General features: G+C 37.5%; 1 protein-coding gene across 3 annotated transcripts; it reads right to left on the bottom strand.

Annotated features, from left to right (window-relative positions):
* CWC22 (CWC22 spliceosome associated protein homolog) lies at positions 3,959-31,858 on the bottom strand. Of its 3 annotated transcripts, none has more exons than XM_021399224.1 (20): positions 31,750-31,858; positions 31,355-31,467; positions 29,644-29,711; positions 28,741-28,857; positions 28,389-28,646; positions 27,727-27,855; positions 26,041-26,209; positions 25,582-25,635; positions 24,513-24,648; positions 24,218-24,424; positions 24,047-24,109; positions 23,569-23,664; positions 23,020-23,101; positions 22,610-22,670; positions 11,856-11,933; positions 10,563-10,715; positions 9,556-9,683; positions 8,576-8,677; positions 8,263-8,459; positions 3,959-4,866 (listed from the first exon to the last, which is right to left on the bottom strand). In XM_021399224.1, exons 2-20 carry the CDS (start codon positions 31,379-31,381, stop codon positions 4,211-4,213), a joined length of 2,781 nt encoding a protein of 926 aa, XP_021254899.1. In that variant the 5' UTR covers positions 31,382-31,467; positions 31,750-31,858; the 3' UTR covers positions 3,959-4,210. The 3 variants fall into 3 exon arrangements, with proteins under 3 accessions (XP_021254899.1, XP_021254900.1, XP_021254901.1); XM_021399225.1 differs by having other exon boundaries at positions 31,746-31,769; XM_021399226.1 differs by lacking the exon at positions 31,750-31,858 and adding an exon at positions 31,698-31,736.

Here is a 64,317-nt window from a genome sequence, read left to right as displayed (position 1 = left end):
AAGGACTTGTGTGTTTATGAGTTAACAAAATAGTTCAGAAGGACACTGTACATTTCTAATTTGTCATCTGCCTCCCCTTTTTGTTGTTAAAGAAGAAAAAGCTTGATGACAGTCATAAGGAATAGACAAGAAAAGAAAATCCCTGTCTCCAGTAACAGCCAAATTATAGACTGGCAAGAGGAAAACACACAAGAGAAAACTAAATATAAAAAGCAAAGCACCTCTGAAGTGACCTTATTTTTCCAATATATAAAGCAGTATTTTGCCCATGCCACTTCTAACCTGGCAAATACATGTCATGCATTCTTAACTAAAATACTCCCTTGTTTTGCATTTTGACTTTGTGATTTCTTTGAAATGTATATATTTATTGACTAAGAAAGCTTTTAAAAATATATTGGTTTTTCTAATTGAAAATACATTGAAGGACAAGCGCCTGTGTTCTCTGTGTGTTGTGGGAGTACCTGGAGTCAATTCTCTCCGCTGACATAATAGATTCTTGCTTTTTTAGATTATCCAAGAAAATGAGCCTTCTGGTAGGTCACATTTCCTTATTACTGAAGGATAATTCAAAGTAGTTTAAGAACAGTCAATGAAGTTCAACTAGCATCTTTATAGTCATAAAAAGGTGCAAACTTTATGATAGGGAGGCTCTTAAATTGCTCCCGGAGCTTAAAAAACAGCCCACTCCAGATCACTTATTGTATTAGGTGGTTCACATGTCATTCAAGCTGTCAGTAAATTAAACAGCGTGCTCATGAGTTAAAATAATGTACCGCCTAAATCTAATTAGTATTATGAGTAATTTTCAGAATTCAATCTAATGTTCAATCTGCATGCAATCTGTTTGTGAACTTAACACGAGCAATGCCAAGACAAACATTTCTGCAGTCAAGCTCACATTCCCATGCAGTACTGCAATGAACTATATACAATTTGAAGATGCAATATTTCTTAAATATCAATTAAAACCATTTTAGTAACTACAGTTAAAATATTTTTTAAACAGCTGTTGTTAGCTAAACGAGTGGACAATTTTGTTCCAAAATTTATCTAACCGCCCTCATACTAAGAGATGGTATTTTGGCAATTTACATAATGAGACTGTCCAAACATTTTGACATCACATCTTCCCTCTTCTCTCGTGACCTCCCCTGTGGCTCAGCAGGACTGAAGCAGCTCCGCAACATTACTGAGGCAGCCCAGCAGGTACTGTGCTGGCAGTGGGTGACTGCTGATAGCACAGCCATAACCATACCCACTCACAGAAAGCTACGGCCAGGCTAACTCAATTCTGCTCCTAAGTAACAAGGAATAACAACTGAGCACAAGAGTTAAGAATACAACAGGATCTGCACTTGCTGAAGTCTTTCAGCCAAAACTGCTGCTCAATACACAATGTCCCTGTAGCCAGTGCTGGAGCACTACGAGTTCCTTCATTGCTGTGCATGGCCTACACTTCACTAAAGAAACTCCAGCACCACTGTGAATCATTCACCTTTACAGCAGTTGAGAGGATAGACTGAAATTAAACCAACTCACACCAATACCCCAAAAAACAAAATTGTTATACCACTATGCAACTTCCAGAACACCTTACTTTGAATACTACACGGAATTATATATATATATATATATATATATAATATATAAATATATACAAAATATATACACATATAAATAAGGAAGAAAGATCAGGACTATGGAGCAGTCTCAGGGAGATTAATCAGCTAGTTTTAACTTCTGGAAAAGAAATGACAATATACATATTTAAGTCTATAAAATCACAAACAAGATGGCAAGCAATTGCACAATATTATTCATAGGAGAAATCAGAAGGTATCAAACGAAAGTGATCAAGCAGAAGCTATGAGACCTACTTTCACACGTCATGTACAGGTAAATACTGGAACTCCTGACACAGGGTGCTGCAATTCTCCCTGCAAAAGCATTGAAGAACGAGGCCGCTTTGTGGGTGAGACCTTGTTCAGAGATGCACACAGGGCCTCTGGCTCAGGAAGCAGTGAGCCCACTAGTAACTGGGACCTTGTGCTGCACACTGACCAGGGTCAGGGCTGGGGACACTTTTGGTCTGCCACAGAGCAGCCTTCCTTCTAGGCACCCACCTGTTTGCAGCCGCGTGTCAGAAGTATTGCTGGCTGTTACTGCTTTGCTAACGCTGAATGGCAAGTGGCAGTAATCGTAAAAATGAGGCCTATTATTAATAGCTCATTCTATTAAGCATCTATTAATGTTTCTAGGAATAAAAAAGAAAAACCACCAAGAAACCATATATGCAGCTAGACCCCAGCTCAACTCTTTTTTTTTTTTTTTTTTTTTTTTTAAAGCAAATGATGCTTTGTTTTCACACTTACTTTAAGGCATCTCCATTTATTTCAGATGTAATTAACAAGCCTTTTAATTTGTACAGAATATCTCAAAAGCTACGGGTTCATAAAATCTATGCTATTAAACTTACAGACAGTAAGAGAAGGATTTCTCTCGATAAATTAAGTAAGCTTGTACAATACAACAATTATAAAACACAGGTGATTTTTAATACTATTAGTAGACAACTAAGAAACAAACAACAATTTGCACAAATCTTTCTAAAAATAATTATTTCAAATTAACTTTCCTTGGAATTAAAGTACCCTACCAAAAATGCACAAGTCACTTTGAAAATGAGAAGTGCATGGGGAAAAGAAACAAAACCCCACCACCATTTAAATAAGACAAACCTCATGATGCCACTAAAGCATTTGTAGCTGTGTGTTACAACGCGACAGAAACTTTCATTTTTCTCTGCAGTATGACTTTATTTTCTACGCCAGTGTCTTTGAAAACATTTCAGTACATGAAAACTGGCAGAAATAAGTTCTGTTAAACACAGAAAAGAAATTCAAAGCATCATTTTTCTTAGAAAAATGTTGTGACAAGATTTCCCCCAAACTAATCTACTTCCTTAGGAATTGTTCTGTTTTCTGTTACAAAACAGCTCAAATGTATTTTTATAATTATCTACATGCCATGAAATACAATGTATAAATGAAATCTGCATATTTTCACGTGTCCAGCAATTATGTTCATTTTGCGAAGTGAAAAATACGGCTTTATGGCACTAACAGCTGGGTTACACAGAACTGCCATTCCTGTCTTTTCTACTGACCATGGCCACACTACTACTTCATGCCAAAAGACTTTGTGAATTTGCCTTCGCTAGTGATGACATTTAGTCTTAACCACGATTCTGATTCATAACTCAAACAATGAATGTTGAGCTAGTTCTTCCAATGACTCTAGCTAGAACAATTTCTATATTATAAACTGCTGGTTGGTTTTTTCATTTTTTTGGTAAAACTTTGCTTCCAGTGAAGTTGAGCACTTTGAGCCACGCAGTTCAAAGCAAATAAAAAGATCTGAAATCTTTTGTTTCACTTTTTTGAAAATATACCGGGAAGGACATTCCTTAAACGTTTCCCTCAGAGCTACACCTGAAGTCTACACAGGACTTTAAATCACATTCCAAGTTGAAAACATTTTTTCCTCCCTGTAAGATCACAAGTGTAACTAGCTTAGGATGTTACAGTATTAGAAACACTGTGAAAAGTAACACAGAACAAGTTGACACACTTTCAAATGTGATGTTTAAAACAACAAAACTGCTTTTCCAATTTTTAACTCTTGAAAAAATAAACAAAGGTTCTCCTGAAAAGTTTGGGTCAAACTTACTTCCACGTGTACGAAGATGGAAGAATATATAACTGCAGAACGCACGTAGTGCTCATGCTGATGTAATCCTTTTTAAAAAGCCTCCCCATGCATCCTGTCATCTGAGATTCTTACATTCATCATGCTAGCTTTGGCATCTCTGATCTTCAAATAACCAAAGTTAAAACCCAATGTTTTTATAGTATAAAGTTACAAATACTTGAAATTAAGTGACAAAAAACACCCATTTCACTGAGATCTTAACTGTTTTATTCACAAAATAAACAACTTCATCTTCCCAGAGGATGAATTTAACAGAAAGACTCAAAGCATCAGTTATAAAAAAAGCAGTACTGAAAATTTGAAAAAGTCTGATAAAATTTACAAATGCAAACTACCACTTTGTACAAAATCTTTTTTAAAGGAAGTTTAGTCATATTTTCTTAAAATACATTTTTAACAGCTCAGAAATGCCCATTTATTTCAAACTGTTTAAGTACTATTTTCGTCTGTGCGGGGAATTCTCCCTTTGTCTATCGTCATGTTTTCTTGGTTCTCTGTACTGGTCAGAGTAATGGTTGTGTTTCTCTCTGAGTCTCTCTGAGCCATTTCTGTATCGGTGGTCTTCTTCCTCCTCCCTTGGGCTTGACTTGTTATAGGATCTCTCTCCAGACTTGGATCTTTCTCTTTTTCTACTCCGATGTCCATTATCTCTGCTCCCGTGTCTATAACTTTCATCATCAGAAAAAGAAGCTCTTCTTTCTGCTTTCTTCAGTTTTGAATTGCTGTGCTTATTTTCTAGATCCTTACTTCTCTCGTGGTTCCTATCCCTTCCACTGTGGTAACTGTCTCTTCCATTAGACTCATCCCTGTGATAGTACTTTGATACGTCATCTCTCCTGTGTGCATCATAATTGTCTCTGCCATTAGACCCATCTCTGTGATGGTGTTTTGATACGTCATCCCTCCTATGTGCTTCTCTCAGATTTCGGTGGTTTCTTTCTGACTTGCTCTCACTATCACTTCTGTCCTCTTGCCGTCTCCTTCCCATTTTCTTTTCAAGTGATTTCCTTTTCCTTTCTTGTTTTTTCCGGGAAGCTTTATCAGATTCTCTATTTTTCTTTTGTGTTCTCCTTCTTTTAGCTTTGGAAGCATCTGAAATCATAACAAATTATGGGAATAAGGTTCTATTTTAATCAACTATTTGATTTATTACACTACACAGATTACAAAGAAATACTTTTGCGGAAAAAAACTCCAACTTTTGTTGTTACGTATCTTGCTGCAGGTTACAAAAACATGAGCTTTGCTTGTATCCCTCCGCTCAGCCAAGGATTTCATGCAATGGGACAAAATTCACCCATTCTTTTAACTAAACAGGTTGACTATTTTTAAATGTCTGGCTGTATTACAGGCCTCATATTTTAAAATGAAGAGAAATTCTCCCTTGAAGTGAGAGCTGAATAACAAGCCCAGAGCTTGTTATTAAAGCTTCAGCATTTCTCAGCAGCTCCTCTCTCACTAACCCCTGAACCTCACGTGCTCAACAAGCAAGGTTACATCACATCCAAAACAGTAAGAACAAGAAAGTATGATAGCAGGGAACAGTCTTCCACATTTCATCCTATTTGCCATGATTACACAGATATCAAGAACATGACATATCATTCCACCTCAGCTCTAACAAACACCAAAACCAAACTTCTTCCTCACCTTACAGAACATACCAACAAACCTGCACTTAAAAGCAAAATGTTACTAAGCAGTCACAAAAATGGAGTAAGTCATACCAAAAGAGGAACTTGCTAAACAAGAATCTGACACAACATGCTGATTGCAAAGTTTTTAAGTCATGAAAGACATGCCTTCATATTTTAAGTGCTACGTACTGACAAAACTCCAACAATCAAGCTTCCCCCCTCCTCCACTCATCTCTAGCTGAGACACCTGCAGGGCTTTTATCCTTTACCTATCTGGAAGTGATGCCTGAATTGAGCCTCTATGCATCATCACCTTTTTATTGACTTGATACAGAAGGACCAGGCTCAGGCTGTAAAGCCATACATCAAAATTTCCTTCTGAAAGGTCACCTTTTCCAGACCATCCATTATCTTCAAATTGTTTACTTGACCAATTACTTTCTGGAAAAGCTCAGTCAATGAGTTTAAAAACAGCAGATTGGGAAAAAAAGTCTTAACACTATCCTGAGAAGGAGGATGAAATAGATTCAGAAACTTTGTGGTATTGCAGCAACATAACAATGACTCTGGCTTGTTTTCAGGAAGGATAGTGCCATCTTGTCAACAACTTAAGATCAGCTTCAAAACCCTAAGAAGAAAGGCCACAGACTACTGAGACTAGGAACCACAGGAAATAACATTACATTAATACCTACAGAGCTTTAAAAAGTCCCCAGTTTAAACTGGGTCTACATAACTTACTTCAAGTGAAAAGTGAAATCATTACGAATGCTAAAGAACACTGTAAAGTTAACAAGAAGTTTAAGAAGAGGATGTTTTGATAAAAGCCCTAACAGTCCTTAAAAATAAATATACAGACATTTTAGTTATGCCACAGTTACTGAATGAAAGCAAAGCAAAGGGAGTATAGCTGCTTTAAACCAGTAAAGAAGCAAAAATATTTGCTTTTAATTAGCAGAAGATATTTTCTTGTCTAATAAAACTTGGCTTTTGAAAAGACTGTATAACTACCTCAGAAACAGTCTAGATACGAACTAACTTCTGTATTTCTGAACGCACAGCAGTACTTATCTCAGAGGAACACTTTACTCTTCCTGTTTGCTCGTTATTAACAATCTGCAGATTTCACTCAACAGATGTGACCAAGGATTAGAAGCAAATAGTAAACACTAAGTTGCTGTCATTTACAGTAAGCAACGGTTATAATATGAGCTACAGTATCACATCATTTAACTGTTTCTAATCACCTTCTGAAAAATACTGTAGCCATAAATTGATTCAATAGTACAACAAATATCTGAGTTGTACAGCAGCTGGCTAATCTGGCTGAACTAAGGCTTACTGGCACCCTGATAACATGCGATGATGGATCACTCTGGTTACATTTTAGAACAGTAAGCTTTTTTTCCCAACTCTACCAAGTTAAAGAAGTCTTCTCTCTGCAGCTTTTTAAAATCAAGCTATAACTAGCAAAAGATATTCATTTTGTAGCAAGCCTGACCCATGTTTACAAGAATATAGTTATATCAAATTAGTACCCCACACACAATATTTAAGTACACAAAAATCAGAGAAAAAGTGAAACCGGGCTACTAAGATATAAAACTGCAAGTTTTAATGACTGTGTTCCTTAATAAAGGAAGGACAAACAGTAGAAAGAGAAGGTCCTAAGACTACAAAAATCAAGTGCTCATACTATCAGACTGCAGACTCAGTTGGTTTGTCACTAAGGACTTACCTCTCTGGTTCCTATCAAGCAGCTCAGCAGAGCTGCAGCTGTCTATGCAGGAACCATCTGGCTCTTTGCTGAACTAACGCCTTCTCTGACCCTATTTGACTGTGCCCTGCTCTAGTGCTTTGTTGTCATTAATGTGATAGCTTTACGATGAAATGCAAATCAGATTTTGTAGAGGAACATTGCAAGAGGACAGAAATGCATTTCCAGACATGAGCAGTTAACACTGCTTTTATTTTATTAATCTACATTTTCATTTCTGAGGCACATAATAAATCAAATTAATTTTGAATCAGCAAGCCTCTGAACTACAGAAAGTCATGCTGTGTTATCATCTGCTCATGTTATATAAGAGACTGTACACAGTAATTCATACTAGCAAGTACTTTACAGATCAAGAAGTGTTTATGACACTTCATGTCAAAGAGAAGGCTCTACAACAACAGGATGGTATAGGATGCTAAATACTGATTATAACACAAAACTACAAAATACTAAGTTGTCAGTAAAAGCAGATTCATCCTTGAAGATCTCCCTCAAGACAAGAATCCTTACTATATGAACTCACAATATCTTCCAGAGGAAGAAGCATTAGAAATGGAGAATAAGAAGTAGAATAAAATAAAACTAATTGCTAGAACTGATCAGTGTTGAGTCCTATCCACAAAGGGGGTACGTATTTACAGAAGAGGACACCAGAGGCACCAAGCTCACTCAACCAAGCAGTGGAAAAACAATCAGATGTTAGTCCCCAGAGTTCCTCATTAAGGATCCCATTGAAATATTAATTCTATCCCCCCCGTTCTCCACTAGACTTAAAAGATAGCTCTGTGCAACAGGTAGCAACTGTGTAAGAAAGTATTCTATAAAACGAAGTTCCTCAAATATTTAAATCTCTAAAAATGGAACTCGTTTTTTCTATTTTCTGAAATAAGTTTATATGGGCAAAAAGCAGTATTTTAAAAACAATTAAAAATATATATATATTTATAAACCACAGCAGCACTGTTTAGAGCTAGTTTTTTCCTCAAAACAAGTAGATGTAGCAAGAACAGTAAACAGAAGTATAGAAGTAAATAACAGGTAAATGAATAGTTATAGCTAGTACTTAAATACCTGAGTCACTGCTGTCGCTACTGCTAGATGAGGAGTCACTGCTGCTGGATGACTCTGAGCTACTGCTACTGCTGTCAGAATCAGAATCTGAAGAAGAGTCAGTTTCCGAAGATGAAGAGGAATCTGATGACTCAACATCTTGTTTCTGAGTCATTATCATCTTTGGTGCATTTTTCAGATGCTCCCGTAATTCATCTCTAAACAACAACAAGAACACCACATTAAAGAAGAAACTTCCCCCCCACACCTCCTAAACTGAAAGGCAGGGAAGAAAAGCAAATATTAAATAAAAAAAAACAATAATGTTCCTCACGTTAGTCCTCCAAGGCCAATTGAAGTGAAGAAATTGATGGCAAAGCGAGTGTTTCTTGGGTTATCCCGAGGCAGTAATCCCTCAAAGAAAGGCTGCAATGTTCTGTTGAAAACAAACATCTAAATTAATCAGTATGCCAGTTTAGCACTTATTCTCACTGACATTAACAGACTTAGAAAGCAACTATATTACATAGCACAGCAAAAGTTCTCTTCATGCATTTTTCAGCACTTTCCTTGTTTATATCTGTGATGTATATTAACAAAATACTTCAGTGAGTCTAATAATGCGTTGTCATAACCTGACAGTATGAAAAGCCTGATTTTATGAAGCCCTCAATAGACTTGTGAAAACACAGTAGCTAGAGATAGCAAAGGATGTTACCTGATGACCATGAAGGACAAAGATCTAGATAACTACGATGAAATTCCATCAAACAGGGCCTTAAGATGGTTTAAATTCAAGTTTACCTGAGCTAAAGCACCTACTAAGTTTGTTTAACAGACAGAAGTTACCCCAACTAATGGGAAGTAGCTCTAGTGAGCGAGATGAACGTTGCCAGAACACAATGTGTTAAAAAAAAAACAAAAATTGATTCTGTACTCAAGGACAAGCAACTAACCCTAGAAAAACTACAATCAGGTCCTTTTTTCCTACATTTTGTCAGAACAAGCAGCCACAGCAAGTTTCATTACTGCTGACAAAAAACTGAAACAAATAGACTTGCAGAAGTTGAACTGTATTTGGAAAAAAAATATAGCTTTCAAATATCCATGCACATACTTGAACTCATCAATGGTAGCATTCAATTTAATGGGATTCTTTGAGTCTCTAATGAGTAAAGTTACACGTGAACTCATTCTCGAATCTTGCAGCTATAAAACTGCAGACGTGGTTGAATTTAAAAACAGAGTTTTTATCTGTGCTCTTTCTGATGAATGAATTCAATTTACTATTTTTAAAACAAAACTTCAACTTACTCGTCCTTTAATCTCGCGTTCAGATTTGGAAGTCCCATATATTCACTAAGTTCCTGAAAGAATATTTTGACAAAAATCCTACTGGAGGATGTGGTTGTTTCTTCACTCAGTATTATACACTCCAGAACCTGAAAATGTTTAGGAAAAAAAACAAACACTAAGTTGGAACACACTTTCTTTCATTTCTCTTAAAACTCTTTGGCCTCCTGATAAAACCAGTAAAGACTGTTTATTTATTTTTGTTCACCAACATACACTAATTCCTGGTCAAGATCTTTTCTTCCTTGAAAACTCTGCTCTAACACCTGCAAGAAATTTCTGATCACTTTTAAACTAGCAACTGTTCCAAGATTTATTCTGTCCAAGAGAAGTCCATGGAAGAAAAACAGGTGTGAGAACTCCTGGGAAGTTAAAGATTTGAAATGGATGTTCTGAAGAGGCGAGATATTTGGACTAACTTATGTGTGCCTAAAGAATGCCAATTAGATTACATTACGTATCAAGAATAAAAGTATATGAAAGGACAAGTTGCATTGTAATTATTTCTACGTTTTTAAAGTTTCGTTTTTATCGATCAGAATGCAAGGCTACCTTTATTCTTTCAGCACTTAAATCACAAAATGGCAGCATGTTTAAAATTTCATATATAAAGCTTGTAATTTTTCTATATAAAGTTAATTCTAGAAGATTTCTTTAGACTTACTTTTTGAGAGACAGTTAATTACACTGCTGATTAGCTAAAAAAGAGTACATTTTAATCAACCAATTCCAGCTGAGCTCTGCAAAATAACAGCTCAGAACCACTAATGAAGAACTGTGGGAGACAGAAACAGGTTAGGATGTTCAATGGTGTATCTCAGAATACATTTAAAAGAATTCTGTTTGCTACAAGTGCCAATAGTTCCAAAACGCAGAATGAATACTAAAACCAACTTATTACTTATTTCTGAATTGCTATAGATTAATAATTAAATAAAAAGGCTATGGCAATAGCCAGTTCTACTCACACTCCAGGGAATTGAATCAGTGTACAGTAGATGAGCAAACATCTTGGCAACATTCCTCAATTTGTTTGTTTCCAAACGATGAATGGTATCATATTGTTCCTTGAAAATAGCTTCGAAGGATTCCATATATTCTTTTTTCAACATGCAGAAACGCTGCAAGAGTATTTTACTATTTAAACAACCAGATTAAGCAAAATATTAAACATGCAAATAACATATGCATAAATGACTTATGCAATGTAAATGTAATGCTGCTAATATTTATCACAAGACCTTCTGTTAAACTAATTCTTAGAGAAAATATCTTCAAACAGATACATTTGATCGCTTTCAGCAGTTTGTCAGAGCACAAAACTCATCTGCATTGCAAAGTAGTAATTATCAATTTTGACCTACAGCAAATGATTCAGCAATTTATTTTACTTCCATACATCCAGTATTGTCACTGGATGTAACCCCTCAAATACAACTTTTTTTCATGACATCACTGAATGGGTGTTTCAGACTAGAGAGGCAGCAGGGAACAGAGCTCGAGGCAAGACACTTCGGACATAAACACTGCAATGAACATAGAAATTAGCAGTTATGTTCTACAGCTTTTTAACATGCACGTTCAAATGGTTAGTGCTTCATAACACAATGTCAGCAGAAATATTTCCTCAAATACTGAATAAAAAAATACAAGTCGATGTAGACACTTCCTTTCACCAGAACTGCTTACTCTCTTAAGACAGCTATTTGACTTAACTAGTCAGCTCTGTCAATGTAAGAGATAGGAAAAATTTAAATAAGAACTAACTGTGACTAAATTTGTACTTACTTAGACAAAAAAAAACAACAAAAACACAAGATGCTAGCTGTTTACTGAAAAACAACAAAATAAGGAAAAACAGGACAGCAATTATTGTTTTGCCTTACAAATAAAATCTACCAAGCAGCTAGAAGAAGAGTCTCAAAAAATCAATTGTTAGCACTGAGAAAAGGATTTATCCAGTAACTCACAATACTTTTAACTTCTTTTAGTATCAATGCCTTGGCCCCTGATTTACTTTTCTACTGTAATGGAACAAAGGGAGGCCAAAAAGCAATAAAGAAGGAGAAAATGAGTTCTCATTCCGCATTCACTGTGCTTGTTACAATCCAAATGCTAATTCAAACAATTAACATAATCATTTTCAGTATAATAAAGACTATTAGTTTTACTTACCTATTAAAATTGGTTTGACACAGTAAACAGACTAAACCAAAAGAAATTATCTACCATAAAGTGTAAAATCTGAAATTAGAACTCACCCCTGCCAGTAACCCAAAGAACTTCTCATATGTTCTTTGCTGAGCGCAGCAGTCAAGTATCATGTTGCAGAGTTCTTTCTGATTTAAGATAAAACAACATTTTCTCTAGGTAAATTTGCTGTAGCAGTACAAACATCATTATTAAGTATCAAAATGTTGAAGAAACACTGACATGGATGCCAGCTTCAAAACAAGACTATTTATATAACTTCACTGGTAACAGCAGTAGCTTTCCAAATTTCTTTTGTTTCTGGAGATATCACAGGATCTATATTTGAACTTTTGGCATTTGTATTTTCTCTTACGCTTAAGCTAAGGTTTTGAACCAGCTCACAATCGAATAACAGTCAAAACTACTTTGCTACCTGACTTTACCACAGAGCAGAAAACAGCAATGATCCCTGCATTTATAGAAAACATGGACAAAGGAATCCATATTTAATTATATCACAGGAGACTGCAGGACAAGTAGTACCTTAGCAAATGTTCGTTATCTTTATGACCAAACGCTAGACTTGAAAACTAGACAGATGCATGCATAGCCCTACCCTTATAAGTAGGAACGGATAACTCATGAATGAAACTTGTATACATCTTTATACAAATCCTAAAATAATTATTTCAATTTTAGACTATAACATTTTTCTTTGTAATAGGTATAATTTTACAGGTTTTTTTAGTCACCAAATAACCATCTAGTAGTTCAAGCTCAAGACACGTTTTTAAATCCTGCTGCTAAGAATGAAGCAAACAAAAAAAGCAGTGGTTTTTTTTTTTTTTTGAAGGAGTAAGAGGAGCATAAAATAAATGCAAAAAAGCATCAGCCAAGCTAGAGCTCTTTTACCATTCTGAAATCTTATTTTTAAATAAGCTTTGGGCTATTTCAAGAGCAACAAAAATAATTCAGAAAGACTAACTTTAGCCTTAGCAAACTCATCTACTTAGACTTCCTGTGTAACTAAGGAAGCTGCTTTAGGCTCCTGTTTGGAATCACCCTCTAGAAGAGCATCTTCTCTTCTTGGCTAGGAAGGACCGAAGAAAGTAGAGGCAGATGAGCTTCCCAAAGCTTTTACATGCGCGCACCAAAGACAGTCTGCCTTCCATCTCACTCCTGTCCAAATGCATGTGGACATAGATAAGCATCAGCTATGGCAGTCCCACAGAAGTTACTAGCTGCCAACCACCCAAAACAACCAGTTCCCTCCCACTCCAGAAAAGGCAGCCTTTATGGAAGAAAAGATATCTGTCCTCCTTTCTGCTTATTTCCCAGTACAAGCACCCCAAGATAATTATTGTATCACCCTCTGGCAGCTACATCTATCTGTATACATAAACCTTGTTTTCATCACTATATGAACTGAGCATACTGTGACATGGTTTAGGGTACAGTCATTAATACAACCGAAATATTAATATTCTTATATGAATTAGAAGCCATTAAACACTGGGCCACAGTTTTCCCCCAATAACATTATATTTTTCCATATTACCCACTTTATACCAGAAATCAATTTGACGTTCCCAAATAGGTTTCAGGGTATCAATCATGCATCTTTCATGATTGATTAAAAGTAAACTTTAACACTTGCATAAGAAAGTTGGATAACAGAGGAAAAAATGAAATGAACTTTTGACTGAGCCGTTGTGATTTTGAACATTTTAATCTCTTTACATCTCTGACCAGTTTAGTGTACCAGCTACCGGACTAAATACTCTCCTACTTATGCATTCTTCCACCAAGCTTGTGTTGTGAAAAGAAACATTTTGCCCATCACACACTGTACTCAGAACAAACAGAAAGCCAACCATGTTTAACAAGAAGAAAAAATCCCTTCCAAATAGCAAGGCAGCAATGTATCAAACAGAAACCTAAGTTTACGTTTAAAGGCATTCTTTTCAACACTGCCACATTGGGTTAGCTTGATACATTAAAATGCATATTAACTTTTTATATTATCCTGTTTTACAGTAATGCTTCAGTTAATCAGTTTTTAAACAATAAAAAGGGGTAAAGTGCTGATGCCATTGCTAATAAAGTCAGCAAGATTTGAAAAACAAATTACTTCTTTTCCTCATCTTAAATGCAATTACAACATTGGTATCCCCTGTGGTTTACAGTAATTAAATATTTTAACATTTTAATTAAATATTACGATGATTTCTAGGAGGGTATCTTGAATAACCACACGCATGAAAATAGCTTTGCCCGCAGACATTCTTGCCAGTGTTATCAAAACAATTCAAGGTTAGGTCTAGAGTAACTGTCTTTCAGATTAAAAATTAACAAACTTGAAAATGATTTAATTATTTTTTGAGAGATGTGACAAGTTCACATAGCAATTCTAGCTTCAATTATGGCTTTAAAAGGTTAGTTAACTCATTTCTTTGCTTCCAATGATAACACTTCTGAAGATGATTACGGTAAGGAAAGCCTGGGGGTTTTACTTCAGCATTTGCTTTAAAGAATGTAATGAACGCTTCCCAGTTTTAAAGACAGTTTGTATATTGTGCTGTTCAAAGCCTTTCATACAATGCCAAACAAGCAACCATCCAGCTTCACTCAGAAAGTAAGCATAGCTATCTTGTCATGGAGTAAATAAATACTTCAAAAATATCTGATGGCCAACACAGTTTAAGTGAATGATCTTCTGTTGTGAAGATCTTTAACTCAATGCTGTATTATGGAAAAATGGCATTTCCCAAAACTGCTGAGATGGAAAATACAGAGAAAGATTTCTCTAAATACACCTCACTTCTCCAAGTTCCCCCGTAACGATTCCTGTTCAAACAGGGTAATGGGTTGGATGGACTTCGGTGCAACCTTGCAGGGAAATTACCTTCTTTTTTAAACCAGCATTACTGTTATAAAGAACAAGCATACCTTAGCTACACTACATTAAACCAGCTTCACACATAAGGGCTACATTAGCTTCAGAAAGAAAAGTTTAAATAACTTAGTTTTCTCACTTCTTTTTGATTCTGTTTCTTCTTACACTATGTGTTTTTCCTTTTTCATTCATTTTTCCCTACTTTTTGCTATGATTTCTTTCTTGAAGAGTGGCATTCAGCCACTACTCCAATTTCTGAGCTGACCCACATGCATCCTCCAAGGATCTTGCCTGGATCAAGCCAGGATCAAGCTCTGCCTTCCATACCTGGAATTGAAGGCATTTCCCCTCCCCTCCCCTCCCTTGCCAGCCATGCAGTTCTGTTCCTCCATTGCACATACAGGCTATATACAATCTGAAGCAACCATCAGACATCCCTTATCCATAGGCTATCGGTGCTTCTTAAAACATACAAGTTCCTGTGCTAGTACATGTGTTCCTATGATCACACAATGAACTGAAGGAACTGATATACTGGAAAGAAATCTAGAAAGAGATATAGGTTGGTTTGCACCACTGTGAAATTACAACTACCTGAAATTAGCGCCTTGTATTTTATACGTTGTTGCAGTGCTTTCACAGATGCTGTTCCTTATTCTATTTTATTTCAGCTGAAGTTTGTTTTACTACCTTTAAGCTTTCCCTGCCATTGCATATTTTAGCGCAAGTAACACATGTGCCTTTTTTTTCCAGCATCTCTCTCTTCCTTGCCTCAGTTCTCAGAATTATGGCACAGAGCCAAGGCTGACCAAGGGATAGAAGGTGCAGCAGTAGCAGGTGGCCTGGCAAACTGCATGTAATGCTTTCAGCAGCTACCAGGCTGCCTCCGGGTCTGTCCTCTATTGGGTTAGCTTATGGTCTTCCTTCAACTTCTTTTATCCCTTTGCTTATCTTTCTCTTTTTTAAAAAAAGAAAAAACTTATTTCATGTTTAGAACACTGATTAAACGACGATTAAAGTTGAATGTGCTTATCAGAAGTCAATTAGACCTCCGGGACTTCATGTAGGAAGAACAAACTGGATATAAGGATACATATGTATTTAGTTGTGCTGCTCTAAATCTGTTTCCTGTGGCAAGTCTGCAGCACACATGGAAGGCGCTAGTAAAACAATTCATTGAAGCCACACAGCACCTGCTTCCTTTCAGCCTGAAAGGTACATATGCAAAACTTAAAATTAAGTAATGTCACTGAGGTAATATGAGCAATTCCATCTTCTTAGGTTAAATGTATACATAGAGGTTTGAAAGATCAAAGCCTAGACAGAATTCTAGCTAACGCCAGGTACCAATAACACAAAAATATCTTTATTTTGTAGATGTCAATGTATACCAAAACAAATACAGAAAGGGCAATGAGCTTCTCAGCTAGATAATGAAATCGGCTATTTTTACATCATTAGCATTTTTATTAATGTTAAAGATATGCAGTTAATGAAAACTATTTTATACTTATTGGAAACATTTTAGTAAAAATATCACCTACCACAGTTATGAAGTGCCTGCATCCTATTCGCAAAAAACAGAATTTAAGCCAAGGCACTCGAGAGAGTTGAAAAAAAAAAACAACCATCAATCTTAGCATTTTCTCATTGAAAAGATAAACAAGACAAACAATGGCACCTTCTAATAGATGTCGTATTTTAAAAAGTACATTTTAAAATGTAAGTTTCTGGGACTTCATTCCATATATACATGGAATTTAAAATGTCTCTCTTAATCTGTTACTATTTATTTCCAAGAGATATTTTGAATAATGCAGCTACACAATTAGCTATTTTCTCCTGTAAACATTCAGTTCCTCTGTGATCCTGACACCTAAAGAATAATCCCCATTCAGGTCATGAAAGAAATCTCAGGTCAAACAAAGCACCTAGTTCATTCTCTGTTTTCATTTTTAAATATGTAATCTACGTACCAACTGGAAGGAAAAAAAAAAAAAAGATAAACTGGTTCCACAAAGGGTGCTTTCCAAGTTGTATCTCAAGATCCATATTCTGCAGTTATATGTGCATTTCTGATGTAACTTCAGGGATCACACTGATGTCAATGGCACTGTGTGGTGCACACAGTAAAGCCACAGAATAAGACCTCATCTATTACAATTTTATATTCTAAGTATAATACAGGGTTTAGAAGCAGCTTTTTTTGCACTTAGTCTTCTGAGGATCTTATATGTGTAAAAATTGGATCAAAAATACAATGTGATTCGTAAGAACTTTAATTAGTGTAAAATGGTCAGACAGTAACCTAGTATAAACAAGCATTCAGATTAACACTTTCACTTGAAAAAAAATCACAAAATCAAATTTCTAGTGGAAGCATGGACCCATCTCAAACAAACACAAGCCTGCTGGTAATACCGATAGTTCCTTCCCTCCTTAATACCTTTCCAAGTCACCTAAGGAACAGACCTGAAGCTGAGAAACAATCTATGATCTACACACCACCAAATACTCTAGACATCAATTCACAGGGCACGTAAGCTAACGTATGCATCCCATGGACTGAATGAACACGCTGTAAATCAAAGGACTGTTAGAATCCTAGGAATGCTTCTACGGATTGCAAAGAGACAGCCAAACAGTTTAAAAAAAGAAAAAAAAACTATCACTATGCCTTATATTAGTTATTGTCTCTCAGATGAAACTGCAAGCAAGCCCAGTCCTATTTCAACACAAGTCTAAACTAAATTAAAGGCTCACAAAAAAAAAAAAATAGTCCTGCTACAGAAGACAGGGAATGGAATGGAAAGACTTGAGGATGATCATGTATTACAGACAGTAGCAAGGCTGTGAATTCATCATGGTGCAGGTGCCAAACCAACCAGTTGTGATGCCCCATATCTGACAAAAGTAAACCAACGAATCTCTGAAATCATCGACATGATCAGAACAGAGTTCTCAGGTTTAGATCATCCCTCTCCATGCCAGCTTCCTGGACTATGTTTTCACTGAATGTCAAGTCAAAATAAGTACTCCTGTTATCTTCAAAACTAAATTAAGAAATAGCACCAGAGAGACACTCTCAACCCCCCCCGCCCCAAAGTAGGACTGTTTTGAGGAAGTGTGACTCCATCCTGTAAAAATGAAAACGTGTCAAATGCATGCATAATTCTTTCAAGACTGTGCCTAGAAAAACTTTTCTCATTTCAAACAAAGAAATAAACCCTGTGACCCACTATTTGTGTTTGGTATAGCCATACTGAAGGTCAGATATTTTTAATAGAAGACTAACTTAGTTTAGCAAAGTTCTAAGCATTGTTGTATACATATTCAGTTTACGCTGTAATCAATAGGAAGAACCAATGAAAGTCTGTTTTACCTCAATTTTTGAAGAGCAAGAATAATACGTATTTTTTCCCTTGAGAAAGACTGAATAACATAAAGGCAAGAAACATTTATGCTCTCAGCTTGAACGATGCTTCAGTCCTTTTTAACTAAGTGTTCTGCAAGCAGCAAAATCTTCCCCAAAAAACCCACAAGACAAAAGAAGTAAACCCAAAATGCATTCCACACAAACGTTTTACTAAAGAAGGAGCAATTCTCCAGGTAAGTACTTGTCACTCCCGTCTAGATATGAACTACCATGAAGATTCTCAAATCCTTTTCTTTCAACTAAAAGCATCAGAAACTGAAGCATATTCCCCCTCTAGAGCAGAGGTAACAAAGCCTGTTAAGGGAAAGTAAAGTGAAAAGCCTATTTCTGACATTTTCCATTGGGCTTGGTTGGTTTTTTTTTTCCCCCTAACAGTTTTGAAGCCAGAAGAACTGGTAATACCACATTCCTCTACTACAGTTTTAACTTAAATTTTCTTTGGCAATGCATCCGATTCACGCCGCTTTAACACAGATAATAACAGCACTTTAAGAACAGAAGTAGTTCTCTCTGCCAAGATCAAACATATGCCCAAAGCAGAAACTGAAAAGCTTGTTTAGAACAGCTTGTCACAGACTGTAGTACAGACTACAACAAAGCTCTTCAACTTTTGATCTGCATGCTTGCAGATCTTCCATGAAAAGGTATTTTTTTTTGGTTTTTTTTTTGAACTTCAACGACTTTTATTGCTTTTTTTTTTGTTGCTGAGGATTTGACTCACTTTGGTATGTTTGCTCAGCATTAGGTGGTAATATTTAAGTATTCAGACTATCAAATCTAGAATTTAATGCTCAATTATTATTTTTCTGCTTTTCAGGTAAAAAAGATCAAATACCTGAAATTTATGTTCTTAAGGATAAGGTGTAGATGAGTATTTGGAGAAGAGGGAATATGCAGCTGGAGACTAAAAATTAATTATGCAAATTAGATGGGAAATGGATAATGTTTGTGCTCAATTGCACTCTTTATTTCTGAAAAAACATTTCAGTTCATAGCAGAATGAAAACTCTCCTTTTCAAGCCACAGCACAACAACTTCCTAAAGAATAAACAAATAAAGATTGCCAGCATTCCTATCAACACTGATTAGTACATACATTGTAATGCCTGGAAACATTATTAGGTCGTTCCTCAGATGATCTAGTGGAACCTTAACTTCTTCTCCAAGTTAGATCAGTGTGGCAGACCCATGACAGGTATTAAACATACCTACACTTCTGTTGCAAAGTGGTTGATGTGACACAATCTGTAAGTCAACCACTGACAAAAACTCCTAAATTTACATCTGAAGTCAGCCCTGCTCTATCACTTCCAAATCTCTGCACGTAACAATTTGAGACAACTGCCTGCAAGAAAGTAATTAAGACTTTATTAGTCTCAAAACTGTCACTCATGTCTGTCTTCAGGTTCCAAATACTCTTAGTAGCTTCTAGGTCGCATTTGACAATTCACTACTCAGAACTGTGGAATACAGTCTTACTGACAAAATTAAAGAAAGCTGGTTTTTTTGGGGGGGTAAAGTCTTCTGAAAGGAAGAAATTCACATTTAACATAATTAGAAAACATATTTTGCAATGAAAACTTTCAATTTCCCAATTTTTAAAGAATAGAAACCACACTGAATGACATGGGAGTCAACTCTACTACCTCCACCTCATGATAACTGCCACTCGTAGCAGGGCCAACACAGAGAACAAGCTCTACAGGTTCTTCATTAAATCAGAACTGAGGCCAGGATCAAGGTTTTATGGAAAAGCAACCTGCAAACCATGGCATTGTCACCTCTCCTACATGCAAACCAAGTGGCAGTTTCCTTACAAGAACAAACATGAGTTTATCAAACATTTCAGAAATATATCAAAAGCAGTTAAAGCTTGGAATCATAAAGTGTGAAAAAATGTTGGGTAAGATCCAGCATCTTCCTGAAGAACGGGTTCTTGAAGCTTTCAGTTAAAGGAAAACAAAAAGGAGAAAGGAGGGGGCACAGGGAGCTTTATGGCTAAAAAATTCATCTCGTGACTTGTTTCAATTATGAAAGTAGTGAGAATAATTTCAATAAAGTTTTCATTTAAGAAGATATGGGACATAAGATATTTTTTGTTGTTTAGAAATAGACAGTTGAATCAGACAGAAACGCTCTGCCATGCATTTAGCACATGGACAGATCTGAGGTACATAAATACTTTTATAATTTTAGTATCTAAAGCTGATAGTCCTTTCTGCTCTCACACTGATCAGGAAACTGCATTTTTTCTTTTCCTCTACAAAACACTCCTTAGGAGCTGTAGGCCTATACAACGAGTCGAAGTTCTCATACTTTTCGTTAAGGTAAGATGAAAAGTAGTGATGATTATTAGGGAATGAAATCAGCACAGAGAGGATGCCGCACCTAATGAAAAGATGCGGATTTACAGCAGCTGTAGTCAGCCTCGAACTGTAGGAATTGCTGCAGCTGGTACGAATCATAGGTTGATACTAGTTTCTCTCTTTAGATTGATCTGTGTACATACACACAAAACGCCAAAAACAACTCTTCAGCATTTAATTTAAAGGCATTTAATTAATAGTAATTACAACAGAACTCTAGTTACGTGGAACACATAACATTCTCTTTTTTGAATAGGATGGTATGCTAACCACAGCCAATCCACTACACACCACAAATTTTTATAATCAAATACAGAAATTCTTATTAATCTACATGTAGCTCTTTTTCAGAGAGTGTTATAAGTTAATATTGAAATCTGTGATAATTAGAGAAATTTGAACCTTTAAGAAATAGTAAGAATGACAGGAAAGAATATACTGGAACGAAACACTAGGAAAACAAAGTAGTACTGTCCAGAGACTTAACCAGACAGCTGGCAGGATATCATGTTTTGAATCCCCTCATTTGTTCTTTAAAAATGAATCAAAGTCAGTAGAAACATTCCAGAGATTATAGTCTTCCTGGTAAAAAGCTACTGTACTCAAGTCAACGCTGTATTTTGATTGATTCCTGGTAGTTCTGTATACAGTTAAGAAATGATGGATAAATTAAATTTTCTAACAGTCTTTAAGTCTCAAAATTAGACCTGGAAGTTGCACTGACAGCTTTCCTACAAAATTAAGAACGTATGACAACTTTTGTTTTTGGAAAGCAACAGAAAAAACACATTTACCCATTTCTTTTGCATACAGTAATATTCTTATATTTTTAAACTTGTGATTGATAGGTGAAATATGACATTTCTCAAAGCTCACACTTCTATTTCTATAAAGCACTTCACAGGATTAAGTAATATAAAAAGATTAACATTTGGTAAAAGCACCCCATAAAATATATGGAAAGTAACACATTAAATCCATCCATGTTTCTGTTGGTTTTCATTTACAAGGAAGGCATTCACAAAAAGCAAAAGAAAATATCCTAATGCCCAATACTAAGTTAAATCTCAAAAAATACCTAGTTTTCCTGAAGTGCTGTGGTGGAAAAGTCTACTGCTTTACACACTTCAGATTCTGGCTAATGTAGATTTTTCTTTTAGATATGTATTTTTTTCCTTGCAGTTCTTGACTACAGAATAGATGATAGCTGAGAGACACAGCAATGGGATTAAACACCAGCAGCTGAGGAACAGTCAGCAGACCAACTGCTAAAGCAGTGGTACCCAAGTTACACCAGCGCTGTATAACAGAGCTTGTGCATTCTTGATTGTTCTCTATTCTTTATAGCTGAATTGATTTTCTACAACTCAGCATTTTTTCCACTATGTAGACTTCGCCAGGTAATGGCTCCACTTGAAGCCATACTCCTATGCATGCTTAGTATTGCATTTAGATAGCATTGAATCAATTTCATACAGGGAAGTAAAGAATGAGATAAGACAAAAACATAGCAGTCACCTGAACTCTTAAATTACTTTCACGTGAACTGCTTACTGGCTACAGAACAATTTACTTGAAAACACACCTGTCTGACAAACTCCACAATTGTAACTAAGCATCCATATACAAACTGCTTTGAATCAATACACAGTATTATTGAAAAGAACAAACAAACAAAAAACCCCAAACTGAAAGCAACGACACAACTCATTCTTTTAACACCAACCTATATTTCAAGTCCCACTGACAAATTCTGCGGCTGCCTGAAAATACCTCTAACTCCATTCTCTTTCAGAGTTGGAATTCTGAAAACATTTTGCAAGTTACTGTACTTTAGTTATAGGATAACCGTTCCAATAGTCCAACCAACAAATCTTTTCGGACTTTAAACAAACATTTAAACCGCCTGTCAGCAAGGAGCAATTGCACAAGACAAATGTGTTAAGAAACAAGTCAGCCTACACGCTAAAGGTTTAAAGATGCATTTTGAGGAAAAACAGGTGGAAGGAGATGCTGTCATTTATTTATTTGCTAACAAACTAGGTCCCAGGACAAGTAAGGATTCTAAATACTACAGAACTACATCATAATCATGTTGATAACAACAACAAAAAATAAGCTTACTGTTTGGCTTTCAGGAAAATCCATCTTCAGCAACTTGTGAGCACATTCTTCAAAGTCTAAGCTGCAATAAGAAAAAAAGAGAAAACTTTCTTACCTGTGCAATATACTGCTATGCTAAAGCATCTGAAAACGACTGACTTTCATTCACTTGCAAATTCTGATTACAGCAATCTTCATAGAAAAGTCCCAGTGCACTAACTTCATAAATATTCTAGAACAAACATTTTTTTCTTGGAATGATGATTTAGAAACCCATTGTTAAAATAACTGTCAGCTTCCTACTTTATAAATCAGGCTCCATATTGCATTTTTTTTAAACTGTATGCTAAAATGGGATTTAAAAAGTAAGAGAATTAAAACCTAGTCACATCAAAAGAAATGCAATCGTGTATAAATTATATAATATTTACCTTGACTGAATAGCAAGATAAATTGTACGACGGAAGGAAACCAGGTTAATTTCTGTTTTGTCATGGACAGTAACTTTCTGGCCTGTGAAAGAAAGAGTTTGGAAATAACAAAACATTAAGATATGTTTTATATAATCTATATATCTCTTGGAACATCTCTGTTTTTATTAGGTCTGTAATGCATTTGTGTAAAAATACCTTTTATTTAACACTTCAGCATTATTGTGTTTGTATATTTATTTCTATTCAAATAAAAAATTTAAAATCAGTGTTCATCTTATCTATGACTAACAGGTAAATATTTAGAGATACTGAAAGCCTCCTTTTAAATATCAACACTTAAACCACTTGCTAGTATTAAACACTTAGATCTGGGAATATTTTCAGATTAAAGCCTCCCTTAGCACTGTAATGTTCTTAGTTTAAACTAATAAAATGTGCAACAGAAGTCAAGCTTTCCTTTACTGTTTAACCTACAAAAAAAAAAATCCTAATAACCAAACAAAAACTCTGAAACCATCACCAGTAAGTTGCCAGTCATACACTTACCATCTTCATCCTCCTCTTCATCTTCCTCTTCCTCTTCATCACTACTTCCAGCCTCTTGATCTGGCTCAGATTCACTGTCACCTTCATCGAGAATTTCTGAAAGAGCAGTATGCCAGATTAAAGGAGTATAGACCATCGTAGTTTCATTTACCAAAATAAGAACTGATCTAACATCTAAGAGTTAAAGGATGTCTCAAGTAGAGAAGGTACAACACAACTGACTAAAAACATAGCTGTAGGAACAATACTGAGGAAAGGGACAGGAATATGTTGGAGAGGTCTATGATGAACTGGAAAGGCAGTTATTTGGGACACAAACGCCACCCGCCATTAAACAATAAAACTGGTAACAATAGCTGGGTAACTAAATAACATGTAAAATACCCAAAGTACATAACCACATTTTATATATAGTTTCCACATATAATGGGTAACATAATACAGCTATTATGTATAAAAAATATGTACACACACTCACCTTTCTTGAGCGCTTTGTATTTCTCCTCATTTTCCATAAAGTTGGGATCCATCTTGAAAACATCTTTAAAATAAAAAAGAATCTTTAAAATATAAAATGAAAATAAGACTGTATACTGAATCTTCAGTTTGTGAAATACAATTGTGGAAAATATTCCTATTTCTAACTTACTAAGAACATCCTCTGGGTTGTATTCATCTTCTAAAGGCAACATGTGAGTAAACTGATCTTCCTCTTCCACTAGATCTAACCCCTCCGGAATGATTGGATGATCCTTGAAGCCATCCTTCCGTACAGCAAACATGACTTCTATCATGTACTGAACACGCATGTCAATTTTAGACTCATGGAGAATGTGTCGAAGACGGTCAAAGATTGCTTTGGAAAAAGAAAAATATTTAATACGGAAAACGACTAATATAAATACAGACAAGAAAAGGCGAATGCGTTGGCTCATTACACTTACCATTAATACCTCTAGGAGAAACTTCCGTTAACTTGAGCCCGCTCTCCTTAAGAAATCCAATTGCTACTTCAATACTGTCATCAGTAGGCCTTTCAAGAAGCAAGGTGAGCATTTCCAAACACAAAACCTCATGAGCCTTTAGAAAGAATATCAGTAAAGAACTAGACTTTACAATAATTCCTTGAGGATGTCACATTACTTGTTTAATCACAGAAAGAAGGCAACACAGGGGACAAAGCTAATTAAGAGGTAGTCAACATTTCACATACATTTTAGCTATTTATATTATATCATCTTCATAGACAACATGACTATACCGTTGAAATGGGGCTACACTCTCATGAACAAGCAATTATAAACATTTCACCATTAGCAAAAAAACATAATACATTTACAGGGATCAAACAAAGTAACACTTAGCTTACTAAAACCAGCCGGATTTAACACACTAGTTTTAGTAGTGCATGGTGTCTCTAATCAATTCAGGTCACTTCCAGCATTATGTATACAAGCAAACAGCATATATTGGACCAACTTCTTTAACAAAATAAAGTACGTTCCCAAGGTCTTTCAAAATACGTACAAGAAGTAATGTTTCAAACTGGGGTATCTTATACACCCGGGATAGAAGTCCTGGCACTTCTAACACAGAAGATGTTGGTATAGGGAAAGATAGAAATTTGATTCAAATGCAACTGAGTCCAATTCTGCCTACAAAGATGATTAAGTCTGTATGAGATCAGAGTGCTGCAAGAAAACTCCATTTAGTATCTGTGGAAATTCGCTTGATTTCTATCAGAAGTTATTAGACTATCCCAAACATACATATGACGTTTTGGGAAGCTCTGAGATGTTAAGTGCAGCAGCAAGAGATGATAACTTCACAACCACATTACCAGACAAAAATCGCTATTCTAAAAAGGTCCCAACAACTTACAGCAAGCACTAACAGGAAATCTGGACTCAGTTTTCCCATATATTTTAAAAAAGGGGAAGTACATTCCCTTGAGCTAAAATAAATAGAAAGCCATAGAAAGCATGAGTCAGGTAAAAACATAAAGTAACATACCACATTCTGATTCATCAAATGCGCAACAAACTTTGAAGAGGTTAGACAGAGTTGCTGCAAAATAAACAAACAACTGGAAACTGTAACATCTTACATGGAAGAAAAACTTGTAACTGAGACATTTGATACTAAAGATTTGTGCTTATCAGTCAAATTAAGTCACGAAAATAACTATTTTGATATATTGGTCATTATTCTACCATTAGGACTGCATACTTTCAAGTAAAAAAATAAAAAGAACATCACAGTTCCAACCTGAAATCAGTTGCGAAGCTTTCACAATACTCAAACATTACTTTATTTAATGTACTCATGTCAGGTCAAGCACTACGATATGTTACAATGCACAGGTCTTGGCTGTGTACCTTAGAAATACCTAAATTAAATATACTCAGCACAAGGTTAACACAGCAGAATTGCAAGTTTTAGCACGTTGTTCCTTCACGTTTTTTTACATACCTTATCATTTCTACGATATCCTTTGCGAAAATTTAGTATCAACCTCTTGAGAATCAATTCACCAATATTTGGAAACTTTGAATTGATAATTGCCACAAGAGCCGCATAAACATGGGTAAAAATTGGAGAGGCACCCTGAGCTTGCAAAATGGATCTAGACAGCAATCCCCTGCAAATATACACAAGTTTAAGAAGAAGATTTTTCTTACAATAAAACACTTGATGTTTTCATCCAGTGTGCATCACAAAATAGGACTGCATTGTTAGAATAGTTAGAAAGATGCTGTATGGTCATTTTCAAACAGTTGTTCACTGCACAACAAATGGAGTTGTACAGAATGAGCTGCCTAAATGTGCCCAAGTTCAGAAATTCTTAAACAGATGCCTTCTCTTTCATCAAATATTATCTCTATTAGAACTACATTTTAAAGCAATAAGCATTTAAAGACTCTTCATTTCACATCCCGCCATTATCCCATATTTTAAAAAACGCAGAGTATTCTTAGCTTTGAAATTTGTGACTGTTTTTTTCTCCACAGAGTTGAAACAAAATCTTATTTGTGACAGAATAAACACTTGTGCTGCAGTTACTTATGAAAAACACAGAATTATGATCCAGTACAATGAATAACCTGAACAAGCAAAACAAAACTCTAAGAAATAGAAATTCTATTTTCATAAAAGCTCCCTAAACAATAAAAATCTACCTAGGTATGATAAAAGCAGAATAGGCAAAGCAATGCTTTTTTTCAATGCTTCTTTCAGATGAACCTCCATCCTAACTATGGTTTGGAATGCAACTTTTAAAAATAAGACCACTTCTGGGTGCCTAAATGATTAGAAGTAGAGGGTTCATGAGATAATAACGATTACATTAAGAAGGTTCATAAGATGATGGTCATTACATTATCTAAAGAGCTCTCCTGGGTGTGTATCAATAGTGAAATCTGAAAAGTATCTTCTGAAACTTCTTTCAGATGTGCTTTTCTAATGTTTCAGCACATAAGACTTTGACCATCATTGCATTAGATCACTGCAAAAGCTCGAGTGGAAAAAAAAAGCCCTCAAAATGTGACTCTTTGAAGTACTGCTTACTACAGGGTTAATAAACAGAACAGAACTCATTTGATACGAGTGCAGAGGAACAGAATACTTGATTTTAAAACTATTTGCTATATCCAGATGCAAATGAAACTAGTCTAAGTTACGATCACATTTACTTCACAGTCACCATGATTTATAACCGATATAACAGCACAATAACCTTTTCTCCACATTACAACAGCAAAGATGAAGGTGGTAAACAGTCCAGTCAGACAGCTGCACTACAGTGTTTTGCTAAATACTGGCTGAAAATATTTACTTCAGATCAAGTCCAGGAACACAGAAAGAAAGACAGACATCTAAATTGCAAGTCATTCAAGTAAAATGAGTAGACAGAGCTAAAATAAAAAGGAAAGATACTATCTGCTCTACTATCTTATTCTTCAAGTACGTACTTCTTCCTCTACCCCTAGTCCCTTTCCTCAAGCAGGGGGCCCCTCTGCATAGGAAAATATAGCCTAAGTTACATTTTTAAGTCAGACCTAGTAACCATACGCTAGACATACAGTGATGCAAGAATGAACAATATACATATTAACAGAAAAAAAAAAAAAAACAGAGTTGACTTATTTTAACACTTACCTTCCTCGAACAATATTCTCCTGAAGCAGCTCATGAATGATGTTTTCTATATTAGAAACATTTACTTTGTTGACCAGACCATTGATGGACTTCTTCAAGGCTTCCCAACTCATCCTCTGATATGCCAAGCTATTACAAAGGTATCACAAATTAGTAAAGCATAAATTTGCGGCAGCACTGCTACACATATACAAATGTGCAGATATGATGTACTAAATAAAGTAACTAAGAAAATATTCACTGCACAAATGTGAAGACTAGTTCACAATTACACATTTAATGACTATGAACCCACCAAACCAACATGACATACCAAAACGTAATTCCCCACAGACGTGGTATAACCCAGAATGTTTGGTTTTTCAGGGCATTGGTTAAAAAAAAAAAAAAAAAAAAGCCTGTTTATGCTCTGTATTCTACTTTTCCATTAAGAGCAGAACTGGACATGGTCATAATCTGATTTGTTATTTTGGTTGTCATCTGGCTAGTATTTTGTTTTCCCCAGAGACAGGTAGAGAGGGAAGAAGACTTAAGGAAAATGGCTCTCATCTTTTTTCTGATTAAAAAGATACCTCAAAAAGTATCCCATTTATAACAACATCCCTTAAAACCCTTTAGCATTTTGTTTTTCAGGACGAATTCTAACGTTACCTTCAACTCACCTATTTTTATCAGTAATTTGTTCTTGCATCATCCTGAGCTTGGCGGGTGGAATATATGCACCACCTGTGCGAGTAAGGATTGGATCCACTTCTTCTTTCTTCTTCTTTGAAGTGACCTCTTCGTGAGTATTTGAGCCCTGAACTGTTGACCTCTCTGGACTCCTGTGATCAGGCGAAGAGAGTCTTCTCTTCCTCCTTCGATCATAATCTCTTTCCTCCCACTTTTCATAGTATCTGTCTCTCCCTCTTTCCATCCTTCTGAAAAGACAAAAACAAAAAGAAGCTGTTTTCCTCTTTCGTTGTTTAACATGAGTACCTTCAGACTAATTAAAAAACAGGTCTTAGTATTCACCTTCCTTCTGAAGATCTGTCATCACAATATTCCCTTCTTGAATATTCTTGATCATATCTGCTGTCATCAGAGTATCTTCTCCTTCTGGGAGATGGAGACCTGTCACGTTCTACATCCCTATTCACAACCCAAGATACAAAATTCTCAGTAGAAGGATTAGAAAAGCTATGCTATTAATAACTACTTGCAATGGAATCTGTTACATACATGCCAACAATTCCACTTCTGCACTCCACTCTTAATACACGCATCACTCAAATACAAGACGTTCCCTTTATAAATAACATGTTGCCAGCCACCAAAAAATTAAAAAATAAAATCAGTAGAAGCACCTCCTACCATGTAGGAGTAAACGCTAAATGTCAGTAACATCAAATACCAAAGGCAAATGCCACACTTTGCATTTCTTGAAACACATGCATTCATTTCAACTACTTCTGATGGTGGTGCATAAAACAGAAAAGAAGCCATTAAAAATGACTGCCTTTCGTACAAGATGTTTTATTCCTATTAAAATACAAAATTCAGGTGAACTGCTAATGCTTCATCTCCTGCATCAGTTGACTGCTTCAGATGATAATTGTACATCTCTTGCTGGCCTTCATGATCTTGCTATAAAGCATCAGTTGCGTTCCACGAAAGAAGGTGGTATCTAATTTCCATTTTCAAGATCCTTGAGATTTTAGCTGAGAATTTTTAAGCATTTAGTCTTAACGACAAATTTATTTAACTACTGCTTTGTATGCACGCAAATATTTTATTAAACCTGCACTTATCTCTCACAGCTGTTACGGCAGTATATAAAAAGATACAATATTCAGTTTTCATCTTTGTTGTTTAATTTCTCTCCCCCTAGGCGGTATACATATAGAATTACAGGGTATATAAATCAATCATTTCTACCTGTCCTCTGGAGTCAAACTTCTGTGTCGTGAACTGTAATTTTCTTTCCTTTCATGACTGGACCCATGCTTTAATAAAAGAGAAAGAAATTCAACTTCAAAGTTATAAAGATATTAGAAAGAACATATGTATATATTTTGACATAAAAGCGTACGATGGCTTTAGCCCGCTACATATTTATAAGAAGCAATGGTCACCAAATAAAGCTAATAGCAGTCAGGCTCGTAATAAGGAGAGCTACTTCTAAATAACACATACTTTAGCAGCTGCTACAGGATACTCTAGATGGTAAGTTCTTTCCTGATTTTAAGAGGCTGAACACAGATGAAAAATCATATAGGTTACTAAAGGAAATTGCAAATTGGATGAGACAGAGTATTTTCAGGGTTTACTCTGCTTCTAAATACTTCAGAAGGCCATTTGCTATGGATTACTAGCAGAGACTAGGGTAGATCAACCATCAGCCTGCCTTTGTTCCTTTACTGTTTTCTTTATCCATACATCCTTTTACACTTTGTTGCATCACTTACAATATTGTTAACAGACTTGTATTGTTAACCAGTCCTTGTTTGGCAAGTGGCAAAGTGTCTTTTCCCTCTTCTGAAGATTCTCTCTCTTTTTTTTTTCCCCTCATTTTTTAATCATTATTTGTTTTCTCACTGAATCATTCCTAGCCTCATAAATTTTAAAGATATGAATTTAATATACGTAATAACACACGGGAAAATGTGGGTCTCTTTTGGGAACAATCAGTTCTCAGGAGTTCTACTGCACCTGCCTTTGCCCAAGCAGACCAAATGGGACAAGGATTTATAGGAGTAAAACAATGTTACTGATGTGCCAGTCTCCAAGAGTTCTCAGGTCGCCTTGCAAAAGCAGCTATGTTTCCTCAAAAAGTTGTTCCCTTCTTCTTCTTGTGAGCAGGCTTCCTGCAACAGGCTAGAGAGTCCTTCCCAGCCCATTTCCAAAGCTCCCAAACAATGTGCCCTGGCTATCTGGCTCATTCTGACAGGTGAGGGAGCACTACTATAATCACCTGATCAGGAAAACATGAGAACATACCTATCTATCCCGCAAGCATCCCTATCAAAAACTACTTTGGTCAGAAAGGCTGGAACGTAACTAGAAACAAAGAAGCCCAGGCAGAGTTGAACACAAGAACCCCAAGGAAAGACATAATGAGGATTTCACCCAAGTTCACCAAAATTCTAGTAAAAACCAGATGTGGTATTTCTACACCATTACTTTAAAGAAAAAAAAATTAACCCAATTTTTTCTTGTTGGTTGCCAAGAAATCAGCACACCCATCCACTAAGAAACGTACTCCACAGCCTTTAAAGGTGAAGTTTAACTTCCACATTAAGAAACACAGCTACCAAAGTAACCGCTACTTTATTGCCTTTTCTTCTTAACATTGTCATTAAAGTTTCAACATCCCTTTCCTCCGTTCCCCCACATTTACGTTCTCTGTTGAACCACCATTCAGCTGCTTTTGTTTTACTATGACACACCAATGAAGTCCAGAACTTCCACGGTGAGGACAGCATGCACCAGCTACTATAACCCACTGACCTGAATAATAACACCTCTGTTGTCAGTGGTTGCTGTCACAACTGTTTGCTTTACAACCAGTGTTTTATTTAACACATCATCAACTGAAATCTAACCATCAGCAACAAGCGAATAATAAAGTAAGCTTCAGGAAACTTACATTTATCTGTGTCACCCTGCTCTTCATCTCGACTTCTGCTTTTTATATGAAACTCTCAACGTGCAGCAACGAGATAATCCAAACTGCAGTTCAGTTCATCAAGTACGTTTCATCTATAACACACATGCGACAGCAAGGATTTTATATTGCACAACATAAACGTTACACTGCCGTGCCACAGGCCCAGCCGGACGGCGCCCGCCCCTTCCGCCCGCTCCCCCTCAGAGCCGCGGCCCGGGACACGGGCCGCGACCGCCTGACCCGCGGGGCTCGGACAGGGGCTCCGCCTCCTCGTGGGGGAGAGAAAGGGCAGAAAACAAGGGGACACATCCCACCACCCCACCTGGGCCTCGCGAAGCGGCCGCAACCCCCGCACCGCACCGCACCGCACCTACCGCCCACCGCCGCGCACCGCTGCCAACGCCGTCACTTCCGGCGGAACTCGACGCACAAGGAGTGCGACGCGCTCAAGCACCGCCCAGCGACGGCAGTACGGACAGCGCGGGGGGCAGGCTGCGGGCTGCGCTGCACCACGGGAAACGCAGTGCGGTGGCGGCGCTGTGCTGCCGCCATGTTGTGGGGCGGGAGGTGGTGGGTGTCGGAGGGGTTCATCGGTCTTCGGTCCGTTATTTTGGTTAAAAAATGGCCGTAGGGAGTGTTCAGGAAAAAGGAACAAAGCAAACAAACAAACACCCTCAACAGGAAGTAAGTTGATGGTGTCATCCGAAATTGGGGAATGAAATCATTAACTCCAATGTGGTGTTAGTGAGGAGACATTCTTTATTTACGATGTTGGATGTGCGAGGAGATATCTCCACCCTAATCACGCATAGCTTGAGCAAAAGATCCTAAGCTCTTACACGTTACTTGTGTTATATATGCAAAAGATTTCCTGCTCAGTACATACATATTCAATATTCCACGCAAAACCATTAACTTGGGGTCCCATCTCCTCTTTCTACATGCCCAGTGATTTTGAGTGGGCATCTTAGGACCCTCAGAGTTGAAGCAAGCAGTTTTCAGGACTGCAAATTGCCCCCCTCTTGTTTTTTCCCAGGTTGGTAGTTTCAGAGTGATGTACTGGAGTGGGCCCCCACACTGACTTAGACAACAATGATGCACTGAGCTTCTTGAGTAGGTAAAGGATGTTTTGCTTATCATCAGACCCAGTGTGTTTTGCTTAGCATTAGCTAGTTTTGTGAAAGTATTAAGTATGTTTAACATCAGACCAAATGTATTTTGCTTAGGAAAGAGAAACAGCCAGGGTCAAGAGATCGTGGCTGAGATTCAGAGACCGGTCCAGGAAAAGACGTCTGGTGGTCAGCGTCTGCTACACACCACCTAATCAGTGGCCTGTGGATGAGGTCTTCTTGCTTCAACTACTAGAAGCTTTGCACTTGCAGGCTCTCATCCTGATGGAGGATTTCAACCACTCAGATGTCTTCTGAGAAAGCAAGATGGCAGGCTATAAGCAGTCCAGGAGACAAATGGAGTGCATTGGGAGTAACCTCCTGGTCCAGGTATTAGACAAACACGCTAGAGGAGAAGTGTTACTGGATCCAGTGCTCACCAATGCAGATGAGTTCATTAAGAGGTTAAGGCTGGAAGCAATCTGGCCTGTAGTGACCATGTCCTTGCTGAGTTTGTGATCTTGAGGAGGATGGGTCTGGCAAAAAGCAAAGTCAGGATCCTGAACTTCAAGAGAACGAAATTCTGGCTGTTTAAGGAATTATTGGATGAGATCCCCTGGGAAACTGCCCTTTGAGATGAAGGAGTGGAACAGAGCTGGCAGCTTTTCTGGGGGCACAAGAGCTCTCCATTCCCTAGAATAAGAAATCAGGCAGAGAGGTCAGGAAACTGGCACAGCTGAGCAAGAACCTGCTGGTCAAACTGAGGAAGGGAGGGACATGTACAGGCAGTAGAAGCAGAGACGTGTGGCCTGGGAAGAAGACAGGGATGCCATCTGGACATGCAGGGATGGGATCAGGAAAGCCAAAGTGCAGATGAAACTGAAGTTCGTGAGGAATGTGAAAAATAACAAGAAGTGATTCTATAGGTACATTGGTCAGAAGAGACAGGCCAAGAAGAGTGTAGCCCCTGATAAATGAGAAGGGAGGACTACGACATGGACATAATTGATGAGTTCTTTGCCTCAGTCTTCACTGGCAGTCAGGCTTCCCACATTTTGTGTCCCTGAACTTTTAGGCTAGAGTTGAGGAGGAAAATCCTTCCCACTGTAAAAGAAGAGTAAGTTCAAGGCCATCTCATAAGACTGAACGTGTCCAAAGCCTATGGGGTTGAATGACATACATCCTCAAGTCGTGAAGGAGACTGAGTAGAGACTGGGAGAAGAACTCATAGAGAGCAGCCCTGTGAAGAAGGGCTTGGAGGTCCTGGTGGATGCAAAACTGGACATGAGCCAGCAGGGCACTTGCAGCCCGGAAGGCCAACAGTATCCTGGGCTTCATCAAAAGAGGGGTGACCAGAAGGACAAAGGAGGTGATTGTCCCTCTCTGCTCTGCTCTCATGAGGTCCCTAGCACAAGAAAGATTTGGAGCTGTTGGAGCAGGTCCAGAGGAGGGCCATGAAGATTATCAGAGGCCTGGAGCACCTCTCCCCTGAAGAAAGGCTGAGGGAGTTGGGCTTGTTTAGCCTGGAGGAGGCTCTGGAAAGACCTCATTATGGCCTTCCAGTACTTAAAAAGAGATTAGAATCAGGAGAGAGACCGACTTTACACATGGTCTGATAGTGATAGGACAAGGGGCAATGGTTTTAAACTAAAAGAGGGGAGATTTAGGTTAGATATTAGGGGGGCATTTTTCACTCAGAGGGTGGCAGCATGATGGCACAAGCTTCCCAGAGAAGCTGTGGATGCCCCATCCCTGGAGGTGTTCAAAGCCAGGTTGGATAGGGCCCTGGGCAGCTTGATCCAGTGGTTTGTAACCCTGCCCACAGCAGGGGGCTGGAACTGGGTGATCTTTAAGATTCCTTTCAACCCTAGCCATTCTTTGATTATGTGTAAGGTCTTAGAGTGCTTTGGGTTCATTTTCAGATCATGAGGTAATGAAAATAAACTCTTAAAGGATCAGGGTCAGAGAGGCATTAATTCAATGTAGTGCCAAATGGTTCCTGCAGGGAGATCTGCAGGTATGTGGTGAGACAGGAGACAGTGAGGCAGGAGCTCCAGCTCTGCCAGCCTGCAGCTACCAGCACCGGTGTGCACATCCCTCTGTGTGCACATGGTTCGAAGCCCACGAAGCCCAGGGCTTCATCTCCACTTTGTTGTGTGATACTGGCCAGTCACACACATCAGGACAATGGCAGTGTTGATAAACAGTATGTGTGGGGAAAGAGAGATGCAGTATTTCCTGAAACAATAGGAAAATGTTATTGAAACAATTTGGAAAGTCAACTAATTCAGCATACCACAAAGTACTGAATAAACACTGAAACTCAAATGGTGAACTTAAGAAAAAGAAGATGATTCATAAAAAAAAAAATAAATAAAAATCCCTGAAATTTATGACAGAGAATGCTGTGAGAAAGACAACAATTATAAAAACAGAAGTCCCACTCAGTGCTCATTTATGACAAAAAGAGTTACTGGAAATTTCTTATCAACATTTTAATATCTATGGCTTAGGTAACAAATCTGAAGATCCACTCTTGTTTTACACTTCTATCTTCATGCTAGTCTTGCAAATTTCTAATAATTATGTAATCTCTGGAATCCCAGATTTTTTTCTTTTTCTAGTTCACGTGCTTATATGTGGTTGCTGGAGTAGGTAACACTTTACATATATATGACCTTTAGGACATTCGTTTCCTTCATTATTCAGCAGTCATGTTCTTCTGTTAACACTTGTAATTCACTTCTCATTGTTGTGGGAATAATGCAAGGCTTCAGCTTTTTGAGGATAGGATGTTGATTAAAAAAAGACTGCTACTGAAAAAATGGGGACATTTGTTGCTCTTAATAATGAGGAAGCCTTAATATGCTCTGTAAGATTTGTCATTGCTTAAGTACACCCATACAGAGGACTGGATAAGAATATTAAAAATTAACTGTGCTTACTTGTTTAACACTTCACATTTTATTCACTCTCATTAATATGGAAATACAATATTTATTTTGTGAGAATTCTCTTGGGACAGGGCTATTTGTACTAAAGTAAAATCCTTTCTAAATCCCGGTGATGAAAACAATGTCCTCATTGTGCCCTGAGGATTGCTTTGCAAATCAGGACTGCAACATGCTCTACATCCAACAGGAGTGTTCTCCTGCTGCAAGTACAGCAAGGAGCTGGTGAGTTTGCAGAGCTGGGGCCTAACAGCTGCGACCTTGTGAACATTATGGACTTAGCACAATGACTTTGACTGGGGCCTTACCGCTTAATTGTACATACCTTTTTTTTTTTTTTTTTTAATGCTTGGCTTGTATGTTTTCTAAGAGTAAAGAATATGTTTAGTTCTACTGCTTGTAAATGTGACCATAATTACTTTAAACAGGGCTTGATTCTACTTCCTGGTTCTATCATGTCAGATGATCTCCAGTGGTATTAGGACGTTCTACCACATAAACAATCTGAAATGCTATATAAAATGCTGTAATTTGGAAGAACCATTCCTCCCTGGTATTTATTCTCATATTGAGTATGAGAATATGCATATGTTTATGTTTATATAATATACACATATACATGTACAAACACATACATAACACACATCATGACATGGTGAGTAGGGGAACTCATTATTTAATACTTTGACAGACTGATCAAAGTTTGATTAATCTACTGCAGCAGTTTCAGAGTTAAGCTGTCTGTTCTGCCAAAATCTGTGATCCCACAGAAGAGTCAGAGAAAGGGAATATCAGACCATGCCTGAGATAATTCAACATGTAGCATTTTGACTCAAACTGCTTTAGTTTAAACTGAGATAGCAGTCTTTGCTTTCAAACACTTGAAGTGTTTACAAAGTGAGTACAAGCTTGTTCTCACATCTTTCTAAAGGTCAGGAGTACTTTCATTAAATTGTGCATCGTACCAGTTAAAAATACTCTGCCCTCCAGTGAGAATAGCTGTTTTTCACTTATAAAGTTATAAAAGTGAACTCTCTCATTTTGTGATTCTAAGAAGATATCAACAATCTAAGAAAAACCTAATCAAAACAAACACAGGGATGTGATATATTAAATAACTGGAAAAGCACCTAAGTCTTTTTCTGCTTACATCTAGCTTTTAACCACAGAATTTTATTTCCTCGGCTTTTGAATTGATTTGCAGTGGCAGTGCCTACATAGGAGACTGAAAACAGCATGTTTTCTGGATGGTTATATGAACTCTGACAATGTGAATTGTTAAATGTTCTCACTAGATGTCCCATGAACCCACTGCAAATAGAACATCACCTGCTGGCAGGCACTCGTGCCCATGAACTCTCTATGGTTTTCCATTCTGCTGGGATGGTAATCTCTTTCCTGACTCACGCTGTGTAAACAGGTGCCATCAAATAAAAAGGCATATGGCATCAACATGGCAGCACCATCTCACAAGAAGAGTTTCCTGTGGCTGATGGCACCTTCACCATGACTCAGGCTGTCCCTCTGATCGTGCTGAGAGAGAGCAAATGAGGGAAGCAGAGCATCCTGTCAGAGGGAGTCTGAGGACAAGACCAGGAAATAAGCAGAGTCCTTCACAGTGCAATCACCGGGAAACAACTGATTACCCCTGAGGAATGAGCTTATGTTGTGAAAGCAGCTGAGTGACATGGAGAGACCACATCCTCTCATGAATTACACTATTCAGCTTCTCTGCTTATACATGGAATGCAGAGCAAGGGCCAGGAGAGAAGGATTCATTGAACAAGAAGGGAAAGGACTGTGTAATTCTGAATAGAAGTAGCAAAGTGAGGTTTTCCATTTTCCTTTCCTAGATTAAGGCTATTTCTACTGGATAGCAGAGTGAAGCCCTCTTCTGTTCATGGTTTTTTTGGCCTTCTCACCCTGTAGTCCCTTTTCTGCAATGTGTTCTATAGAGTTTCAGTTTTATAGTGTGTCTAGACTTCTGGTTTGGGGACATACTTTTAGAGACGTAGGTATTAATTCCATGGGACTGAAGAGATGTTCATGTCCAAAGTCACCAATTCCCAAAGGAGATCTTGAAGGAGAAGACAGCAGTGCAAGTTGGACAAAAAGACATGGCAGTCTTTTTGAAGCTCCTGTGCTTGAGATCCTAAATGTATAGAGTCTGAGGCAGAGTCAAGACTGTTTTCGGCTGGAAAGGAGTAGGACTTCATGCATCTGCTCTTGCTTGGTATCTTACACAGCTTCTTGCTCAGCATACGGGTCCCCTCATTGTGTGGAAAGCATTGAGTTCTCTGTGGCAGTGGTGCATGAAGCTATGAAGCTAACTGTAAGAACCCTGATTGCCCACTTTCAGCAAAAAAAAAGCAAAACAAAACAAAATAAAACCAAAACCCAGGAGAAACATGCTAGAATAAACTGCATGTGAGTGCTCTAACTAGAGATCGTTGGAGACTAATCTGTATGCATTTCTGAGATACCTCAGACCATGTCTTCTGCCCAGTACAAGCGCAGTGGAGCTGCACAAGCTGAAGTTAACTCTAAACTAGTTAGTTCTGCTACCTTGTTTCATCGAGTTAGCAGAGCACTTGGGATAGGCTAACAAGATCACCTTGCTTCTGTTATCTGAATTAACTGATGTCAAGTAGCTGTATGTGTATTTGGGGCAGCTACAATGAACATAGAATGCTTTTCTCTCTCTCTCTTTTTAATCTAAGCTCAGACCTTAAAATAACCCCCAATTAATACAAAATTAAATACTGTATGAGTCAAAGTTAAAATATGAATTTCTACATATGGTAAATATAGAAATGCAGAAAACAGTGATAATTCAACTGGGACTAATAGCAATTAAGCCAAACATAATTATATCTTTGAAACTTGCACAAAGGGAGAAAGAATAATGTGCCCAACAAATTCATATTCAGCAGCTTAATGTTGTGCATGAACACTCCATTAGTAAGCCACGGGAAACACAGTCCTGTTGTTTTCCCTTGGCAGTTTTTGCCATTGTGCTCAAAATGATACAAGCTAAAAATTATCTGCATACTGAGCTCCCTGGGCTGGTTCCTCACCTGATACGAGCACTCCATCGGTTTCCATTCTTCTGCACATCAGGAATAAAAGTTTGTATGTAGATGCTCACTGAAAGTACTTGATTCTATTGGAAAAGCAACTGTAGTAGCTCCCATAGCTTACTCCAGTAGCTGATTCTTAGTACAAACACTATTCGCAGTTAATAGTGCTTCATTAATTAATCACAGAATGATTTTCCTACCAGCTTCATTTGGAATACGACATTTATACACAACTAATTCCCATTAAAGATAATAAATGTGACCTTTAGCATACTGTAGAATTACAGTTTTGTGCAAGGCTCAAACTGTAATTTCACATAGCTGCTACTATGCACCAGCTGCAGGCTGTTACTCCACACCTCAGTGACACAAGAAATTGCATCCTCTGCAGTTTCAGTACAAGGTCAGATAAGTTAACTGAGCCAAGCCAACAAAGGGGCTGAGAAACAAAGCTGAATTTGTTCAGAGCAAGATATGGCTGTGCAAGCCCTTCTGCTACCTTTCTTTCTCTCTTTTTTTTTTTTTTTTTTTTGGAGGGGGGTGATGACAGCATTAATGCTTTGTACAGGTTGTTACAAATCCATATGTGAGAAAGAGAAGGAGAAAGAAAGAAACAAGCTCTGACATCACACATACAAAGCTGTTTTGGAGAGATCTAATGTCTTTGCTCACCATTACTTTTTAATACATAGCAGGTAGCATTCCTGCCCATGGCAGGGGGTTTGGAACTGGGTGATCTTAAAGGTCCTTTCCAACCCAAAGCCATTCTAAGGTCATGGATTTACAATATTACCTGAATAATACCTCATTTTGGTAACATGGATGGGTGACACAGAGAAATACTCTTTTGTCCATGAAGGCACCGGCACACTCCCAGCTTGTTTTGAATCCTTGCCAAAACATAGCTATCCCCATAGGCTCAACAGGAAGCGATGAGCAGACTGAGAACTTCCACACAGCTTCCACGGTGTGAAAATGTATCACATATGTTTTCTATTATTTTTAATGATGATCTCTCAGCTGTTTCTGATAGTAGTCAAGAAGATGCACTACATTCCTATGTAGTGGTGTGGACTGGGAGCAGAAGGAGTGCTGAAGGTACAGCTCTCCCAGGTCTGTGTGAAGTGGTGTTTTCATTTCCTTACTTTCACTTGGTAGTTACGTACCTCAGAGGAACACTGGCGCTTTTCTGCAATGAAGAGTGTTCACCAAACCAAGGTGTTACACTACAGCAAACCCCCTCAACATAGAATAAATCTGTTTAAAATGTTGAGGCTACACCATCAATTGAATAGAGTAATCATTTGGCAACTTTGTCTTATTTAGCAACAAAAATCCGTTTTTAGCAACTAAGCCCCTTTCAGTTATGTTTTTATGCCTTTTGCTAAACCCCTCTGAAGTATTTTTCCATCTCCAGGCCTGTAAGGAAAGCAATCTGTGCTATTCCGCAGAGCTGTGGCAGCAGAGCCCTCTCGTGGGGACACCAGGCTCAGTGCCAGGAGGTGGATTTCTGCCCTGGAAACTACGGGGCATGATGGCACTTTCTTTTTGCCCTCCCTGCCTTAACCAGGTGATTGTGTTACTTAACCTGCTGCTTAATGCTTTGGGGCTTGCAGTCCACATTCTTTAATAAGCATATAAAGCTTCTCTTACTTAACCCTTGATATGTAACTTTTTCCAAATTTTACTCTTTACATAGTACATAAATACAAAGATACCAAAACAAAAATATTCCATGTATGTTAGGATTTTTGTTGTGTGTTAAGGAGCAATTAACTATCTGTTGCATGCTTCTAAAACTGTTGCTAGATGGCTACACCTTTCTTCAACTTTTCCAAACTAGAAGTGGAAACAGATGTTTTTCCCACAGTTTATTTTTCATGGCAGTTAAATTAAACCTAGGAAAAAGAAAAAAACCAAGAATATCCTCTCTTCCTTCTATTTCATTCCCGTTTTACTTTATCATCTGATTATTTCAAGAAGCAGCAGCCACTCAAGCAGGTAAAAGACAAGTTAGCACAACTATTTCTCAGCTACTGAACATTTGAATGAGGTGTTCATCTTTCATCTCCTCGGTGATAGAGGAAAGATACTGTCTGACTGCTTGCAAGGAATCTCATGTGATACTGAAGCATAAATACTTCAGTGCAGATGTATCATCATAATGTACTGGGAAGGACCAGGCAATGTATAGTTTACCTTATGTTTGGTGGGCCTGAAACATTAAAAATCCTGTGCATTAAGTAGTTCAGAATTTCTTCATTGCTTTGATAAATCTGTTGGTTCATTCAGTTCTTGGCAAGACACTGCGCACCCCTTGGAGCTCTGGGATTTTGCAGCACATCCAGCCACGGGAGCTCCTTTTAGAAGGCTGTTTGGAAAGATATTCTTTTCTGAATTGAAACAGAGTAACAATGCTGGAAGTCCACCTGCAGTATTCCACAGAGAACTTTGTTATATAAAGAGCAGTAATCTAAGAAAAAGAAAGAAAAGAAAAAAGGAAGCCAGAAAAGTACAGCAACAAGAAAAGTAGCAATGACATTCTAAACTTAGGTGTCTTTGTGTTAATATATTTAATTCCTCTCTTAACAGCCACCTAATGTGGCATTAAGTGTTAGGTTCTGTACAAAATATGATGCCAAAATCTTTTCTTTGAAGTGATACATTTGATTTATAATAAAAAGCAGCTCTTCACTGCATGAGACCAGCATGTGTGCTCAGGGTGGAAGTGATCCAAGGGAGATAAGAATAAAGGAGGATGGCAAAAAAAAAGAAACAACAAAAACCCAAGCCAATAAACAAACAAAAAAAACCCTGAAAGCAAAAAACAACAAACAAACAAAAAAACCCAACAACAAAACAACCAAAAAACCACCAAAACCCAACAGACCAACAGACGCTACAGCAAAATGTAGACCTTGAAAGAAGACAGTCGGAAAGGCTTTATAGTTAAGCAGCAAGTGTAGAGTGAACATACTTCACTGGAAAGTGGCAGCATCTTTATGGACAGCATATTTGTGGGTATTCTGAATATCAGAATATATGGCCCACTTTAAAAACATCCTGAAAGAAAATTTACTTTCAGGAATTTTTACTATCATAAAGTAATTTCTAATGTACTTGAACAAACATTTTCCAGATAGGTTCTATATTTTCCCATTAAGTTAAGATGTTTAGATTCTTTTTAGAAGTAAGCATCTTACTACTATTGAATATATCAACTATAAATTTAATGTGGTTGAACAGTGAGCTGCATCCTTTAACCAAAGACTCATTAAAATGCAATCAAATTTTTTGAGAAAAAGTATTTTAAATAGTAAAGCGGATTGCAGCATATCTTGAAATACAATTGTCTTCTCTGGATTATGATTCTTGCTGGTCTAAATCCTTGCAGAGACTTCAGGCTGCTTCTGGGACAATATCCAGAAATACAGAAGTGCTGCCCCATTTGGAAAATCTTCTCCAAATATGTAACTTCATCTAAAATGAGAGTTAGTCACCATTAGTCCACTGGTTTGCATTGGACAGGCAGTCTCCAAAGCAGTTTTCTTCTTCCCGATATAAATAACCTCCTCTCTCAAAAGGATTCACCAAAAAAATTCACTGAAATATTGTCAGAAACTTTTGAATCTTCACATATACATTTTTTTCATTTAACTTTTGAGCTCTTCTCATGGCAATGGTTCCCAAGTACTACCCAGACGACTGGCTTTTTTTTCCGGATCAAACCTTCTTCAGTTGGCATGTAGGGTAAGCGTCGGCACTTTAATCTAGAAAAGAAGATATCTTAATCAATAGAGTTGCCATAAATAGGTTAAAAAAAACATGGAATGACAGGGACAATATGTACGTAATTCAGGATGATTCTAAATGAAACTCATGGATTTTGGCATGTTTGAAAATACATATTTAAATAAAAACAATTTCACAGAAAATGGCAAAATTGTGTGTTCAAAATGATTAAAACAAATGTCAAAATGTTGATGCTCTGAAGTTTTATTTAGAAAACTGTTATCCAGAAAAAGTCACCATACGAACCCCCTTAGAAATATGTTGTGTCACAAAATGTGACATTTGTTAATTATCTTTTCTTAGCACTATAGCAGACCTTCAAATTAATAGCTATTGCAAACTATAGGCGAACAGTGGGTGCCTGACTTAATTAACTCTGACTCTGTGTGATGCAATTTGTATTTCAGCAATGCTTGTTCATAAAATGGGCACTGCTTTTCCTATGGCATATGGCTCTGTTTCCTCTAAAGGGCTGTGATATAGCAACTTTAGGATCTAGAATACTTGACGGTTATTTCATGATTTCATGATTTCATTTCATAACGTCCTGAAGATTAGAAGATCTGTGAGAACCAGGGCAAATATGCAAAACAGAGAGCAACGCAAAACTGAAAGCATTATGATTTTCATGAAGGCTTTCTACAAATAACAAAGCATTTGTTAATAGGAACACCAAAGCAGATTTGCTGTGTGTCTAAATACATACAGACGTGGACATAACCCCAGCACACTCAATGGAATGTCATGTAGAACAGCTAAGAAGCAACTAAACAATAGTTGCATCAATGCCTAGTCACACTACATTTTAATAGCTGATTAATATATGAATATAGATAGATATCCTAATGGTATTTCTACTGACATCTTACATTTGAAGGGAGGCAGCATACTAATCTTCCAGTTATTAACCACGCTTTCTATTTTGAGTTGAGTCCTTGCAAAGTTCACAAAGTACAATTGTTCATATTTCCTCTGATAAAGGCTTCCAAATAAGCCTCTGGCAACATTTCTGAACAAAGTGAGGCCACTGTAGAAATAAACTGGCCTTGTGTCTCATATCTCCATGGGGCTTATGAGGCAAAATGACTTCAGCAGAGATAGTAGGTAAAAGCAAGGATAGGCAGCCTCCTCGATTAGCCTCACAGAAAATAAGCACAAATACCTTGTTCAACACACATAAGATTCAGTAGTTCTAAAAAAGAGCATAGGTCAAGAAGAATAAAATTATTCAGCTTTACAAAAACATGTTCCTTAATTCTTACACGGAGGAGGAGTGCTGCACACATCTACTGTGACTCAGCTTTACACTGAGTTTACTTTGCAGATGTCATTTAAAAAAAATCTCACTTGATATAATCTTAGCATTTGAAGGTAGTTAGTCTGTCTTGGAAAATGGACATTCCACAAAGAAGTATTTGATCTTCTTTTGGTCAGTATGCATTAGTATGTGTTGGAGGGTTTTTTGCTTCTTTATTTGAAGCATTGCATCACAGTTAATTTGCCTGCATAATAATTAATAGGTAGCCTATTGAGGCACAGATACTCTAGGAATTGAAATGTATTCCTGTTTTTTCCTCGTGCTCTCTAATCAAATAGCTGTTATTTTCTACCACAGCACTTGTTAGCAACAGTATGGATTTCTTCTCCACTTCATGCAAGCAGCTACGAGCAGTGACTTCTGGAAATCCTTTCATAAGTTACCTAATACATTGTTCCACTGCTTCCCAGCTTCAGTTATGAATTCCTTTGAATGTAGATAACATTCATTTTTGAAACTGAGGAGTTTTCATAGCTACACAACTTGCTGATAATCCTTCTATCCCTTGTGTGTCATCCTCTCCAGTATCACTGCATATCGCTGTTGGAAATTAAATTCTGAGAACAGAAACATCTTGTTTTTCTTGTCTTTTCTCCCTTATTTTCTTGAGGAAACAGTGCCCCCAAGAGCTTTTATTTAGGGAGGGGCAGTTTAAGATGATTAAGTCAATTAGCTATTGACTGATAATCTCTAAATGTAAAAAAGTCTTCGTAGAATTGCTTCTAGAGATGTTGGTTTGAAAGGCATATGAAACACAGTCTGTTTTCCTTATTTTATGCTCAGTAATAGAAAGTTTGCTAAATGACAATTCTTCTAATATTTCCCATATGGAGACCTCTGCTGAAGAGAACAGCTTTGCTTTGGAGGACCGAGGGATGCGCTGTTTGCCAGGGCTCCATCTTTGCTGCTTTTCTTCACAAGTTTCCTTATTGCTAGGCTGGTTTTGTCATTTGCCAGTTGACATCAGGACAGCTGGCGGCAGTCCAGGAGACAGCAGGAAGCAATGTTTGTTTGTTTGTTGGTTTGTGGATGAGCAGAGAAGAAAGATGGTGTGAAGGGGGAAGAACAAAGAGAATAAACAAGGAGCAGCTTAAGCTACAGCACAATCGAAAAAATACATATAGCAAGCCTATTAGCCATTCTTTCTTAAAATACATGAAATACACATGAAAATAATCATTTATAGCCTCAAAATCTCTCCAAGTCAGATCTTTATAATAACCTGAAGTTATAACCTGGTGAATTGTCACAACTTTTTATTAATAATACATGAGCATTTTTGGACAGCAGCACAAGTGCTGAGAAATTGAGGAATCGTTCTCATAGCGTTTAATAAACTTATCATCCACAAGGGTGGATTTTTTAAAGCAGAATTTGGAAATTAAGAAATGATAGTTTGTCACTGAGCCTTTATGTTCAGAGAGAGCATGGGAAGGAGGGGGAGTGGAACGGCTAAGGCCATGAAAACAGAAAATTCTGCCACTTGAAAAAAATCCAAATTCACTTTCAGTGAAGAACTGATTTTAATGTATTAGTGAATACTTGACATCAACACCTACATTTGCTTCCCTATCAGAAACAAGCCTCTGGTTCCACAAACATTGTCTGGCTGTCTTCAAAAGATCACTTCAAATGAATATAAAAACATGAACAGAAACAAATATATATATATAAATTCCTGTCAATGAGCTCCAAACCAATGGCAGCTATTTCAATTTAAAATGAGAATAACAGCATCTGTCTTACACGGCAGCTAGCCTGTAAAGCAGTGAAAAATTAAAATCCAGAAAATGGAAAGGAGGAGCTCCTTGTTTTTGCAGACAGACTCTCCCTGTCCTTTTAAACTATAGGCTGTTTCCAGCCAGGTCCTAGATCACAGAGAGCTTCGGAGGTCAAAACAACTACCTGGAGCTCTACTAGGACATTAGACAGAGCGCTACAGATTGATAGATACGTATAAAAGGATTCTGATGCAAGATCTATGCCAAAGGAGTAAAGCAGTAAACCAGAAGATATTGTTTAGATCAAGCCTGCAGTCAGCCATATGGGGTTATTTCTGAGTTACATGGATCAGCATGAATGAAGATAAATACAAGACAGAGAAAGTACCATAAGACACGCATACAATAAGTGAGTCATAGTATTTCCATGTGCTTTCAGATTCTCAGGAATAGAACCATGCTCTCGGTCCTGGGAGCATCCCTGGAATTAAGTTACTCTCTGATGTATAGACATATTCTATGCATGAGAGATTTCTGTAATGTATAGCTTCCTTCTGTGTATGGGAATAATTCTAATTTCTCCATTAAATTTCTCCTGGTCAATTGCAAAAAACAGGCATTATATTTCCCCCTTTTCCTACATGACAGTAAACTTGCCAAAGAAAATGCAGTGGAAGAAAAGGAGTTATTGGTTGGGTTTATAACTGGTGTGGAGTGAATGTTATGAAATATGGGAGAACAGTGACCTCTGCTCAGAAGACTGCCTGCTCATTAACAGATGGCTTTAGTTTAATGATTCTGCAATGGTGCAAAGAACAAATCAAATTAGATGTTGTGTGAAGCTGCCGTTGCACTGTGTTTCTCTGCACACTTCCAGCTTCAAGCATGTTGCTCCTTTCATAGCAGTCCCTCAGATTACTGTATCTCATCCTTTCCATATCAAAGTGCTGTCAGCACTTCTATAACATAAAAAGGATGCAGAGATAATGTTACAATGCATTCTCTTCAAACAGCATTGACTTGTACACTTGCAACATTTTTTTTTAGTTTTAGTAAAAGAAGATGCATTAAAATGAGTAGCATCCTAAAACTGAACCAAACCAGAAATATCTACTTAAAATTGAACCAAAGCACTTCTGCAGGGATGGTGGGGATTTCAGAAAGTCAAGTCTTCTTAAGTGCTATCTCAATTACATTTTGGTCAACAAACAAGAAACATTGCGAGTATGGAAGATGTCTGTTCTTTAAAAAGCACAGAAAGCTCATTTATTTACAAGCTGAAACAATAAAATACCTTAAAAAATCTTCAGTGAAACATCAAGTAATTCAGATCCCACTCCTTACATCAAAAGCATAGCCTCACCTGGTAACTAGCACACAGAGAGATGGGCTTGCAGTGATGATATTACTGCTCTATGTCAAAGTAAAACACAATTAAATGAACACAGGATGGAAAGGATTGAAAGGCAGCAGAAAGAACTTTGTAGGATTGCCTTTAACTTTGTAGAGCTTTCTCTAAATCCACTCTGCCAAGAAATGTTCTTCCTTCGTAGATACTCATCTAGCAGCTAAGCATATATAAGCTGTCAATGTTTCACGCTGTGCTTATTGGTCATGTTGGTCACTTGCCATCATCTGTATGTCACAGAAAGGGATGAGGCTTGGCCAGCAGGTTGCAACTGCATTTTTGGTTCACAAAGAAATTACAGAAAATTTCAAAGATTTCAGACATTTTTAGAAAAGGATGCATGGAAACAAATCAACAAATATAAAAATTTTCCATTTCATTTTCAAGTCTGTAATACCATTTTTCAAAGGAGATTTTCAAATAAAAAAAAAAAAGCAAAGCATTACTGTGAAGAAGGTGAGTGCATTTGTATGAAAACAATGTTCAATGAGAGAGAGAAAAATTAGTATTTGGGTAACTCATTTTTTTTAACTCTGAAAAAAATTGAAATAATGAGGATGAAAGTTTAGGTCTATATATAGTATGCCTGTCAGATCCATCTCTGTCTAAATACTGTTCATTCTTATCTCAGAATTATGGAAGATTTGTTCTCAAAATTATTTCTTCCTTCCTCAGCTGTCTTTCATTCTCCTGTCTTATTAGCATTTGGCTGCCAGTAATGTGCCTTTGGATCCTGAACATGAAGGGAAGAACACTCAGGCAAAAATGCGTCATCTTACACACAGGTCACAAACTGATCTCAGCTAAATCAGCGTAAATCTGGAGAAACTTAGCTGAGATCAGTGAGCTTACCCAGGCCTGAAATCAATTACTACCCTGGTGTAAGCGCAATGGAGGCCAGCTCTGCCATTGGCATGCAAATAGCAGCCACAGGGAACCTCCCAGCACTGGGCAGTCATGGTGCCCGGTGCAAGTGGTTGTCCTGGGCTGTGCAGCTGGGAGCTGGCAGGGAGGCTGTCAGCATGGGCCAGGAATGGGCACGCAGCCTGCAAGAGCAGAATCAGCTGGAACTGGCTGGTGCTCTACTAGTGAGTTTCTCTTCCCGTAGCTGAAGTAAGTAAATATGAAGAGCAGAAATACTGATGAGGTCGCTAATTCTGAAAGCAAAGAATGACATCATATTTAACAAACCAACTATTTTTCCACACCATTTTTCTCAGTTTTTATTAGAATTACTCAGAGATGTTCATTTTTCTCTGCTTGTGCTACAACTGGGAAATCTCTGAAAAAAATGAGTAAGTAAATGCATAAAACCTCAATAAACTCATTCATCTATGACAAGCTGAGAATAAAGATGGGATCTTTATTCAGGTGGGATCAACTAGAAATATTAAGAATTTCATTTTTAGAAGTTTACTTCTTTTATTTTTATTTTTTTCCTAAGTGTTCAAAGTGTCAACAGCTTTGCAGTACATTGGAAGTAACTTGGCTCATTCTTTGAAAATGGGCAAATTCCACCCTTTTTTTTTTTTTAAACTGCATTAGCTGCTTTTTTTTTTTTTTTTGAAAAAAAGAAATCTCAAATTGGACAACTTTCCTGTTCCTGGTTTAACTCCCTGCTACAAATTCTGTATGATATTACAGGCTGTTATGCTGCCTGCCATACCATCATGCTGCTGCTAAAAGACAGTGCTCATTTTCTTCATCTGTGACAACTTGAACGTATCTATTACACATGTTCTGCTTACTAGTTATGTAAAAACACTAATCCTAAATGCTAAAGAGAAAGCTGACATTTCCTTTACCACCTCCTTATTAAGCTCCTCTGGTTAATAGATATAAAGTATAAAGATAGCAAATTAGAGCCAATGTTTCAGAGACATCCAGTTCTGGTGAGAATTTTGTGTCATTGCTGAATACCCCATAGCTGACAAGAATCAAGATAACAAATGATCGCCTTTGCTATAACCCAAATTCCCTGAAATATCCAGAAGAGTCAGTGGGCAGTGGCTGAAGAAGGATTAGCTCCTCTGCCTGTCATAAGTGCCAGATGCAAGAAGAAAGGTCATTACTACAGCCTCTGAAGAATGGCTGGGGCTCATAGGTCAAAACAGAGGAAATTTCTTCACATCAATATTACAGACTGAAACTACATGAATCCATGCAACATACTGAGGGAGCTGAGGGTAGATAGAAATCATGATGTTTCTAGTGTTGGGGTACAAAAGGCTGCATCACAGCCATGCCCATAGGGGTTCTTGCCACACTGCAGGCCATATGCTTTCTAGTTCTCAGGAATTAATAAAGTCTTGACTCTGCTCCCCCTCAGTCTCCCACACAGGTCAGCCAAATCATGGAGTGCGCTGCCCTGGCATGCTCTCTCACAGTGGTGAGACTTTGAAAATCAAATCTAAAGACTTCTTTTTCTAGCAGGGATCACATAATAACTAACAACTCACATCAAGGCAGACGTCGCATAGCAGCTTTGAGATACAAATATCCTAGCAGATTTCACAAATCAGTACACAATGAGTGAAAAATATCTGAAAACTCTGGAGAGCACCCTTCCCAAAATAGCATTAAGCTGTGACTAGTGAGCTAATTGGACTGCATTGGAGGCAAACAAGTGGAATTCCAGTATTATGTATAGGCACACCATAAATAATTTTGGGAGGATTTTAATTTAACTAATCTCCTTCCCACAGAACTTTATTCTATCACATAGCAGTTCTACAGCATTTATTTTCCCTTGCTAGACACAAATCTGAGATGGGCTTGATACATGTCAGTCAAACTTCTCAGATCATTGTTCATTATCCTTTCCAGCTGACAGTTTTGACTGTACAGAAAAGTAATGAAACGTTCCTATTTTGGATTTCTAACATAGTGTCTTTGACTTCTAGTTCAGACCTGACTAGCTTTATCAAAGATCTAATCAGCTACAATTAAGTGGTAGGCAGATTAGTTGTTTGTCTGAGGGGTCTTGTAGTGGCTTAGAAGTAATAAAAGAAAGATTGCATTTAGGGACTTATCCCTCCCAGCTGGTCAGTCACCTCTCTTTCTGTAGATATGCATGAGGAATGGAGACAGAAGCCCTTCACGGGACAATGTCTTTGGGAGGAATGTTGTCACACAACAGCCAGCAAAACTGAGCTGGCTGTGGGGACCACTTTGATGTTGTATATAAATTTGATATTACTCAAGTGAAATCACTTAGCAAATTATATAGTGCAGGTGCATCAGTGCAGAAGGGTATTGTTGTTGCCAAATTCTGCACTTGTACATACAGCAATAAAAACTGTAATAGACTATGTATAAATTACTTTCCTGCTATGGTGATTAGTCTTAGAAAGCACTATAATAAACATGGTGAATAATAATTATTCACTGCAAAAATAAATAAATAAACAATCTAGTTCCCTTGAAATGTCAAGCAATCTGTCTGGAACAGGAAGTATCTGCTGAGAGCGGCGACAAAGCTGGAGGGTGCCTGCTTTACAGAAATAAAGCCAATGAATTAAATAACATCCAACACTAATATGACAAGCCTGCTTTGCTTTAGTCATTTGCCATGAGAAATCACCGTAAAAAGAAGCTTTAACCAGATTTTTTTAAACTGGGGTATGCTCACTGCTTTAAAAGGGTGAATGTATAAAAGCAGTGAATTATTGTAGACTCTTTAATGTTGACCTTCTTTTGATAACTTTAGCTTTGGCATAGCCCCTGCTTTTAAATGAGAGTACGTAGTTTGTAGCACTGGCTTAAATTCACTGTCTGGCTAGTGAGCTTCAGCAGGTTTAGTGCCTCTCTACTTTAGACACTAGCATTTGTATGTTTTTTTCCTCCCCAAAGAAGTAAATTATTTATACAGCACCAACCTTTTTTAACCTGGCTTCTGACAGGCTGGGATTTTTCCAGTCTCAGTTGAAACTGTCTAAATAATTTATCAAGTATTCTTTCAAAGTACAATGAATTCTGAAACCTAAGAAATGTTAAATGAGGTTCTTTGCCCTTCCAATGTGAGTGGGTTACTGAGGTTAAGCTAGTGTTTTCTTTGAACTTTCCTCAGCCCCTGTTTTCTCTCATTGTACGGACTCCGTTTTTTCCCCTCTCCTTCTGTCTATCTCTGCATTTTCATGATATTTTCCATTTATCAAACATTTTGTTTGTGTTTCCGTACCTCTTGCTAATTGTTCCCTTTCTAATGTCTTCCTACACCTTTTAATTTTATGTACAATGGGACAGTTTTCCCTTTTGACAGTCCCCCAGGTACAGGAACAATTGATTTCTGCATCCGAAAGTGTACAGACAGTAGCAGTTCACACAATATCCTTGGTGCTGGGTTTTCCAGTCCAGCCTCAAATTCAGCTGAACCTCCTCCCATCCTCTACAAAGAAAACAGTGATTAATAGATTTGAGATCTTTGGTACAGAGCATGAGGAAGTTTGCACAAAACCTGAATCTGCAAACAACACGCAATCTTTCAAGAAAGTATTTCCAAGTCAGGTATTTTACACCCCCTCCATTTCTTTCTGGTCAGAATTAACTCAAAGATAGATTTTGGTATAAAACTTGGATAACTATGTCTCAGAGGACCAGTTTAACAAATTCATAAAAGCTGAAACTAAAACAGAACACAAAATGACTGGGATTATATACAGGAAAAATAAAGAACAAACCCCAAATGAACTATTCCACACTTTCCAGCAGCTATTTTAATCCTTGTTAAATTTTATCAAAAGTTTCAGGTGACTTCATTTATCTCACTCATTTCATCCAGTTCCACTCATAAGAACTTCCAGCTTTCTTTTCAGAGGAAAACAATAATGAAGTAGGAACACATAGAAATTTTTGAGATAGGCTTAAAAATAGATGATGTATCCTTTATGAATTATGCTTCAAGATGTCAGAACTAGCATCACAGCTGAAAACAGCAGCAGCATTACAGAAAAGCAGCAGAGTTTCTCCTAACTCTGCTGTACTGTAACTGTTTAAGCCAAGCACTACTCCTTTAGGTAGGCTATTTAATGTTAGGGTTTTAAAGCAAGTCACAAGTTACTAAAGGAAATAACCACAGCTACTGAAATACAAGATCTAGTAGATAACCAATACTGAGCCATAAAAGCTGATTTTAGCAAAGTTGACCTACATGAGTCTCCATATCAGAGAAAAAAGTGGTGCCCAGGCATAATCTTGTAGGAGAGTAAGAAAAAGCAGTAGGTATACAGGTAATGCAGTAACATGAAATTAAATAACTCTTGTTTTCTTTATTTGTCTCCTTCGTTCTGTTACAATACTACACAGCATTTTGCAGAGGTCATGCAAGGCAAATTCTTTTCCCCTGTCCATCCTAAGTTTCTGCTTTTGTCTTAGTCACCATGAACAACTAATATAAACAGCAGAAATTGACCAAAGGCTCATATGATAATTTCCTGCCACTTTCTGCTGTTCTAGATCCACAAATTGTGGGCCCCACTGTGTGGCTCCACATAGGTCTTTAGCCTGAATGATGTTCAGGTCACGTACACTATCACGTACACTAGAACCCACTATCTATTTATCTATTTGTATCTATTTGTGGGTAATTATTTTCTAAAAGTCTACACAATCTTAATCTTAATTTCAGTCTAAGTTTGCCTTTTGTACTTGATAGCAGCACAGAATTTAATTTCAAAGAAAGCATTGCTTATCATTAGCTATCCCTGCAAGAGTATTTTTCTTTTTACAAAAGTGTACTTTTGTCCTAAGCAATAGGAAAGCTACATTCATTAATTCAGATTTCCCAGTAGATGGTGCTCTAAGTACATTTCAATACGTTCATAAACTTATGTCTGAATTATTTGAAGACATTACATGTTCATTAATTTACAGTTTTCACAAGTTCATCAATATTGATGATTTGGAGATGTAGCGTCCTACGTAAAATTAAAAAGAAAAAAGTGGTTCTACTAGACAAAAGTTTTGAAACTTGTTGGCTCAATATTTCCCCTCGTATGCCTGTAGCTGTAGCACATCACTTAAGTATTAATGGTTTTAGTCACAGGGGACGCAATGTGTTACAATGCTAACAGCAGGCTTTCTGACATACCACAAGGAAAGATGGATGGTACTTTCTGAAACCTATCAGCCAGCAAAACTTGAGGTGAACTGCCTCCTGCTTGGGCCTCTTCTGCTGCTTCTTTTTTCTCTTCTGATATGCAGCTTTTTTTGTTTTTAACTTGCTTGGAGCTGATGCGTGATGATGTCAAAGGCTAATAATTACTGTCCTCCACTCCGGTAAGGAGTACTTATTTGAATATCTACCTAGATGTTAAATATACCATGTATTATATACAATCACACACACTCAGAGATTCACAAACTGGAATCCACAGAGATAACCTATCAGACATCTGTATATTCACCTGACGCTTTGCTCAAATATATCTTTATATAAAATATAGTGAAGTACTATTGAGGAATTATCATTATGACAACAACTTCCCCATAAAGTGTCCTCTGTGTACAATTCTTTATAAAAGATGTAGGACAATGTTATGAATGCGGAACTGCCTTGGAGAATTTCAAGTTTGCAGCATCTATTGTGTGTGACGACATCAGTGCTGTAGTTGTTTATATTTCATATTCACTATTTGATAAAACGCCTCCAGTATTTCAATCTTTCCTCATTTAAAGTGGTTGAAATACTTATTGCTGAAACGTAACATGGAGGAAAAAACAACAAATTCAAAACAAAAAAACTCTTAACCAAATTTGCAACTAAAAATGTTCCTACTCAGAGTAAGTGAAGCTGGGCTTAAAAATCTTTTAACTATTCTAACATGTAGTTGACTCTGAGTGCCTTATCAGCAACAAAGCATGCTATGCAACCTATGTGGGAAAAAAAGTTTCTAACTTTTAGATAAAAGTGTGTACACAATTCAGTAACAATGTTAACTAACTTGAAGATATCCTGGGTTTACATCAGTGGCAAAATGGATGCAAATAGATTTTTTCATATTCATAAATGGTAAATTTGAAATGTTTGCTAAATTGAAAGACTGATATTTCCAGCATAACCCTGATGCGTGTGATTATTAATTGATACTTTTATTTTCATTTGTCAATTATGATAAAATATTCCGTGCAGACATTTCTATCAGTCTCTGAACATACTTTTATCAGGTAACAATGGCAATGACAGCTCCAAGGGGAGCAGATTGGGTCACCCTGCTGTGACAGACGAGTGAGTAATGTTTTCATCTTTCATGTATTGCCTTTCTAACTCTTTAAAGTACAGACTCTCATAGATACCAAAGATATTGAAGCTCTGTTTAATAAGCAATTTAACAAGACTTTTATCTTCATTAATGAATCAATGAGTGAGCTATATGTCTGCATTTCTTCTTCACTTGCTAAAACTCCCCAATCTTCTCACATGAGAGAATTTTTACTAGGATTGTTGCTAGTAATGTTTTCTGGACTTACTCAAAGATGCTTTTTTTCTGTTTGCTCGTCTGTGACAAGCAATTTTTTATGCCATTAAGTTTTAATTTAAAAAATCCTTGTTGATTAGCAAACAATTCTGAGTGCATTTAAGAAAGGAGGTACCAACACTCTTTTTATTTCTTGAAATTTACCAGGAAAAAGTAAGTTGTTTGTACCTTTGTATAATTATTGTACGCACTTCACACCTTGATCCATTCCAAGGAAGGAGACGTGTCTGCACAGCCGTACTAACTTCATTGGTTCCATGGCACAGGAGGAGATCACACATGAATCAAACTGCAATGCTGCTACTTGCAGTAAATAAATCGTGACCTGTGCTTCTCCATTACTACAAATAATGAGATTTTTAAATTATAATATTTTTATTTTTTAATTTATTTTATAGTTCTAGAGCATTTTTGGCTTCAGTTTTTCAAGATTTCTGGAATCATTGTGATACATACTTATTTTTTAAATACAAAAATAAATTTGCATTTCTAATTCTCTTGGCTGTGCTGGCAGACCTCTTCTATGTGCTCAGCTACATCAGCAGAAAAATGCTGTCTTTGCTTTTGCAATTCAGGAATGTGGTGCAGCTATACCAGCCAAAAAATTCCTTCTGTCAGCATGTCTTGAATCTGTACTGGGGCTTCTGCCAGCCACACTAGTCTGGCATAGCTGCACAGGCAAATAAAGAGAAGCCTTCAGAGCCATGCTGTGGCCCTCAGTTGCCAGAGCTCAATTTAACCTTTGAATGCCCCAATACTGATCAGCGATTCCAACATAAGCTTAAACCTAAAGTCCTGCCCTGTGGTCAAAATCAAAGAGTTTGGTCCTGAGGTGTACTGAAGGTTCCCTACAAGATTTGTTTTGCACAAATGAAACACTGGGATTGCAGAACCCACCTGGTACTGCCCATGCCAAAGTCCAGCTGATTCTACAGTGCAATGACATGGATTTACAGCTGGCTATCTTACAGCTTCAGACGGCTCTCAAACTTCCCAATTGGATGAATGCTTTTTCTCTTAACTTCTATTTCTGCCTTGTCCAGCATGGGAATAATACATTTTGTTAACAACTGTTCTGTACCTCAACCAATGATGTGTCTATCGGGTATCATGCCTTATTCTCACCTTAAGCCACACACCAGCTCCTAGCAAAGCCGCACTGTCCTGCTGAGTATGTTTGAGTCAGTCCCCGATTGAACAGTGAGAAAGTGCAGCCAAAATACAGCAGACAAATGAAAACAAAAGAAACAGAGCCAAAAGGGAAAGAATTAGACAGGAAGGGTACATCCGTATGGAATTGTGGAAGCTCAGTCTAACATTTCCCATTCTTATTTCAAATATATTTTTTTAAAGATCTGGTCGAGGCAAAACTGAGATTTAGCTTAAAGCCTCATTCTATCTCACTGGTTTGAATTTAAAGAACTCTTGGGATGGTGTATGATTTTCTTTATGCAAAGGGAGTGAAAAGCATCACTATGGTACTAATCACTAAGCTAATATGTTTAGTGATGTCTACAGCAGAAGCATGCTGTAGACTAGGCACTTCAGGTGGGAGAAGATGCAAAGAAGGCAGCTAACAAAGAGCATAATGTCTTTCAGTTTGGTCGGTAATTCTCAGAGCTGTGTTCTGAACAGAACAGATAGGAGAGCAATTGGAATTATCACAGCTATAGAAAAAGCCTTACTCAAGCTATCTTTTGAATTAAAGGAATAATTTTCTACATGTTTGCACAGCTCTTCTCCATTCTATGCATATGGTATTTTAAAACTAAGGATTAGAATAAAATATTTGTAGTTGAATGGAATTGAGCAGACAGACATTATTTTAAACTGAGGTAAAACTAATATCAAGAACACACACTGCTACAATCTCTGCATAAAATGAAAAAAAAGCATTGTTGAGATTCTAACTCAATTTTTTTTAAATCATTTTGAATGGATCTCCCTATTTTTCAGAAGGAAAAGGCAAAGCAAGGGAGAAATGTTTGGAAGTCAAAATACTACTTTACACATCTCTAATGTTTTCCATTCAAAGATCTCTAGTGCTTTACAAGCTTAAAATGATTAACTTTATGCTCAGTAAGCAGTTCTGCCCATAAAAATAGGTAGGTCTTTACAGGATTAGGGCCTCAATTTGTCCTTACAGTGATGAGCAGTGAATATCACTTACTGCTTTATCAGACAAGCTGTATAAATAACAGACACTGTGATTTGCCTGAAGATCTGTCAAAATGAAAAGTTGTATTGAATTAACCTGGAATAAAACAAGTGTTTGTATTTGCAGCAAGCTACAAGTAGAAGAAGGAAAAAAAAAACAAATACTAAGAGAAAAGAACATGATTAAACATTTCCTTTGATTAAAAGATGAATTTTTTAAAGCTCTTAAAAAAAAAAGCTCTTCTCATTCTATAAAATAAAATGGAAATCATTTAAAATTACCAGTTAGAATTGAAGTAATAATTCTTAGTATGTCAACACGAAATGTCAGCTTTTCTTTGTACATTGCATAACAATTTTTTACACCATAAAAATATACTTCAATAGCAAGCACTGTCTGGTCTCTATACAATGATATGTTGAATGGGACTTTTGAGACATCCCTTGTCACGGTAAAACTATTTGGAAGTGACTCTCTGTAGAGGCAGCTGTTCCTGGAGGCAGGAGGCTGAGCTTGACTTTGCCATGTCCTGTGGTCTCTAGTTAGCAGCCCTTGGAATGAAGACACACTTTGTCTTCACCTATGGGGCAGTGAAAACCCACTTTGATTTGTTGAAAGATAGATTAGTGCCACAAGGACCTGCAGCCCTTCATTTTGATGGAAGAAACAGCACACAGCTTAAAAGCACTTTTCTTTTACTACAGAACTCTAGACAGAGCCAAAAAAGAGAAACATTTCAGAGAAATATGACCTTCCCATACATAAAAGGATGTGTTTAGGAAATCTGGTAAAACTCATGACATTGGGCAAATAAATATCGCGTGCAGCTTTGACTAATGTCCCTCCAATGATCAAACTGCTGTTCTTATGAGAGAGCACTCACACCACTGGCATTTCCCCTTCACCTCGTCATGAGCACCCAGGCAGTACTGACTAACTCCATGCTGTGCCCCAAGTCATGGCCCTGGCTTGCTGCATGTGGGGGCAGCGTGCTGGTTCTTGGCTGGGCCTGACACACGTGTGGACAGGGCACGCAGGCTGCAGCTGGCTGTGATCAGCAGCCGGGCTTTACTGCCCAAACACTGGTGAATATGGACATACCAAGCCTCCACGGCAGTAGAGACAGGCACTTAGGGCATGGCTTCCAGAAGATCACATCTATTTTCCCTTTTCCAGGTACTGTGGGCCCACATCCCCTCTCCTTGCTGGCCCAGCACCATCCTGAAAAGTCCCAGCATCACAAAAAGTATACTCACAAAGTATAAGAAAAAAAAGAAAAAAGGTAATATTTTCTATAGCTGATTATTTTTTAGCTGTAAGTATTTTTAGGACTGTGGAAGAACTTTTGACCACATAACTTTGTGCTGCATTAAAACAAGAATAGAGAGAACACGTACTTCTTTTCCAAATAATACATTCATAACAACGAAATTAATTTTGAATTGAAAAAGCCTGTTTTGGTATTGCAAAGTCTGTGAATAGACAGAGCAAGTGAGGATGAACAAGTTTGAGAAATCTGAAGGTCTCCAGCTTGAGTTTTTAAGAACATTTGTAAACAGATGCCTCTGGGGATTTCAAGACAATCTGCAGGTCACCTTGCATCCATTGATTTCTTTGGAACCTGGTTTTTAGTGCACTTTTGAAAATTCTCATTAAACCTCTACTGCAGATTCAGAATCCTAAAATCTGTTTTACAGTGACAAGAAGCAAGCTTCCAATTCACTAAGTGTAGTTAATAATAATGTGACTCTACTGTATGTTTAAATAAATTATCCTATTAGATGTAAAATAAAAATAAGTTTTAAATAAATAAATAAAAATAAGTAAATAAAAGTTTTACCAATTGCATAATTTTAATTCTCAATTTTTGCTATATAAGTATACATTCAGCTTGCTACAAATTCAAACAAAAAATCTCTCACCTACTAAAATTGAAGATGTACTTTACCATTTTCTAATGCAAGTCAAAGTTTCTACCATAAAGTTTGGTGTGAAATCTTCTGCTTAAAAAACTTACGTGAACGGTACTTAGTAAGAAATACCCAGCTGGAATAAAGGCCATGTGCAGTTGCTAATGTACACGTCTGAATGATTACGCACACCAGTAAGAGCAAACATTTTTAGAATAACAATGAGAGGCACAAATGCAAAACAAGATCAAAAGCAGTTATTCAAATCAAGACTCCTCGATTCAGATCTGTGATTTATATCACTTTGATTTACATGTCAATCCATTGTGCTTACAGTATTTTTCCCAATGCAATTAAGCTCAAGATCTGGACACCATATTGTTGTATTGAGCTGCAAAGATATTTTTCTAATCTTCCTGATTCTATTTTACTCATTTATAAAAAGAAAATGAAAACTTTTGTCTATTATGGGTGAGGGTACTATGCAAATGCAAATGATATTATACAAAATGGTAATTGAAATGGTAAAGGAGCAAAGGATTTTAATAAAATGACAATTCAAGTCAAAATGACACATGCATGTGTCCCTGTGTGAATGTTGATTGCAATGCAGAAAGTTAAGAGTGAATTTTAAGTGCCTGTAGAAAAATGCACTGAATATTAAGAGTAAATTAAGAAACACACAGGCCAAGGGACAGAGTTCTCTCAGAAATGCATAAAGAAAGAACTGATTTATTCCTTTGTGGATTTGAGACAAAGAAGCTCTCACTCTCTGATATCAGTGCAAAGCAGGTTAGGGAATAGGCTGTGGGGGGCACAGGCATTGTGACACTTCAAAAGCACCAAGAACTTTAAAAAGTTGAAAATGTAGTTAGCAACAGATTTGGATCTGAAGGATGTAAAAAGAAATAGTGAACACAGCTGGATATGAACTTTGATGCTGAATTATACGACATTTAAGAAGATATAGGGCCTTCAGAAGAAGCTGTCATTGGAAATTCAGAGGGGTGACTCCAGGTCAAGGGAAGGGCCAAATTGTTCTTTCTGCTTTGCAGCCCAGGGCTGCTGGCAAACTGCTCTGGTAGAGGCTGATTCAGAGGAGCCTGACAGAGATTACTGCATGGATGCTCACAGCTTCTGGGACTCACCTGCCCTCAGGTGTCTAAACAAAATGAACAACAAAGATAAAGGAACCAGCAATGACCTCTCAGATGCACGGGAACCAGCTCTGAGGTAATACTGCCAACCCTTTCACAGAGCCTTCGTGACAGGTGGAGATTTTCCAAGTCAGGTTGAAGGGTAAATGATATAGGAACAAAATACGGAAACACATGATCTTTTTTGACAACCCTCTGTACGGGATATGAAAAGTATCCTTTCTTGTTTTCAGGAACGCTGAAATTGTCCTTTTGAACTTAACTTTCTTTCAAATTTTACTCAAAATTGCAGATCACATGGTGCATTATTATGTTACGAGGAGGAGAGAAAAGAACAATGACAAGATGACTGAAGAAAAGAAGGGTGTAGGCTGGCCCTTTTCATACTGATGTGGACACGAGCAGCATAAAGCTTATAAATGCACAAAAGGTACTGCTGAGAAAAAAAAGTGATTTCTAATTTTTATTAAAAAATTTCTTTCAAAACTTCTGTAGGAGAGTGCATGAATGGGACAAAAAGAACACAACGGAGAGAACTGGGACTTACTCATGGACACTCAAAAATGGAAGAAAAACAGTCATTTCCATCATGAGCAGTTATCTTGCTAATGGAAGAGCTGAGGAGGAAGGCACCTTACATTCTTCTTAGAGGAGAAGTTCCATGGCTGAGACTGTCTACTCATGCCAGGATATGGAATGCTTACGTCATGTGAGGAGAACAATTTCTCTGTGAAAAGACAGACCTTAGAAGTAAGTAGGAAATTACACCAAGCAGCCAAGTACTGCTCCTGGCATCTTAACTCTCCCAGGTGGTCTGCTATGGAATTCTCCTAATGTGGAACACTGAATGGGACAAGAGAAGGGACCATCCCTGTAGCTGCTCGTGTCTCTTCAGGGACACAGACAGTAACCAGCTGTTTAAAAGTCAGAGAACATTTTCTCGGATGGCCCAATCAGCCAAGCTGCTCTCTCTTCCATGCATTTTCTCCCACCTCTTACAAATTATCACAATTGCCACTGCTAATGAAGCATTGCTGGCGAAGAGAACAGCTGAGAAAACATAAGCACTGAAATTCTTACAGTACCCAGTTTTAAAAAGTTAGCTCCTTTAATTTTTTTTTAAACAAACCCACAAACACAGCAATCTATCATTTTAATGGATTCCAGCTGAAGAAACTATACAATGCTGAGATACACTCTGCCTAAGATAAGGCTGTCTTCTCACTTTCCATCATTTTACTATCTGCTCAACTGGTTGGCAGTTATGATGCTGACAGTTTAATCCTAATTTCTAAATCAGTGTCAACAACTATTTCTTTCTCTGGAAATGATACAGAAAGACCATAAATGATGTGGAGTGCTATGCCAAACAAGCCCTTTTCTTTTGGCACATCAAGAAAAGAGGAAAAAAAAAAAAGAAAGAAAATATCTCCACAGCCACTCCTTTGTAGGAACCAGCAAACCAAGCACAGTGATAGAAATATTTTCCCAGCTAGCATCGGCAGTTGTGACTGTCAGAAGAAGTGATCAAATTACATTTAATCTCTTTTCTGGTTGAAGTTACAAGTAGAAGTGCTTTAAAGTTGAACTGGCAAAGTCGAGAAATCCTACTGGATGAACGATTCTGCACTTTTCTTGAATCAAGATAGATCATCGGTACAGGAGAGACAAGGGGTACTAAATTTAATCTGGAATCAAATTAAATTTACCTTTACTAGGGGAGGAGGAATGATGCAGAACATGAAGCAATTATTACAGGTAAATGTAAAAATGAAAAATGTTAATCAGCGCACTTTTATTTGAAAAGCAGTTGTTAGTGTTTCTAGGATTTTAACGGCTCCCAGGGATTCACAAATTCACTAACTTAAGCAGTGAAGTCCGGATCATATTTAGACACAGAATGATTCGTTTGCTGTCTGCCCTTTGATCACGAGGCTCTGGTTGTATAGGGCTGTACTATGATGTTGACATGAGGGCAAATGTATGAATGAGATAGCTGAATTTATGCTGGTGCACAAAACGCAGCTTGGGAAGTAAAGCAGCATGTTCTCTTTCACTTTTTGTTACAAGTGGGTACGCCCTATAACAGTCTACCCCAGCGGATTGGATACCTTTCATCTTTTTTTTTTTTTTAATATATATTTGAACAAGAATTCCCTATTGTTGTTGGGGCACCAAAACAAAAACCAACTGTATTTTTTTGCCCTGAAGTAAGTTTGAAAATACAAAGTTTTTTATTACGTTTCTTTTTTTTTTTTTCTTGTTTTAATAAGATACTCAGGGACATGAATTATCAAGCTGTCAAAACACTTGTGCTGTGGCTACAGGCAATTACTGTATGGCAGATCCACAGCAACAGCTCTCAACACATCCTTACAGTTACTCTACCTGTATTACTGTCTGATAGTGTAAAAAACCTTCTGAATTCAGTATGAATCTTGTGAAGCTTATTAGGATTAGACTGCTTCTGAAAAGAAATGCTGTTGATTATTTACCTAGGAAGCCTTCTGCAAAATGCATCTTTGTCCCCTTCCACAACCTCTTCCCACATGGCTTGTGCTACCCTGCACTTAACTCTGCTACAGGAAAACACACAATATCCTCAGCTCCCACTACAATGAGGGGCAACCCTGTTCAATATATAGCATGTTCTCAGCATCTCACAGGATGTGGTCTTTAGGCTCCAGCTCACAAACACATGTGCTTAACTTAAGCATGTGAGTAGTCCTATTAATGCTGAAGTATTTAAAGTTAACCGTGTATGTAATTGCTTGCAGGGCTGGTTCCTTAATTAGCTACACTCATCCTTTAATCTTCCCTATCTTTTAACCTCTGTACTGTTACATGACTCAATTTCTTTAATCAGATAATGAACATTAGATAAATTGTTATTTACTGCTTCTGTTTCAAGATTTGATCTAAAAAATGATGGTCTCTGCATAGAGCCTTACTATTAAACACAGTAAAACTAAAATACAGTGAAATAAGAAGTTTGCAAGTTCTGAAGAACATCCTAACTTTCCTTTTGTTAAAGAAGTGACTTTTCCGACGTCCTGAAATCATGCATGGATTTCCTGATGGCATTTTTACCTAAGTTGAAAAGTTACACATTCCTTGTGAGATGACTTCTGGGTTAAGAAAAAATATTGTATTATACAGTCAAAGCAGCAGTCGATCAAGACTGAAATTCATCAATGCAAAGGTAGCAGAATGGACAAACTGAAACAAAACCCATCACCAACAAAACGTCAGCAAAAAGTACAATTAAGTTCTAGAAAAACAAAACAGCATACAAAAATGAGGGAAAAGGGAAATGAAAAGAAATAGGAAAAGGAAAAAGAAGAGGAAAAAAGTAGTTTTGAAGATGCCATTTTCCAATTAAAGCTTTTCACTGGAAGTGTGTGTGAGCTGCAGCTGGTTGCACTGCCTGCTTTCCACCAATCTCTCCTTACCAAGTGTAAGGCTGCCAAGAGGACAGGGAGCACTTTGCCACAGTCTGGTTCACTGACTTCCCTACTCCCTTGACTTATTTTTTCCCAATCTTTAATTTTTCTTTATCTTAGTTCAGCACAGTAACATTCCCCTAAAATTTAATTATTCTCCCTCATAATTCCCTAGAGCCCTCTGCTTGAGCTTACTTTCTCCATTTGCTTTAATTCTAAGTAATGAGCACCTATGCTATACTTTGCAGGAGTCCAGCCCCCTGTAGTTTCCTGTACTCCCTCCATATGCTGCAAGCTGTCCCTTTTGGAGAGCTGCCTTGTAGCTTGACTGGGGGCCTATTCCTCCTCAGTTGATTTCCCTATCAGGTTCATTGCTACTGAGAGCAGGACTACTGACAGAATACATTTTGAATCCAGCCATGAAAATTGCTTCGTGATAATCTTTACCAAATGCTGCATTACATGGTACTACATTTGCTACTGGGCTGGGGATTCTTCTCTCCGTTTGTAAATCTGCTTTTATGACCATATTATTTTGAACACTTCATTTCATGCCTAGTACTGAAAAAGGAATAAAGTATCACAGTAAAGCATTAGACGCTTACCTAAAAAGGGGATGCTAGCCTATCCAATTTTCTTACAGTATTGCTCACTTAATATAGCGAATAAGCCCGAGGTCCAACAAGATTCTGTCATAATGTATACTGAACTGTATCACTTCCTTCCTCGAGCCGGTTTGCCATTGAGCCAGATGTACCCTACCCATCTTCTCATTACTATGATCAATCTTCTCTCTGCTGATCAGAATTTAATCCTGTTAAATCACTAGCCTTGCAGTACATGTCTATCATACACACGCATGCTTGCCACAGCAGATTACTGTAACTGCCTTTATTTTTGGAACACGCACTCCAGGCTCCCCCAGGCTAATCCTTACAGCCCTGCTGCACGGCCGCGGGGAGCTCTGGTAGCACAGCCCTCTCACAGGGCAAAGCGGTGCGCAGAGGGTGCATGGATCCCCCCAACCGGAGCTCCAGGTGGGGAGGGGCAGAGCAAGCAGCACGGACCTGCCTTCCACCCAACTCAACTGCTCAGCTGCAGCTGGGAGCAGTCAGCACCACTGGTCCGTGCAGGCTTCAATATACCCAGACGCAGTACAGTCTCCTCAATTTTACTGACATTTTTGATTATTTGCCCTAAGACAGTAATACAGCGATAAAGGTCTTGACTATGGGAGAAGCACTCCAAGTCATTTAGCAATTTGTAGCTGCCAATGTTTCAACTAGTTTGGATCACTAGAGGGTGCAGATTAGCCTCTTCAGTCTCAAAGTGGACGTTTGTATTGTGACATATAGACCCAGACAGCTCCTGATTTCCAATATTAAGTGCTTCAGACAGGAGGCATGAATTACTTACTTTG

Source organism: Numida meleagris, chromosome 5, assembly GCF_002078875.1.
Source record: "Numida meleagris isolate 19003 breed g44 Domestic line chromosome 5, NumMel1.0, whole genome shotgun sequence".
Classification (NCBI taxonomy): Eukaryota; Metazoa; Chordata; class Aves; order Galliformes; family Numididae; genus Numida; species Numida meleagris.
The sequence above is the reverse complement of the archived record's forward strand: the minus strand, read 5'-3'. Positions and strand labels throughout refer to the sequence as shown.

Excerpts from the sequence above, each read along its gene's own strand:
- CWC22 (XM_021399224.1), bottom strand. The coding sequence starts at position 31,381 with ATGAAGAGCAGGGTGACACAGATAAAT. Across the intron at positions 29,712-31,354 it reads GCAGGGTGACACAGATAAAT|CATGGGTCCAGTCATGAAAG; the intron begins GTAAGTTTCCTG and ends CTTTTATTAAAG. Across the intron at positions 25,636-26,040 it reads GATATCGTAGAAATGATAAG|CAACTCTGTCTAACCTCTTC; the intron begins GTATGTAAAAAA and ends TTTATTTTGCAG.